This window comes from Eucalyptus grandis, chromosome 4, assembly GCF_016545825.1.
Source record: "Eucalyptus grandis isolate ANBG69807.140 chromosome 4, ASM1654582v1, whole genome shotgun sequence".
Lineage (NCBI taxonomy): Eukaryota > Viridiplantae > Streptophyta > Magnoliopsida > Myrtales > Myrtaceae > Eucalyptus > Eucalyptus grandis.
In genome coordinates this window covers 34,102,297-34,170,417 of record NC_052615.1, presented here as the reverse complement: position 1 = coordinate 34,170,417, position 68,121 = coordinate 34,102,297, and the positions used below count along the sequence as shown (strand labels likewise).

At 39.7% G+C, this 68,121-nt stretch overlaps 9 protein-coding genes across 11 annotated transcripts; 2 read left to right on the top strand and 7 right to left on the bottom strand.

Moving 5' to 3' along the window:
- Positions 1-2,247: 2,247 nt before the first annotated feature.
- Positions 2,248-4,166, bottom strand: LOC104418956 (SKP1-like protein 1A). Its single transcript, XM_010030438.3, has 2 exons — positions 3,709-4,166; positions 2,248-2,600 (listed from the first exon to the last, which is right to left on the bottom strand). Exons 1-2 carry the CDS (start codon positions 4,027-4,029, stop codon positions 2,427-2,429), a joined length of 495 nt encoding a protein of 164 aa, XP_010028740.1. The 5' UTR covers positions 4,030-4,166; the 3' UTR covers positions 2,248-2,426.
- A 6,425-nt stretch (positions 4,167-10,591) lies between these two features.
- On the bottom strand, positions 10,592-12,572 carry LOC104418955 (SKP1-like protein 1A). Its single transcript, XM_010030437.2, has 2 exons — positions 12,179-12,572; positions 10,592-11,018 (listed from the first exon to the last, which is right to left on the bottom strand). Exons 1-2 carry the CDS (start codon positions 12,497-12,499, stop codon positions 10,845-10,847), a joined length of 495 nt encoding a protein of 164 aa, XP_010028739.2. The 5' UTR covers positions 12,500-12,572; the 3' UTR covers positions 10,592-10,844.
- A 5,038-nt stretch (positions 12,573-17,610) lies between these two features.
- Positions 17,611-19,684, bottom strand: LOC104418953 (SKP1-like protein 1A). Its single transcript, XM_010030435.3, has 2 exons — positions 19,227-19,684; positions 17,611-18,063 (listed from the first exon to the last, which is right to left on the bottom strand). The coding sequence occupies exons 1-2, from the start codon at positions 19,545-19,547 to the stop codon at positions 17,890-17,892; spliced, it is 495 nt and encodes a 164-aa protein (XP_010028737.1). The 5' UTR covers positions 19,548-19,684; the 3' UTR covers positions 17,611-17,889.
- Positions 19,685-20,490: 806 nt separating this feature from the next.
- LOC104418954 (SKP1-like protein 11) lies at positions 20,491-22,928 on the bottom strand. Of its 3 annotated transcripts, none has more exons than XR_001981519.2 (3): positions 22,514-22,928; positions 21,059-21,357; positions 20,491-20,974 (listed from the first exon to the last, which is right to left on the bottom strand). XR_001981519.2 is itself a non-coding variant. In XM_010030436.3 (2 exons), exons 1-2 carry the CDS (start codon positions 22,904-22,906, stop codon positions 21,187-21,189), a joined length of 564 nt encoding a protein of 187 aa, XP_010028738.3. In that variant the 5' UTR covers positions 22,907-22,928; the 3' UTR covers positions 20,492-21,186. The 3 variants fall into 3 exon arrangements, 1 of the variants encoding a protein (XP_010028738.3); XR_720758.3 differs by having other exon boundaries at positions 20,491-20,944; XM_010030436.3 differs by having other exon boundaries at positions 20,492-21,357.
- Positions 22,929-25,545: 2,617 nt separating this feature from the next.
- On the bottom strand, positions 25,546-27,772 carry LOC104418952 (SKP1-like protein 1A). The gene is made up of 2 exons (XM_010030434.3): positions 27,314-27,772; positions 25,546-25,919 (listed from the first exon to the last, which is right to left on the bottom strand). Exons 1-2 carry the CDS (start codon positions 27,632-27,634, stop codon positions 25,746-25,748), a joined length of 495 nt encoding a protein of 164 aa, XP_010028736.2. The 5' UTR covers positions 27,635-27,772; the 3' UTR covers positions 25,546-25,745.
- A 1,532-nt stretch (positions 27,773-29,304) lies between these two features.
- Positions 29,305-32,630, bottom strand: LOC104418951 (glycerate dehydrogenase). The gene is made up of 13 exons (XM_010030432.3): positions 32,422-32,630; positions 32,228-32,311; positions 31,946-32,086; positions 31,185-31,306; positions 31,028-31,109; positions 30,714-30,786; positions 30,540-30,631; positions 30,371-30,445; positions 30,176-30,283; positions 29,992-30,069; positions 29,864-29,908; positions 29,654-29,768; positions 29,305-29,567 (listed from the first exon to the last, which is right to left on the bottom strand). The coding sequence occupies exons 1-13, from the start codon at positions 32,542-32,544 to the stop codon at positions 29,545-29,547; spliced, it is 1,161 nt and encodes a 386-aa protein (XP_010028734.1). The 5' UTR covers positions 32,545-32,630; the 3' UTR covers positions 29,305-29,544.
- A 2,636-nt stretch (positions 32,631-35,266) lies between these two features.
- Positions 35,267-38,435, top strand: LOC104418950. Its single transcript, XM_010030431.3, has 2 exons — positions 35,267-35,803; positions 37,286-38,435. The coding sequence occupies exons 1-2, from the start codon at positions 35,459-35,461 to the stop codon at positions 38,129-38,131; spliced, it is 1,191 nt and encodes a 396-aa protein (XP_010028733.1). The 5' UTR covers positions 35,267-35,458; the 3' UTR covers positions 38,132-38,435.
- Positions 38,436-39,534: 1,099 nt separating this feature from the next.
- Positions 39,535-42,777, bottom strand: LOC104418949 (probable CDP-diacylglycerol--inositol 3-phosphatidyltransferase 2). Its single transcript, XM_010030430.3, has 11 exons — positions 42,632-42,777; positions 42,171-42,278; positions 41,950-42,034; positions 41,804-41,853; positions 41,396-41,435; positions 41,200-41,244; positions 40,999-41,064; positions 40,786-40,900; positions 40,651-40,707; positions 40,468-40,566; positions 39,535-39,905 (listed from the first exon to the last, which is right to left on the bottom strand). Exons 2-11 carry the CDS (start codon positions 42,235-42,237, stop codon positions 39,846-39,848), a joined length of 684 nt encoding a protein of 227 aa, XP_010028732.1. The 5' UTR covers positions 42,238-42,278; positions 42,632-42,777; the 3' UTR covers positions 39,535-39,845.
- An 18,948-nt stretch (positions 42,778-61,725) lies between these two features.
- On the top strand, positions 61,726-63,357 carry LOC120292814. Its single transcript, XM_039311245.1, has 3 exons — positions 61,726-61,822; positions 62,034-62,074; positions 62,391-63,357. The coding sequence occupies exon 3, from the start codon at positions 62,476-62,478 to the stop codon at positions 63,214-63,216; it is 741 nt and encodes a 246-aa protein (XP_039167179.1). The 5' UTR covers positions 61,726-61,822; positions 62,034-62,074; positions 62,391-62,475; the 3' UTR covers positions 63,217-63,357.
- The last annotated feature ends 4,764 nt before the right edge of the window (positions 63,358-68,121 follow it).

Here is a 68,121-nt window from a genome sequence, read left to right as displayed (position 1 = left end):
TGTTTGTATAGTGCTAATTCAAATAGATTCGAGGTGTTGTATCTTAGAAGGCATAGTTCGTGAATCTACGGAGCACCTTTAGCAAGAACTAATCGCCTTAAGGAGATTCGGTTATCCGTACCTCACCTAATTTTATGTTATTTTTCAAGTGATATCTTATTTTATTCTTCTTCAAGATTTGTAAGTTTACATAAAAGGAAGGATATTATAAAGTTGTTACATTGATGTTCTGATTACAACTAACAGTGTGTTTTCTCTGGATTAATTTCCAACAATGTTTGCATATCTCGGCCGGGGTTTTACCCTTAATCGTGTTGGACACGACCCCCAAAAGCTAAGTCCAGCAGGGTTGGAACGTCCATGGAATTTGCTGCCTGAATGAACGTAAGGAAAAAATTGATGAGCACTAACATACAAAAGGCAAAGCTTCAGCCTTCAAACTCATGAATCACATTTCAAAGCTCTTTGGAAGGCAAGGTGCAGGTAAATTGGACTCGAGCGCATCTTGGACCTTGTGTTTGCCATTCGTGTTGAAACAACAAAACTTGTGAAGAGATTTGTGACATTTTTTTGTGACGTCCAATGGTTATTTCACGAGAAATTGTGAGAGCAAATGCGATGTAATTTTGCAGGCGATTGGCTTGTTTTCTGCAACAAAACTTTCCAAGATCAAGCGCCGACCGTTCGTCAGAAACTAAGTGAGCAGCAAAGCAAACACTACGAAACAGAAACTCCACCGGAAAGAAGAACCTTCGAACTTGAGAAAGGAAGTAAGGATACGGACCTGGATGTAGTCGAAGACAGTAGTGGCCACGACGTTGGCAAACTCGGCATCCCAAGTGCGGAGGCCCTCGGCGTTGACGCCGACCTCGTGTGCTTGGTGCAGTACTCGACCACTTTGGCCAGGGTTCCGCCCTTGATGTTCGGCACCAGGATGGGAACGTCAATGCAGCTCTCGTCGATCAAGTGCTTGAGAGTCTTGGACAGTAAGGCGCGACCTCCTTGATCTCGAAGGTCTCTCCGTCGGAGCTCTTCAGGGTGATCGACTTCTTCAGGTACGTTGCGAGGAGGAGGAAGAAGACGACATGGTTGGTTTGAAGGATTTTATATACGGGAATCGTCTTCTAATAGAGAGATAAGTCGATACGCTCGATGGAGAGGTTTGTCGGGGCTGTTTGTATCGTTCTGCTTTCTCTGTCGAAATTTATAAATTTATAACATAATAAAAAAATTATATCTAGTGATACGTATTAGTATTAACATTTTGAAAAAATTCACACCAAAACTAATAACATTCGAGACTATACGGGATTATATATGAAAGATCTTTTTTGGCTCTCTCTTTACCCTATGTTTCTTATCCCCAGGAGGTCTTCCTCCATTAACAAGTTTTTGGTAAAGAAGATAAAAAAGTTAATATCACGAAAAACGGTAAATTGATATAGCCATGATAAATTTATTTCAAATTAATTTTTTGATCAATAAAAATCTCAAACCGATACATTTATAACGAATTTATCCTTCTTTAATTTTCATTAAATCGATTTAACGGAGGGTAGAATCAAAAACCGGTATTTCATCAATTGCCATGTGTCATCAATTTCAACAATTTGACTATAAAATTTAACGAAAACTAACGAAAAATAAATTTATCACAAATATACTAGTTTAGATTTTTAGTGGCTAAAAAATTAATTTAGCATAAATTTATTATGGCCATATCCATGGGTTTTTCGTGGAACTAACCCAAAATAAAATCGATCCAAACATGCAAATAACACATTCCATCTTTTCTTTTTTCTTCTTGTTTCCAACTTAACATCATTGTGAACAAGTAGAGCTGGGAGTGACACATAAATAATTTATATCTTAGACATGTATCATATTCTTAATGGCAGCAAGATTCGATCGTACTTTGAAAGAACAAAAATTTGGTAGAGACATGGAGTGATATGAATTTCAGTGGAAAGACATTCAATGATCCAGATTTTTATAGGAAGACGAGACTTCTGATGTTTTTATTCTGATTTGCAGATGATTCGAGTGTGGGCTCGTGTTTCTAGTTTTGGGTTCTTTAGAAATTGTGAGGACCGAAGCCGAACAGACCAAACCTTTCTCCCTCGAGAAACATAGGATGTCTGGAAGAATTAAGCTCGACATAGCCTCTTGAGGTTTGGTTACAAGAGCGATCGTTGCTTATGGTCGCTCATCTTCAAGAATACGTTGGAAGATCAAACCTTCCCTTAGTTTTGAATTCGTGAAATTTTCACTTGAACATTCATTTATAAAATGTCAGAAAAACGCACCGAAGAGTACACTTTGCCAGAAGCAAACATTCAACAAGCCAATGTCCGATACGGAGTTGGGCAGCAAAAGAAACAGAACTTCACAATATAACAAGACAAGACCCGGAATTCTCAGAGGCTTCATTCGAATGCCCACGGGTTCGCCTTCCGCACCTCTTCTTCCTCTTCCGGTGTGAATGAGGTTTTGATATTGAAAACTTTTTGTATCTCTTCCGGAGTCTTACCCTTAATCATGTCTGCCACAGTCTGGCAGCCCAACTCCAGCAAAGTTGGAATTTCCAGGAAATTTGCCGCCTGAATGGATGCAAGGATCAACTGATGAGCACCAACATTTTCTTTTTCACCAACATAAAGAAGCAAGCTTTAACCATCAAGTCATGAATCACATTGAAAAGCTCTTTTGAAGGTGCAGGTTGATTGGAAATATGCACATCTTGCACCTCATGTTGGCCATTCATGTTGTGTTATCTGGGTACAAGTGGTTTTACATTATGAGAGCAAAAAATAACCAATAGATCCCATTGAAGATCAGACTACTTACCTTGATTCACCTGCCAAACAAAATGAGATCCATTTCGAACAAAGCCAATGCTGAACTAGAATAACCCATTATTCGAGGCCTAGCACTGCCCTCAAGGCAAAGCTCACGGATCGTGCAGATGACAAAAGCAAGACTTGTAGTAATGTCGGACCGACCTAACTGAATTTGCGAGTAGCAATGTCGGACATACCTAACAGAATTGAGGAAAAGGAAACCTGTCGACATTGACAAGGCCAAAGTGAATACTAACCTGACTAATCTAAAGCCAAATCCCGATCCAATATCCTGTTTGAAGTTCCGAAGAGGGCTTCAAGGCAATTTAACGTTCTAAAAAATAAATCAAGAACTTACAATTGAAAAGGAAGGCGTAAGTTCAAGAGAACTAGTTCACCAAAGTCCCGGTTTTGCAGGAGCAGGAGCAGGAGCAGGAGCAGAAGGTGTGTTTTTAAAAGGATAAAATGATGGGGTTTTTCGTTTTTGTCTGTTTCCTCCACCATCAAGCATGCGGGATTGTAGCTCTTCGGTTTGGCTTTAACCATATCTCGTGTTCGGGTTTTAGGAACATTACAGTCGAATCTGTTCAAGAGGACGACAAGAGCCAGAGAATGCAATGCTCAAGAGACGAACATTCATCAGCTGAGCTATGAGAGAGGGGAATCGAGCTGCCTAATGGCGTGTTAAGCACCTATTGAACAACACTTCGCACTCTTAGAAAGACAAAACAAAAGAAATTCCAGGATCGAGCATCGATCACTCCTCAGAAACCAACAATGCAGCAAAGCAAACGTCATTGCCGAAACGAAACAGCACTCCGCCGCAAGGAAAACCAACGAAATCGAGACGGGGACAGAAAGTACGGACCTGGATGTAGTCGAAGAGAGTAGCCTGATCGACGGCGACGAATTCCGCGTCCCAAGCGCGGAGGCTCTCGGCGTCGACGCCGGCCTCGGCGTGCTTGCTGCAGAACTCCACGACGCCGGCCAGGATCTTGCCGGCGATGTTCGGCAGCGGGATAGGGGTGCCGGCGCAGTTCTCGCCGATCATGCTCTCGAGGGTCTTGGACAGCAAGGCGGCGGCCTCCTCGATCTCGAAGGTCGCTCCGTCGGAGCTCCTCAGGGTGATCATCTTCTTTGGGCACGCCGGCGGCGAGGTGGAGAAGGAGGAGGAGGGAGGAGACGACATGGATGGCTCGCTTCGTCGTTGAGAGAGGGAGAGAGAGAGACACGTGCAGAGAAAGGAGTTCGGAGAGAGACTTGCAGAGGAAGTTGCTACAGAGAGAGAGAGAGAGAGAGAGAGGGAGAGGTCGTGTCGTTGACTCGCCGACGTTGCCGAAGACGAAGGATTTTAACATACGGAAATATTCCTCCAATCCGCTCGATGGAGAGATTAGCCGGGGCTGTTCGTATTATTCTGCTTTTCCGGTGAAATTTAAAGTATTTATAAAATAATAACAAGAAAATTACTGTTGTGATGATATTTGTATTTTGCAGAAGTTTCAAAGTGTTTCAAATTTAGAGAAATTCAAATGGGTGGGTCAAGAAATTTCAATTAAGCAAAAAATAAAAGATAAAATCAATCACGTCCGGCATAATTTGTTCTATCTTCTTCTTTTTTGTCCTTTCCTTCGTAAGCTTAAACTCATTGGGGCCACATAGAAAACTGGCCATATAGAAAACTGCTGATATGTATATCATTTACTTCTCCGTCTTGTATCTATTTCTTAATGGTGTAGCTGTTGGAAATATGGCTTCGAAATTGGGTAGAATAATGAAATCGGATTGAGTAAAATAACTCGGATTTTGAAGCGTGATATCACTTTCTTTAATAATTTATTTGCCCCACAACGTTACTAATAGTCACTGGCAAAAATCCTCCAGGATACAACAAAGTCTCGGATGAGAATATTATATAGCAATTCAAGTATTGCTATCTAGTATTTCTTCAGGGTCTCTCTAAAAAACAATCGAAAAATTGGCTACTGTTTTTCAGAAAGAAGACTCGAAAATAACCACTTTTTCTATCCGAAAATGACAAGTATATATATGAAACAGTCTTGCAACTCTTCGTGAAAATTGCAAACAAACACGTCTTTAAAAAATTGTTCGGATAAACAAATGTGACTCTTCGGAAGAAGTTGAAAAACGAACAATTGCAACCCTTCGGGAAAAGTTAAAACCGAATAAGTAATTTTCCAAAGGTTGTATTGAAAAGACACAAATAAAATTCGGAATAATTATAATTTTTTTATTAAAAAATTAATAACACAAAGGGATTAGTGTTGATTAAACCGCACACGCTAAGTGCGCCAAAATCGGGCACCCGCACGCGAGTATGGTGGGGTCTAGCCTTACCCAATCATTCTTTAAGTACATAAAGAAAAACCCGCATTTTTAAATTAGCACATTCTCTCCCACTTTTCTTAGAGACAAAGAAAACACTCTGTTTGTTTTAACAAACAAACCTCCAACAGTAGCTACGCTATTCGATTATATTTTGAAGGAACAAAACTTTTGAAGAGATGTATGATGATGTGAATTTCAGACAAAAGTCGCCTGAAAGGCCACTTGAGGTTGCGGCGTGGGACACCAAAGGTTGCGGCAACCGACCTCGCTATGACCCAGGCGAGGTTGTGAGTCGCCTAGGTCGCAGTGACCTCCAGCAACCTCACGACGAGACCGTTGGTCATCGGAGTTCGTGACGATAGCTCGCCCCGACCCAAGCAACTTCTATGATCGCCGCGACCCAAAACCCAGATATGGGTCGTGATGAGGTGGAGGAGGTCCCGCACCGCAACCCAGGCGATCTCCACAACCCAGATTTGGGTCGCAGTGAGGTCGTGGGTCGCCAAAGGTCGCGGTGAGCTGGCAACCTCTGTGACCACCTGGGTCGCAGCAAGGCGGAGGAGGTCGTGCGTCGCGACCCAAGCAACCTCCGCGACCCAGATCTAGGTCGTGGCAAAGTCGTGGGTCCCCGGAGGTCGCCACGAGAGCTCGCCATGACCCAGGCAACCTTTGTGACCATCATGACCCAGAACCTAGATTTGGGTCACGGCAAGGTGGCGGAGGTTGCGCACCACGACCCAAGCAACCTCCGCAACCCAAATATGGGTCGCACGACTAGTCGGCAACTATTGCCGGGGTGCCGTGACCATGCCGGCCTCTTTTAGCCTGTTGCCGACTCATCGCAACCTCGCTGGCCTCTCTGACGAAGAAAAAGATGAACAGTGTCCGAGGCATTCCGAAAATGCTGAAAGCCCAAGGCAGCCTTGGGTTTTCGGCCTTTGGAAGGCCAACATTCCTTGAATGTGGGTTTTAAAAGTGTTCCCAAACACTCAATATTTGAGCAACTGGGCTTTGGACCCTAAAGATAATTGGGAAAGTTAGTCCCAAACGCTTCAAAGCTTTCCTTTCACAAAGTAGCTCTATTCTTTTTTGTTGGGAGTCCACAAAACAAGCCTAATATCTTCATTTAAGGAAATTACGGAGCCCAAGTTCGAGCTTCACTTACACTCAAAAGCTTAAGCCAATAAATTATGAATCATCACAAGAGAGCTCAAATATATTGCACTTTTGTCAATTTGATTCTAGATATTTTAATTTTACCAATTTAGTCCTAAATTTTTTAATTTTGTCAATTGAATACTAAATATTTTTATATTTTGTCAATTGAGTCCATCAAACTAATTAAACCCAAAAACCACTAACGTAGACATCGGTCATCCTACATGACACAACAAATCTGATGTAGATAATTTTTAATAATTGTTGACACCTAAATTTTGGCGACCCGTTTATTCATTTATCGCATTAAAAATTAGGGATTAATTTTAACCCCTAATATATATTATATATATTAGTTAATATTAATCACATGGCATATAATTTAGAAGCATTTTATTTTCATTTTGTTTTATTTTTAATTTCTTAGGTGAAGGAAGATTTTTCACATATTAGTTCAAGCTTTTCATATTTTTAGGCAATATACGCCAAAGAATGTATTTTCGAGCAAAAAGGAAAATTTTGGATAGAATATGTGAAAAATACAAAAGGGAATATTCTTAGGTGGATATATTTCAACAATATATTTAGAGGTATCATGCGCGAACAAAAATGAAAAAACATATACGATAGAGATACATTTTTTAGACCTATATAATACCTCGCGTGCAATTTGTTTGGGGGAGGCCACACATATCAATCCACACGGCCGTACGTTGAGGAGGGAGGATTTTCGAAATTTTGGAGAGCAAATTACGTGAGAAAATTCTGAGAGATTTCGAAAAGTTTGAGAGCAAAAGTGGTGGCCTCTCTCGGTTTCCTAGGTCAAAGAAAAGAGAAAAGCAACCGGTTTGCAGGAGAGTACAGCAGAGAGAGAGCAGTGCAGAGTGACGTGAGAGAGAGGACAGGTCAGAAAAAAAAAAAAAAAAAAAAAAAAAAAGAAGACTGGTCTTCTTCCTCAGGGTGCTGGTCTTCTGCCGGTTGCTGGAATCGCGTCCCTGCACAGTGCCGCCGCCACTGCCCATTCCCCGTGCCGGCCACCGGTGCTCCTGCGGCCCGCCTGAGCGACCACCAGTCAAACCGCTTGTCACCGTTGCTCCGCCACTACCCAGTCTGCTGCTGCGAGCCAAAGCTCCGCCCCTGTTACCGTCGTTCCGCCGTTGCCCGATCTGCGACACCGGAGTTCCGTCTCACCCGTAAGCTCCGTCGTCGCGTCTGCCGTCGCTTCTGCCGACGCCGCGTTTCTGGGCGACCTACCGCACCAGCAACGATGCCCCGGCTCCGCCTCTGCCCTGTTGCCGCCGGAGCACCGTTCGCTCACGCCCAGAGCCTGACCCGAGCCGGATCGCAGCCCCTCCGCTCTGACGACGCCGCTGCTATTCCTGCTTTGTTTGCGTCTGCAGCTCTCCGCCCAGCTCTGCTCCGCGCCTCTGCTCAGGCTCGAAGCCGGTAGCTGCACCTCCTCACCCGAGCGACCACCCGAGCCGCTTCCATCGCGACGATCCCGACGCCGCGCCACTGCACCACCTCCGCTCGTCCGCTTCACCGCCATCCGAAGCCCGTGATCCGAGCACCCTGACGCTGCCCCCGCGACGCAGCCCCGTGCCGAACCGTGACAACCCCCTCGCCGGAGCCCTCTCCGGAGACCCTCGTCGGAACCCTAGCCGACGAGCTCTCCCTCACCGGAACCCCTCATCGGACCCTTGAACCAGCGGCCCAGATTTCATTTTTTTTTTTTTTTAATAAAAAGGAAAAAAAGAGAGTTAAATTAGGTATTTTTGCTTTACTTTATTAGGCAAGCTTAGGTTTTTTCTTATTTTCTTTATTATTATCTCTTTATATGGTGTTTTCTTTGGTTGAAATACCTATCTATGCATAATTGGAAATCCCAATATATCACCTGATTCGCAACCGCGCCAGGGCTTTTTATTTCATCTATAAGGCTTTAGATGAAATAATTAATCAAGCGGGAGTAAAATTGATAATTTGATCTTTAAGGCTTAAGATCAATTTATCGATTTTATTAGCGAAATATTATCTCTTGATCCAAATGATGTGCGATTTTTGATGATTTTGAATGAATTGTCTCGTTTTAATTACCTTGTTTATCTCGAGATATATTTGAGTTAGAATATTGCATGTCTTAGAGTTTACATGTTTAGAATGTGAATTTTATTTCAAATTTAAGAAAAAAATCAAAAAAATCCAAATTCAAATAAATCAATTTAGGTTGCTAGATTTTAATTGCATGTTTAATTATTTGGCAATTATTAATTTTAAAAAAAAAAAAAAAAGGAAAAACACAAAGAAAAGTCATTATGCATATGTCATGTAGAATTATGGCATTCTTTGCACGTCATTGCATGTTAAGATTGCATATTATAGGTTTAGATAATTTCTCTTAAATAGATTGCATGCTTATTAAGAAAATAAAAATCATGTACACGTCATATAGAATTAGTTTCATACAATGCACGTCATTTAGTGATTTTGGTTAGATGCATTTAATTAGAAATTGCCCGTTATTAGAATTAGGTCATTAGATTAATTTAGATTGCATATTTAAGTGTTGCATTTCTTTAATTTCGAATCTCATGGAAAATACAAAAAATATTTTTTAGAATAAATCTATCTCATGCTTCAGGATAGACTACATGCTTATTTATGTCATATCACTTAGGTCATATAACTAAGTCATGTTGCCATGTGATATCATTTCATGTTAAATTAGTGACATGCATTGCATAAAGCACGATTCTCATTAATTAAATGAAAATAAAAAAGAAAAAAAGAAATTGCGTGTTAATTAGAAATCATATCTAGGATTGTTGATGTGAATTCTGATCTAACAAGGCAGATGCTTTCGTTGCTTTGAGGTAAGTTTCTGCAATTTATTCATTGCTTTATCTGGGTGTTAAATTGATGATTTGCGCACCCGTATGATCACTTCACATGTTAAGAAATAAATTTAAAATCAATCCAAACTGCTTGCCAAACATTTTTCAAAATAAAAAGAAAGGTACCGAAAGGGCATTAGAGGAATCTAATGTAACCAAGTCCATGTACCCATAGTCTCAGGTTCGTAGGAGTAAAGTGAATCTCCCGTTACTTTACTTGGGTTTCTAATCGACCCACCAAAAATAAATTAGTGGCGACTCCTAATTTAAAAAATTTGCATGTTAAGAACTTGAACATAAGTCGCGAATTGGTATGAGCTTGGGAGAGCCCGAGTTAAGTCTAGGCTTAACAATCCATTAGCCAAACCCTAAGTGGTTCACACCTAGAAAAATTGGTCGCGACAATAATATTTTAATTTTTGTCTTTTTTTTTTTTTTTATAAAAAATTCTTCTTCCTCTTTCTTTTTCTTTATTTTTCACCCTAGGCCGACAAGGTTGTCAATAAACCTTTGCTAGCCACAAGCAAGGGCACCCTCGTTAGCCACAAGTGAGGCCATTAGGCCATCTCCCAAAACCAGGCGAGGGTCACAATGCCCTCCCCTAGCCAAAGGGCAAGGTGGCCCTCATTTGTGCTAGGTTTAGGAAGGGGGAGGAAAAGGAAAAAATAAATAAAAATTTAGAAAAAAATATTATTAAAAATTATTCATGTCAAGATCAATCGTGTCATGTTGGATTGCTAGTGTTCATCTTAGCAATTTTTGGACAAAATTACCCTAATGAATCCAATTAGTAACACGTGAAAATGTCTAGTACTCAATCAGCAAAATTGAAAAATTTAAAATTGAATTTAGGTTTAAAGACATTTTGAACAATTTTCCCGCTCACGTCCAAGGCTAAACAAGGATATATTAACTTATCCCACACCACACAAAATCCAAATTAGCGATTTTCAGATAAAATTGATTGGATAAATTCAATTGACAAAACATGAAAAGGTTTAAGACTCAAATCGGCAAAATTGAAAGGTTTAGAATTGGATTGACAAAAGTACAATATGTTTAAGATTTCTTGAACAAATTTTTCGCCCAAGTCCGAGCCGAGTATCAAGTATGCTCCCCTTAATCCAGGTATCTTTCTTCTCAACTTAAATCTCCATCCCATCACGTTGGGAATTGCCACTGGGATCTAGACTTGATCGCCAAATTTAAACCCGTCAATATATCCAATTGAATCGACCTTTACTCAAAAGTTTAAGCCGATAAGTTATGAGTTAATTAAAATATATAAATAACTTCATGCTACACTAATTATTTGATATGGGATTTTTCTTTTAAACCAGCTCACACATGTATCTCAAAACTTCTACTTTACAGGGTCCTCGTGTACAAGAATATGCTGGAAGATCAAACCTTCCCTAAGTATTGAATACGTGAAATTTTCACTTGAACATTCAACCATACCATGTCAGAAAAACTCACCGGAGAGTTCACTTTGCCAGAAGCAAACTTTTAACAAGCCAATGTCTCATACGTCGTAAGGCAGCGAAAGAAACAGAACTTCACAATAGTAAAGATAACACAAGACCCTGAATTCTCTGGGGCTTCATTCAAATGCCCACTGGTTCTCCCCACGCACCTCTTCTTCCTCTTCCGGTGTGCATGCGGTCGTGATTTTGAAAGTTTTTTTTATCTCATCCGGAGTCTTACCCTTGATCATGTCTGCCACAGTCTGGCAGCCCAAGTCCAGCAAAGTTGGAATTTCCAGGAAATTTGCCGCCTGAATGGATGCAAGGAAAAACTGATGAGCACAAACATAAAAAAGCAAGCTTTAACCTTCGAGTCATAAATTGCATTAAAAAGCTCTTCTGAAGGCGCAGGTTGATTGGAAATAAGCACATCTTGGACCTTATGTTGGCCATTCATGTTGAGTTATCTGGGTATAAATACTTTGTACATTATAAGAGCAAACGATAACCAATATAGATCCCATTGAAGATCAAACTACTTCCCTTGATTCACCTGCCGAACAGAATGAGATCCATTTCGAAAAAAGGCCGATGCTGAACTAGAATAACTGACTATTCAAGGACTAGCACTGCCCTCAAGGCAAAGCTCATGGATTGTGCAGATGATCAAAGCAGGATTTTAGTAATGTTAGCCCGACCTAACCGAATTTGTGAGTAGCAACGCCGGACCTACCTAACAGATTGAGGAAAAGGAAACCTGTCGGCATTGACAAGGCCAAAGTGAGTACTAACCTGACTAATCAAAAGCCGAATCTAGATCCAATATCCTGTTTGTTCATATGGGCTTCTTGAATCCTAAACTTCCGAAGAGGGCTTCAAGGCAATTTAATGTTCTCAAGTAAATCAAGAACTTAAAATTAAAAGGAAGGTATAATTTCAAGAGAACTAGTTCACCCGACTCCAGGTTTTGCAGGAGCAGAAGGCGTGCTTCTTAAAAGGGATAAAACGATGGGGCTTTTCGTTTTTATGTCTGTTTCCTCCATCATCAAGCAGGCAGGATTGTAGCTCTTCGGTTTGGACTAAACCATCTCTCGTGTTCGGGTTTCAGGAACATTATCATAGTCGAATCAGGCTCTCACTGTTTGGCGGAGCTGTTCGAGGGGGGCGACAAGAGTCGGAGAATGCAATGCTCGTGAGACGAAAATTCATCAGCCGAGCCATGAGTTCGTGACCTCAGCAAATGCAGATTCGGGGTGCATACAGAGGAGGGAATCGAGCTGCCTAATGGCGTGTTATGGGCGCAATTGAGCAGCACTTGCACTCGTAGAAAGAGAGAAAAACAAAGGATTCCAAGATCGAGCAGCGATCACCCCTCAGAAACCAAAAATGCAGCAAAACGAACATCGTTGCCAACAGCACTCCACCGCAAAGAAACCCATCGAAATTGACAAAGGGAGATACAATTACGGACCCGGATGTAGTCAAAGAGAGTAGTGTGATCGACGGCGACGAACTCCTCGTCCCAAGCGCCGAGGCTCTCGTCGTCGACGCCGGCCTCGGCGTGCTTGCTGCAGAACTCCACGACTCTGGCCAGGACTTCGCCGGTGATGTTCGGCACCGGGATCAGGGTGCTGGCGCAGTTCTCGTGGATCATGTTCTCGAGGGTCTTGGACTGCAAGGCGGCGGTCTCCTCGATCTCGAAGGTCGCCCCGTCGGAGCTTCTCAGGGTGATCATCTTCTTCGGGCACGGCGGCGGCGAGGAGGAGGCGGAGGCGGAGGGAGGAGACGACATGGATGGCTTGCTTCGTCGTTGAGAGAGAGAGAGAGAGAGAGACGTGGAGAAGAACCAATTCGGAGAGAGATTAACCGGGGCTGTTTGTATTATTCTGCCCTTCCGTTAAGATATTAAATATTTTATAAAATTACAAAACAAATTACTATCGATATTTGTATTTGGATTAATGCTATGAAAAACCTAAACCGGTATATATGATAAATTTATCTCAAACTAATTTTTTTCTATCAAAAACTCTAAACCAATACACATTTAACAAATTTACCCAAAACCGGTATATTTGTGATAAATTTACCATCAATTAATTTTTATTAAATTTTATTGTCAAATTATTAAGTTAAATGACACGTGACAGTTGACTAGTATACCGATTTGAGATTTCACTCTTTGTTTATCATAGTTATATAATTTTTGTAATTTTTTTATATTAATCTAATTTAATGGAGGATATATTTATCATAAATGAATCAATTTAGCGTTTTTGGTAGTCGAATAAATTAGTTTAAGGTAAATTTGTCACAAACATATTAGTTTATGATTTTTTATAATCAGTTGGGTAAATTTATCATAGGTGTACCAGTTTAGGATTTTCATGATCAAAAAATTAGTTTATAATAAATTTATCACACGTGTATCAGTTTGGGATTTTTCCGGGTATTAGCCCTTTGTATTTTGTAGAAGTTTCAAAGCGTTTCAAATTTAGAAAAATTTCAAATGCATGAATCAGGAATTTTTAATTAAGCGAAAAAAAAAAATAAAGTCAATCCCATCAGCCATCTAATTTATCCTACCTTCTTTCTTTTTTCTTTTCATTTTTAAGCTTAAACTCAATGGGATCATATTAAAAATTGCGAGAATAATATGTAGATCATGGACCACTTAGACATGTATCTAATTCTTAATGGGGCAGTTGTGCAATTCAATTATATTTTGAAGGAACAAAACTTTTAGAGAAATATATGATGAGAACGATCTTGATTTTAATGGAAATATGAGAATTTCAATACTTTATGTGGTCTATATATGATTTATATGTAGGTTCATTTTTCTAGTTTTAGCTTCTTTAGAACTTTTTAGCATCCAATTGACTGGATTTTTCACCTCTCGAGAAACACATGAATAACCTTTTAAGGTTTAGTTAGTAGAAATTTCATTACTTGCCATCACTAGTCTTCAAATCGTAATACCAAACACGAATGATTTAGGTACAACCTTTGATTGAACTGAAGATAGAGAATTTATACGATCATCAGCATTTATTTCTCTTGTAAGCTATGCCACACGACATCGAAAAATATATTTGATAGTCTTTCCTTTTATTCATCACAAAAACTCTCATCAACCTCCGATGGCCTTACATTTCACGTTTATTGAAAAAATATAGTTGACAAGCTTATTTTACGAGCATGGAATGCACATCAAAGGTTTTTTATCTTTCATATGCGGCAGAAGTACACCCTAAGTGCCAAAACTCGGCACGAAGAGACTCAAGTGCCAAAAGTTAGGAAAATGACACTTAATTGCCAAAATCGGAACAAAATGAATTACTTAAGTGTCAATCCAACCAAAATGTTGACATGGTGATTCTCCAGCTAAGTAAGTGCGAAACGGCGACGTTTTGCACGCTGACATGACTAGACAATACAAAAATGACGTCGTTTTGGTGCTAATGTGGTAAAAAAATTAATATAAAATTAATTAAATTAAATTAAAAATAAATTTATTTAAAACAATTAAAAATAAAAATGTTAAAATATTTTAAGAAAAACTAAAACTTAAAAAAAAAAAAAAAAGGGAAGGGGGCAGCTAAGAGCGAGCCCTCGCCGCCCGCCTCCTTTTTTAAATTAATTTTTTAATATTTGTATTGTTATTTTCGAATGTTTTAAATAAATTTATTTTAAAATTTAATTTAATTAGTTTTTATATTATTTCTTTACCATGTCACCACAAAAACAACTATCGTTTTTACATTGACTACCCACATCGGCTTGCAAAACGTTGCCATTTTACATTTATTTCGCCGGAAAATTGCCATATCGGCATTTTGGTCGAATTAACACTTAAGTTATCTATTTACTCTAATTTTAGCACTTAAGTATTACTTTCCTAACTTTTAACACTTAATTATCTTTTCGTGTTAAGTTTTAGCACTCCAAGTGTCCGGTACTCTTTCATATGCCCAAGGAAAAGGCACTGCATCAGGCATTTGGTCACAATCGATTGTGCGATACTTTCATCGAATTTTAAGTCTCTTTGACTTCTCACTCTACAATTGGTAGGTTTCAAAACTCAATTCCATACGCTTGTCATGACATGGCTCGGTTTCCCAGGGATTCTAGATTTCAAGTCTTGTTCAAGGCACAGGACATCTCATCCTTTGCGTAAGGCAACAACAGCACCAACCAGCAGCAATATTCATGGCTTTCCTTTAGCAAAGTAGCTCATATTCATCCTGTTTCCTGGAGTCCTCACCAAGATGCAAGCACACACTAGGATATCAAACCCTCATTAAGTATTAAATCCGTAAAATTATTGCTTGACTATTCATTCCGTATCATATCAGAAAAACTCACATAAGTTTTCACCGCGTGAGAAGTAAACATTCATCGAGCCAATGTCCAACCCATATTAAGGCAACAAAATAAACAAAACAAGAGATTATATGCTGATTTATAGATATGTCCCAGACTTCCAATTAGCAAGGTATTCAGATGCAGATTTTGCTGGTTGTTAAGGTGATAAGAAGTCAACGACAGGATACATATTTATGTTGGGAGGAGGTGCAGTATCATGGAAGAGCGAGAAATAAAAATCCATATCTTCTTCTACCATGCAAGCGGAGTTTGTAACATGTTTTTCAGCTGCTAGTTAAGCTATTTGGCTATGGAACCTCATTAGGAAATTATCAGTTTTTGATTTTGTAGATAGGTCCATATAGCTATATTGTGACAATACTTCTACAGTGTTGTTTATTAATAACAACAGAAGTCTTGAGGGGTCTAAACATATAGAGGTCAAGTTTTTTACTATAAAGGAATCAATGCAGAATGGTGACGTTGCAGTAGATCATATTCCTACAGATGATATGGTTGCAGATCCACTAACTAAAGGCCTACGCCCGTGTGTATTTGAGCGACATGTCATTAGCATGAGCCTAGGAACATCTCGGAATGCTGTTATTTAGTGGAAGTTGTGTTTTTTTTTTCTTGAATAAAGTTTCTGTTACAATTTAGTAACACTTTAATATATATGTGTCAACTTTTGCATTCAATAAAATATTTTTGAATGAATTGTTATTATGTTGAATATATATATATATATTATTAAAAGTCTCAATATATTGCTTAAACCTCTGGTGAATGTTAGGGGTATCTAATTATTAGCCTTATACATATGTCTTGTTATACATAAAGAAATGTTAACCATAAGGACAAGACATATATGAGTTCATTAGAACCATAAACACATTATCTAGTGGCACAAGTTTTTTGCCACTTAAGGTAAGAGAATGGTGATTGACAAATGGGATCTCTATGACAGATGTTATCCATATGTCATACTACCATATTGAATCAATATCAATAAAGTTAAAAGCACTCGTGTGTGTATATATGCAGTTACCACCATGATTCGATGTTTGAAACTTTATGAAATAGAATTGACTATAAAAAATTATCTATAGACCAATGTGCGCACATACAATACAATTTCAATTAATACAGCCCAAGTGGGAGAATGTAAGAGTTTTTCTAATGTGGACTACATTAATTGACATTGTAATTTACTGTTTTACAGAATTTGGACTAAGGTGAAATAGAAGGTTTATTAATTAGTATAAATATGGGACTGACTAGTGTGGGCCGAGTTGAGCCTGACCCGTAATGAGAGGATCTAGTTAAAAACTCCATAAATAGTACTCAAATCTCTTCTCTAACCCTAATTCTTACAAGTATCCTCATATAAGGAGCGTTTACCTAGAGTTAAAGGTGAGAGGTTGTTTCATTGAACCAGTGATACAGACATATTATAGGACCTAGGAATTCACCGAGGCTTCATTCAAATGCCCGCTGGTTCGCCCTACACACCTCTTCTTCCTCTTCAGGTGAGAATGTATCGTTGATATTGAAAATTTTGCATATCTCAACTGGCGTTTTACCCTTCATCATGTCTGCCACTACCGTAGAGGCCAAGTCTAGCAAGGTTGGAATTTCCAAGAAATTTGCTGCCTGAATGGATGCGAGGAAAACTGATGAGCAAAAACATAAAAACACAAGCTTTTGCATTCAACTTATAAATCACATATAAAAGCTCTTCGAAGGTTCAGGTCGATCGGACTTAAAGCACATCTTGGACCTTATGTTGGTCATTCATGTTGAGTTATATGGGTATAAATACTTATACATGATCAAAGCAAAGAAAAGACAATAGATCCCATTGAAGAACAAACTACTTGACTTGATTCATCCACCAAATGGAATGAGTTCCATAACGAACAAAGACGATAGATTCGAGGCTTAGTGCTACCCCTAAGTCAATGTGATCGCCGATCGTGTCATGTTGGATGACCGGTGTTCATGTTAGCAATTTTTGGACAAAATTAGTTAAATGAACTCAATTGGTAAAACGTGAAAAAGTTTAGGACTCAATTAGTAAAATTGTAAAATATAAAATTGAATTTAGGTTTAAGACTTTTTAAACAATTTTCCCACCCATATCCCAGCCCAAACAAGGATATATTAACTTATCCCACACTACATGAATTTTACGTTAGCGATTTCCAGACAAAATTGATCGGATGAATTCAATTAGTGAAACATAAAAAATTTTAAGACTTAAATCGGTAAAATTAAAAGGTTTAGAAAGAATTGGCAAAAATGCAATATGTTTAAGATTTTTTGACCAATTTTCTCACCCAAGTCCGAGCCTAGTATTAAGTATACTCCCCTTAATTTAGGTATCTTTCTTCTCAACTTAAATCTCCATCCCATCGTGTTGGGAATTGCCATCAGGATCTAGACTTGATCACCAAATCCAAACCCGTCAATATATCTAATTGGACCTATCTTTACTCAGAAAGTTTAAGTCAATAAATTATGAGTCAACTAAAATATATAAATTAGTCCACGCCACACTAATTATTTGACGTGGGATTTTTCTTTTTAAAACAACTCATACATGTATCTCAAAACTTCTACTTTACAGGGTCCTCGTGTACAAGAATATGCTGGAAGATCAAACCCTCCCTAAGTATTGAATACGTGAAATTTTCACTTGAACATTCAACCATATCATGTCAGAAAAACTCACCGAAGAGTTCACTTTGCCAGAAGCAAACTTTTAACGAGCCAATGTCTCATATAACACAAGACCCTGAATTCTATGGGGCTTCATTCAAATACCCACTGGTTCTCCCTACGCGCCTCTTCTTCCTCTTCCGGTGTGCATGCGGTCGTGATCTCGAAAGTTTTTTTTATCTCATCCGGAGTCTTACCCTTGATCATGTCTGCCACAGTCTGGCAGCCCAAGTCCAGCAAAGTTGGAATTTCCAGGAAATTTGCCGCCTGAATGGATGCAAGGAAAAACTGATGAGCACAAACATTAAAAAGCAAGCTTTAACCTTCGAGTCATAAATCACATTAAAAAGCTCTTCTGAAGGTGCAGGTTGATTGGAAATAAGCACATCTTGGACCTTATGTTGGCCATTCATGTTGAGTTATCTGGGTATAAATACTTTGTACATTATAAGAGCAAACAATAACCAATATAGATCCCATTGAAGATCAAACTACTTCCCTTGATTCACCTGCCGAACAGATTGAGATCCATTTCGAAAAAAGGCCGATGCTGAACTAGAATAACTGACTATTCGAGGCCTAGCACTGCCCTCAAGACAGAGCTCATGGATTGTGCAGATGATCAAAGCAAGATTTTAGTAATGTTAGCCCGACCTAACCGAATTTGTAAGTAGCAACGCCAGACCTACCTATCATAATTGAGGAAAAGGAAACCGGTCGGAATTGACAAGGCCAAAGTGAGTATTAACCTGACTAATCTAAAGCCGAATCTAGATGTCCTGTTTGTTCATTTGGGCTTCTTGAGTCCTAAAGTTCCGAAGAGGGCTTCAAGGCAATTTAATGTTATCAAGTAAATCAAGAACTTTAAATTAAAAGGAAGGTATAATTTCAAGAGAACTAGTTCACCCGACTCCAGGTTTTGCAGGAGCAGAAGGCGTGCTTTTTAAAAGGGATAAAACGATGGGGCTTTTCGTTTCTTATGTCTGTTTCCCCATCATCAAGCAGGCAGGATTGTAACTCTTCGGTTTGGACTTAACCATCTCTGGTGTTTGGGTTTCAGGAACATTATAATAGTCGAATCGGGCTCTCATTGTTTAGCGGAGCCGTTCGAGGGGGGCGGCAAGAGCCGGAGAATGCAATGCTCTTGAGACGAAAATTCATCAGCTGAGCCATGAGTTCGTGACCTCAGCAAATGCAGATTCGGGATGCTTGCAGAGACGGGAATCGAGCTGCCTAATGGCGTGTTATGCGCGCAATTGAGCAGCACTTGCACTCTTAGAAAGAGAGAAAAACAAAGAATTCCAAGATCGAGCACCGATCACTCCTCAGAAGCCAAAAGTGCAGCAATACGAACATCGTTGCAAATACGAAACAGCACTCCACCACAAAGAAAACCATCGAAATTGACAAAGGGAGATACAAGTACGGACCAGGATGTAGTCGAAGAGAGTGGTGTGATCGACGGCGACGAACTCCTCGTCCCAAGCGCCGAGGCTCTCGTCGTCGACGCCGGCCTCGGCGTGCTTGCTGCAGAACTCCACGACTCCGGCCAGGACTTTGCCGGTGATGTTCGGCACCGGGATCGGGGTGCTGGCGCAGTTCTCGTGGATCATGTTCTCGAGGGTCTTGGACTGCAAGGCGGCGGTCTCCTCGATCTCGAAGGTCGCCCCGTCGGAGCTCCTCAGGGTGATCATCTTCTTCGGGCACGGCGGCGGCGAGGAGGAGGCGTAGGCGGAGGGGGGAGACGACATGGATGGCTTGCTTCGTCGTGTAGAGAGAGAGAGAGAGAGAGAGAGACGTGCAGAGAAAGCAATTAGTAGAGAGATTTGCAGAGGATGTTGTCCGAGAGACAGAGACGGGGGTTGTGTCGTCGACTCGGCGGACGTTGCCGAAGACGAAGGATTTTTAATGTACGGAAAGTTACCTCTGATCTACTCAATAGAGAGATTAACCGGGGCCGTTTGTATTATTCTGCCTTTCCGTTAAAATATAAAATATTTTTCAAAATTACCCAAAAAAAAAAAGTACTGTCGATATTTGTATTTTGCAGAAATTTTAAAGCGTTTCAAAATTAGAAAATATTCAAATACGTGAGTCAGGAAATTTTAATTAAGCGAAAGATTAAAAATCAAGTCAATCCCATTAGATATCTGAGTTATCCTACTTTCTTTCTTTTTTTCTTTTCCTTTTTAAGTTTAATCTCATTGGGATCATATTAAAAATTGCGAGAATGATATGTAGATCATGTACTTCTCAGTCATGTATCTAATTCTTAATGAGATAGTTGCACGATTCAATTATATTTTGAAGGAACAGAACTTTTGGAGAGATATATGATGAGAACAATCTTGATTTTAATGGAAAGATGAGAGTTTCGATACTTTATGCGATCTATATATGATTCATATGTAAGTTCATTTTTCTAGTTTTAGCTTCTTTAGAACTTGTTAGCGTGCAATTGACTAGATCTTTCACCTCTCAAGAAACACATGAATAACCTTTTAAGGTTTACTGACCAAAAAAAAAAAAAAAAAAAAAAAAACACCTTTTAAGGTTTGGTTAGTAGAAACTTCATTACTTGCTGTCACTAGTCTTCAAATTGTAATACCAGACATGCATGATTTAGGTACAACATTTGATTGGACTGAAGATAGAGAATGTATACAATATTTCTCTTGTAAGCTATGCCACACGAGATCAAAAATTATATTTGATAGTCTCTCCTTTTATTCATCATAAACCGAAGGTCAACAACTCTGATCAACCTCTGATGTCCTTACATTTCACGCTTATTGAAAAGATATATTTGACAGGCTTATTTTATGAGCGTGGAATGCACATCAAAAGGCTTTTTATCTTTCATATGCACAAGGAAGAGGCGCTGCATCGGGCACTCGGTCACAATCGATTGTGCGATACTTCCATCAAATTTTCAGTCTTCTTGGACTTCTCACTCTACGATCGGTAGGTTTCAATACTCAATTCCATACGCTTGTCATGACATGGCTCGTTTTTCCAGGGATTCTAGCTTTCAAGTCTTGTTCGAGGCACGGGACATCTCATCCTTTGCGCAAGGCATCAGCAGCACCAACCAGCAGCAACGTTCATGGCTTTCCTTTGGCAAAGTAGTTCATATTCATCCTGCTTCCTGGAGTCCTCACCAAGATGCAAGCACACACTGGGATATCAAATCCTTACTAAGTACTAAATCCGTGAAATTATTGCTTGAACATTCATTCCGTATCATATCAGAAAAACTCACAAAAGTTTTCACCGCGTGAGAAGTGAACATTCATCGAGCCAATGTCCGATCCATATTAAGGCAGCAAAGGAAACAGAACTCCTTTCATAATATTAACATATGACAGGACCCAGGAATTCTCCGAGGCTTCATTCAAATGCCCACGGGTTCGCCCTACACACCTCTTCCTCTTCGGGTGAGAATGTATCCTTGATATTGAAAATTTTGCGTATCTCAGCTGGGGTTTTACCCTTCATCATGTCTGCCACTACCGCAGAAGCCAAGTCTAGCAAGGTTGGAATTTCCAAGAAATTTGCTGCCTGAATGGATGTAAAGAAAACTGATGAGCAAAAACATAAAAAGGCAAACTTTTGCATTCAACTTATAAATCACATATAAAAGTTCTTCAAAGGTTCAGGTCGATCGGACTTAAAGCACATCTTGGACCTTATGTTGGCCATTCATGTTGAGTTCTATGGGTATAAATACTTGTACATGATCAAAACAAAGAACAGACAACAGATCCCATTGAAGAACAAACCGCTTGACTTGATTCATCCACCAAATGGAATGAGATCCATAACGAACAAAGACAGATAGATTCGAGGCTTAGCACTGCCCCCAAGTCAATGTTCATGGATGGTGCAGACCAAGATTTGTAGTAATGTTGGACCGACTTAACTGAATTTGTGAGTAACAATGTCAGACCTACCAAACAGAATTGGGGAAAAGGAAACCCGTTGGCATTGACAAGGATAAAGTGAGTATCCAAAGCCAAATCCGGATCCAATATCCTGTTTTTTCTTATGGGCCTTGAATGTTAAGGTTCCAAAGAGGGCTTCAAAGCAATTTAATGTTATAAGGTAAATCAAGAACTCAAATTAAAAGGAAGGTATGAGATCAACAGAGCCAGTTCACCTAAGGTGGGGAAATCCAGGCTCTGCGGGAGCAGAAGGCATGATTTTAAAAGGGAGAAAGGGGTTTTTCGGTTTTTGTCTGTTTCTCCATCTTTGTGCTGGCAGGACCGTACCTCTGTCTCTTGACCGAAGACAAGAGTTTCAGTTTAGAACGTCTTAATATGTGATCTCCTGTGGCTGTTTGGCCCTCTTATCTACCAAAAGAAGAGAGGGGTCTTATCATTTTCTGTTCACTATTGTCCCATTGTCGGGTCCTCTGACCTCTGGTTGTATGTTATGCACAAGAGAGGCCTGGACAACCAAACAATAATCAAGATGAAGAAACGGAGGCGTAGAGGTCAGCGCTCAAAGAATGCACAAATTGCCAATTCCTAGCACCCAATTGAACAGTACTTCGCAGACTCTCAGAGAGAAGAAAAAAGATCAGAACTTCCCAAGATTGAGCATGGATCGTTCCTTAGAAACCAAGCAGCAAAACAAACACTGATCGCCAATACGAAAAAGAACTCTACCCCAAAGAAAACCATCGAAATTGAGAAAAGGAGATAGAAATACGGACCAGGATGTAGTCAAAGAGAGTGGGGTACTCAACGTTGACGAACTCCGCATCCCAACCGCGGAGGCTCTCGGCGTCGACGCCGACCTCGGCGTGCTTGTTGCAGAACTCCACCACCTTGGCCAGGATCTTGCCACTGATATTCCGCAACGGGATCGGGGTGCCAGCGCAGTTCTTGATCATGTTCTCGAGAGTCTTGGACTGCAAGGCCACGGTCTCCTCTATCTGGAAGGTCTCTCCCTCGGAGCTCTTCAGGGTGATCATCTTCTTTGGGCACAGCGGCAAGGAGGAGGAGGAAGAGGCCGACATGTTCGACTTGTTTGATGTCGAGAAAGAGAGAAAGACTAGCAGAGAAAGTAGCTGAAGAGTTGCAGAGGAAGTCTTCATATTTAACATAAAGAACAATAAATTCCAATGGGCATCTGATATATTATCTCCCTCTCTTTCCTTTCTTTTCTTCTTCAGCTTCAGCATACCGTGATCAGGTATATACGTGTAGGAATGATCCTTTACCATCTCCATTTCTGCTGAGTAATGAATAGGACAGGATAAAAAAAATATCCGACTTTATTACTATAATTCGCTTATTAAAAGATTTCTAAATTTTATATCTTCTTATATCTAGATTTATTCTTATTAAAAATTTAGTCGACTAAACACACTCTTTATTTCATATTTCTCCAATTTTTTTTTATAAAGGAATTTATATCTCGAAAGAAGCTGCTTCCAAGATATAAATTTTGATTGTGTTCATCAGACATTCATTAATCTTAGAGATCTGAGTTGATTTTAGAAATTAGGCCCACCATCCATAGTTTTGGGATTTAGGCTTAAGTGGGATAAGTCAGGCCAGCCACAGCTTGCGACCCGCAGTTGTCCTGAATTTCTCCATCACAAGACGGCGGCGATTAGGGTACCGCAACATCGCCGGCCACCAATAGATTTCCCATCTATCAATTACAGAATCGAGAATCTTGATTGACCTTCCATCGGCAAATTTTCAGTTGCTGATATCTAGTCACGTCTACGTAGAGAATGTCCTTATCGGCTCTGGCATTTATTTACTCTATAACCTGGAAAAAGTGGTAGTCGAAGGGCCTTGTGAGGGCGCCGACCGTTCCCAATATGTCCTAAGCCTCAGATCTAAAATGCTAGGATTTCATAAATTAGTCTCCTTCCATATGTCACTTATGTAGTTTAATTTTCTCTATTACTACATAGGCATTGAGGATGTCTAGTCAGCCTAGGTCACATAAAATTGATTGCTACCGACTCCTCTCTTGCTCTCTTTTTTAAAAGAGTTTTTACAAGTCAATTCGGTAGCCGACTCGAGAAAATCCAAGGAATTGAGGTGCCTCAGTTGAGCGATCCCAAGATTGCAAAATTTTGAGGTTTTATAATGTTTAGATCACACATGGCATACTGACCTGCTATGTAATCAATGCATATCCATGATTATGGCACCTAAGGGTGTATATGCTAGTGTCATGGTCACGAGGTTTCCGCTATCAAGAGACCATGATCAAGGAAGAGATCACCGAAGGTTCCCACAAGAGCTTCCAAAACATTCTTAGAGATGGGCGAGACAATAATTACATTGAAGACCTAGGACTCTCTCAACATAAATGTCGGGGTAGTAGGTTAGAAGACATGATCTCATCCGTTGGATCGAAAGACGATCAATTGTTGTAATTTGAGTGTCTCAAATATAAGAAGGGGTGCTCTCCCCCTCATTGTAATCATCCAACAATTTCATAATTAAAGTTCCATTCTCTTGTTCAAAACTTTTCTCTCTAGAAACTTTCTCTTTCTAAGATCCAGGTGGGCAAGCGAGTGAGCGATCAATCCAAGCAAGGTTTGGCTTAAGCACTGGAACAATCCTAAACAATCCAAGAGAGCCCAAGTCACCACACAATCTCGATCCCGAACGATCGGCCCGTGATGCTAGATTGAAAATTATATAGAGGAAAATTAATTTGAGAATTTTAAGTGTTGACCATTTTAATGCTGAAAAATAAAAGAAAATGTTATTTGATAATAGTTGAACATTGAATATTGAATGATACCTTTCGGCTAATAAAGAATTGTTATGATTGGTAGGTTTTAGGATTTTACCAGTGTAATAGATAATTTTATCAAATAGCAATTATCAAATCAATCATTAGTATAAAATTACTATTTACCGTTGGATAAGTGATATATCATTAGATTTAATTTTATAATTGCATTCTTCAATATGCCAAACATAAACGGTGATGTATAATTTAACTTCAAGAGGCTTAATAAAGATCCTCAAACAAGTACCGACCATCAAATTTGAAGAAACTCATATTTGAATTACATAGAAACTCTCCATTTAATTTGCATGGAATTAACCATTTTTAATGATTCAAATTTGATCATATTACACTTAACGGAATAATTTTTTTCGCTTTATGTAAGCCGAAAAAGTCAGAAGCCAATCGAGGGTCCCAATCTTGAAAACTGAAACTTCATACGGCATGCTTCTCCACGTGCTATAAACTTAACCTCTGTATTCCCCGCAAGTCTCTCCTCTTCATCACAAACCGAATGTGAACCACTATCATCAACCTCAGGTGGCCTTTACATCCCGATCTCTTCAACCAAAAGTCAATTACTATCATCAACCTCCGGTGGCCTTTACATCTCGATCTGATTGAAGAGATATACGCGATCGGCTTATTTTATGAGTACGGAGTGCACAAGATTTTTATTTTTCCATATGCATAATGAAGAGGCGCCACCCGGTGCACGAGGCACTCAGTTACCATCAATCACCTGATACTTTCGTCTTGAGTGCTTTGAATTCTTGCGCTACAACCAGTAGATTGCAGAACTCATTCCCTCTCCTTACCATGACATGCCTCCTGCAAAGCAAGGGCACAAGGGACATCATCCTATGCTCAATGCATCAATCAGCAGCACCAACCAGCGACGTTTGCGGCTCTACTTTGGCAAAGTAGCTGCTACTTTTTCTACTTCACAGAGTCCTCAATAAGATGCAAAGAATAGGCTGGAAGATCAAACCTCCACTATCAGATCTGTGAAATTTTCGCTCGAATGTTTGTCTGTATTACGTCAGAAAAATTCTTATGAAAGTCCCCAGTGTGTGGAGTAAACAGTTAACAAGCATCCGTAGATAAGGCAATGAAAAGAAGCAGTAACTCTTTCATAATATTAACATAAGAAAAAACCCAGGAATTCGCTGAGGCTTTCATTCGAACGCCCAGTGGTTCTCCCTCCGCACCTCTTCTTCCTCTTCCGGTGAGAATATGGATTTGATATTGAAAAATTTGCGTATCTCATCCGGAGTTTTGCCCCGGATCATGTCCGCCACAACATTGCATGTCAAGTTCAGCAAGGTTGGAATTTCCAGGAAATTTGCAGCCTGAATGGATGCAAGAATAAACTGATGAGCACAAACATTAAAAAAGTAAGCTATAGCTTCACATCGTAAATCACATTCAAAAGCTCTTTAAAGGTGGTAGGTTGATTGGACTTAAGCACATTTTGGAACCTATGTTAGCCATTCATGTCAAGTTATCTGGGTGAAAATACTTGTACTCGATAAGAGCCAAATATAAACAACAGAAATTACTTGACTTGATTCATCCTTCAAATTGAATGAGATCTATTTCGAACAAAGCTGATGCTAAACTAGCATAACAAACCGTTCGAGGCTTAGTATTGCCAGCAAGGCAATGTTCATGGATTTTGCAGATGATAAAAGAATGACTTGTAGTAATCTCAAACCAACCTAACTGAATTCGTGAGTAGCAATGTCAGACCTACCTAAAAGAATTGAGGAAAAGGGAATCTGTCGGCGTTGAGGAGCACAAAGTGAACACTCAGCTGACCAACTCCAAAGCTGAATCTGGATCCAATATCCCGTTTGTTCATATGGGCTTTGAATCTTGAGGTTCCAAAGAGGGCTTCGAGGCAATTTAACGTTCTAAGATAAATCAAGAACTTAAAAAGGAATGTGCAAGTTCAACGGAATTAGTTCACTTAACGGGGTAATCCAGGTTTTGCAGGAGCAGAAGGCGTGTTTCTGAAAGGGAGAAAATGATGGGCTTTTCAGGGTTCTGTCTGTTCCTCCATCATCGTGGAGCCAGGAAGACAGCCCTCCAGTTCGGACATAACCACGTCTGGCGTTTGGGTTATGGAAGGATTATTCTTAAACTAGACTCATTGTTTAGTGGAGCCGTCCAAGGGGACGACAAGAGTCGCAGAATGCAACGCTCATTTGACGAATTTCATAAGCTGAGCCATGAGTCCAGGAAATAAAGCTGCCCCATGGCTCGCCAAGCATAGAACAGTCTCCGAAGCAGAGGACTGCATGCTTCTGCAAACCCCTGAAGGTGAATTTTCTCATCTTTCGTCCGGAGACAAAGTTGGTATCTTCTGGTTTAGTCCTAAACGTCGTAACCCGAAATCTACTTTGGCTGTTCGGCCATCTAATCTACCAAAACAAGAGAAGGGGCCTCATCATTTTCTTCTTATTAAGTTCCCATCATCAGCTCTTCCGAGTTCTGATTGTATGTTACGCACAAGAGAGGCATGGACAACCAAACAATGATCGAGGAAAAAGAATCGGATGCGCCCAATTGAACAACACTTCGCAGGCTCTTGGAGAGAAATGAGAAAAAAATCAAAGCTTTCCAAGATTTGAGGATGTATGGTTCCTCAGAAACCAAAACATTGATCACCACCACGAAACCGAACTCCGCCCCCAAAGAAAACCATCGGAAATCGAGAGAAAGAGGAGAGGGGAGTACGGACCAGGATGTAGTCGAAGACGGTGGCCTGCTCGACGTTGACGAACTCGGCGTCCCAGGCGCGGAGGCTCTCGTCGTCGACGCCGGGCTCGGCGTGCTTGCTGCAGAACTCCACGACCTTGGCCAGGATCTTGCCGGTGACGTTCGGGAGCGGGATCGGGGTGCCGGCGCAGTCCTCGTCGATCATGTTCTCGAGGGTCTTGGACTGCAGGGCGGCGGCCTCCTCGATCTCGAAGGTCTCCCCGTCGGAGCTCCGGAGGGCGATCATCTTCTTTGGGCACGACGGCGAGGCGGCGGCGGAGGAGGGCGGAGGAGACGACGACATCGCCGGCTCGTCTCGCGGATGGTTGAGAGACGGACGGACTTGCAGAGGAGAGAGAAAGTTGCTGAGAGAGAGAGAGGAGGGCTGAGCTAGCGTTTGTTTTTTCTTTTTTTTTTTTGGAACAGAGGCTGAGCTAGCGTTGAGTGCTCTAAAATTAATGAAGGAATTTAATAGAGAGACTCAGTCGGGTCTGTTTGAGATTATTCTTATAAGAAAGAAATTCGATTTAATCTCGATTTTCTTTTTTATTGGATGGATGCAACATTTTTTTATGCATCTTTTGATTATTAATTCCTAAATATTAAGAGGAAAAAAGTTCTTTTCTATTGTAACTGCAATGCATCCTTGAATAAATCGAGAGGACATATTTTCCATCAAAATCTAAAAACTATAATACATTTTAACTTAAATTTACTTGTAAATGTTTTCTATTTTTTGCGAAAGTTTTAAATATTTCATATTTAAAATGGATTTAATTAACGTAAGTCGTAAATTTCGATTAAACAAGAATCGGAAGGTAGAAATAATCTAAACAGACATAGGGCATATTCTTTCTTTTGGTTTTTTTTTTTTTTTTTTTTCAGTTTAACCTTGTCCTGATCATGGAGAGAACAGGAGGAGGGATACATTTATCACGTATTTCTCAGCTGCATGATTTGATCATATTTTGATCAAATAAGACTTTTTAAAGAGATGTCCAGTTACATAAATTTCAAACGAAAGTCATAAAAAGATATTAATTTTTTATGGGAAGATGAAAGTGTCGATACATTCACGATTCACGGGAGAGTTTATGTTTCTAATTTTTGGTTCTTGAGAAACCGATAGCACGTGAACTCAACTTAATCATTCACCCTTCAATAACACATAATGTTTAGAAGAATAATCCTCAACATAGCCTCTTGAGGTGAGACTACAGTTCTATACTTGCATAATTTAGGTACTAACTTTGATTGGATCAAAGACAATGCAAATGTGTGCAATCATCCTTATGCTAAACAAGCAAATGGAATTGGTGACAAGATCAGTACCATGCAAGCTTGGTTGTACTTATTAATGATGACGTGGATTTCTTTGTCTCCACAACGGTGACATGGACTAAAATATAGGAAAATAGAAAAAAATATATATATAAGATAAGAAGAGAAACCCCAACACAGAGAGAAAGAAGGCGCGAACGGGTAGGCTAGCCTGGGGTGGCCACAGCCGCCCTGCCCAGCCGCCGGCGAGGGTCCGGTGTCCCTCACCGGGCTCCAGCAAATCCGCCATCATTGGTTTTCTTTTTTTTTTTTTTTTTCTTTTTACCTCACTGCTTTTGACGGAGTTTCGGAAGTGATTCCTTCTGGCTCGCTCAAGTCTTTTGATCTTTTGACACCATGCTTTAGAAAGATGTGCACACTGAGAGAAGTTGAGTAGTAGTTTGGTAACGCTTCAATGTTAATTTGAAGGATTCGACTCTCCATTGACGAGATCTTCAAATTTTGGAGAGAAATGCTCGAGAAGCGAAGATCTACATACTCGGGATGGCCATTGCGACATGGTTCCATTGCCATGAACGGAAAAAAAAAATGCCATCTAATGGGATCGAATGACTCTAAATGATCATACCAATCAGCCCATCACAAGCTTCGATCGTGTGCGCCATGACATGATATGACAAAAGGCCAAGCATACATCACTCCCAAAGAACCACGACTTCTATATAAGGATCAAATGGATCAGAAAAATGCATTTATAAGCTCTTGAATTGACAGAAACTAGCATCTGCATTACGATAGAAACGGAGTGTACGCTTATCAGCACTTCCTGCGAGAGAGGACTCATATGCAAAACATTCCCTAGCCCTATGAACCCTCGTAACCTGTCCATCATATGATTCTCTCCAGCCGGCCATCAAGGATCGAGCTTCAGGCTCATAGCCTTGAAACAGGCAAACCTGTACCGATTCACAAGACTGTCAGCAGACTAAACTTAAAAAATGTATCACCTTTCACCAAAAGTTACAAAGAAGGCGCTTCATACTTAAGGCTTTTGCATTGACGATGCTTGGACATGCGGCCGGAGGTGGCGCGTTCTCATTCAGAAACGGTTCAACTCGGTTTGCATCCGACCAAACTGGATACCCTTTAATCTTTCCCTGAATGCATAGAATTGGTCAGCATCTCACTGAATTTGTCAAGCCAAATGTGGTCAAGCGAGCAGATAGTGAGGTTGTGTTACTAGTTTACGTACCAGGACATTCAGAGCAGCCAAGGTAGCCATGCCTTCACGAGTCCACTGCACAATTACCAGGAAGAGCCTTAGACGGTCATTGCAAAAAAAAAAATAGGCGCTGGGGATTTGTTGTTACCAGTCATTACCTTAGAAGCAGAAGCAATATGAGGTACCACAATGGCATTCTTCATGTCCGAAAGTCCTGGCTTCATGTAAGGCTCATCCTGCCCAGATCATGTTTACAAATGAATTGTGCATAAGCACATCAGTGGTGATGATAGTAGAGAGCAGAGATGGAGTTGAGGATGAACAAGGAGGGGCTTTGGTTACCTCGAAGACATCAAGACCAACCCGGAACATGGGATTCTGTCTCAAATGCTCCACAAGCGCTACTTCATCAACAACTGGTCCCCTACTACAGTTCACAAGAATCGCTTCCTGTGATGAGGGAAGTAATTAAATTCTCGCATAATCAAATTTTAAGAAGAAGAAGAAGGAGACGGGCAATAAACAAACTATAGCAACCTTCTTCATGGTCGCAAGGCTCTCCTTGTTGATGAGATGAAAAGTGGTTTTGTCCAGGATTGGGTGAAGACTTATCTAGAAACACAACCCAACTTCATGATAAAATGCAGATTGATGGAAATTTGTACAGAAATCCGAAAGTAAAGTTTTTGGCAAAACGAAATCCCACCACATCAGCTTCCCGGAGAACCTCATCCATGCTTGCAGCTCTTCTCCAGGTAACTGGCTGTTCGCCATTAGCTTTTAGAAACTCACCGTAAGCTGAAACCACAAATTATGTTCGCAAAAATTAGAGTCTAGGGATAGAACTTGACTGGCATGAATAGATTGGCTCACTACGTGCCTGTAACAAACTTCTCAAGGCGAGTGGCTTGGTAAAGATCATAGTAAATGAGGTTCATCTTAAATCCTTCGATCTGTAAAGGAAAAAATCACAATAAGCTATGTAAACCCATCCAAACGACTTCTCGCATTATACACAAGTGGCTAAGATCACTTCATAGTCGTATAAGATTAAGCAGAAAACCAACTCAGTGATGGGACCAAAATATTCCGAAAAGAAACCTATCTGAACTAAAAAGAAAAGGGAAGATCCAATCCATTTTAAGAGGTTAGAAGAGAAATGGACTAATATGAGGAATTAAATTAGCTGGATACCATCATTCTTGCATATGCAGATCCAATACGACCAGCTCCAATCACTCCAACAGTCTGCCCCTTAAGCAAATTGCCGACAAACCTACCACATGAAATGAAAACTTTGAGGATGTAAGTAAGTAATAAAAACTTTGAGAAGTGAGGTTTGCGATATTACAGATGAGGGAGCCATCCATCGTATAAGCCCGCCCTCATGAACTCGTCTGCCTCAACGATTCTTCTGGCAGCTGCTACAGAAAGCGAAGCTGCCAGCTCTGCGGTCGTCTCTGTAAGCACACCCTATCCAAGAAGTAGACAAATGCTTACATTAGATTAATAAGCAATAATTGGCAATCGTAGTTCAGAGTTCACACTGTATAAGGTGCTTTGCTTATATGAATAACTCTAATCACATATTTCCAGATATCTCATTTACCCTTCGTGTCGTTTGTCTAAATGATCATATCGGTAAAAGGCAGAGCCAAAGCTTGTAAAATCTGGTAATCTGATATATCTTTGGGTATTTCAGGACGTAGCAGCCATAACCATATCACGGCACATGAAGAAGGTTCCCTCAAGTAAATGCCAAGAGAATCGTACTCGTACTATGCTCTTATTCCTCGATCCAAACTTTATCAGTCTAATCCTCGTATTTTAGCTTTGAAAAAACGTGTGCTGATTAGTAAACCCCAATTGCAGCATTGATTTCTTTTGGTCAAACAATTGCATCATTCTCAACATGCCCCATCTTGCAACTTATTTCATGAATCGCCATCCGATGAAACCAAAGATGATGACAATAATGAACAACCATTTCCTACGACTGATCATCAAGCCATGAACACACTACTGAACTAGTACCTCATCCAATCAGACGGGTCAGAAGAAAACGAAGGAAGATGTATAGTCTCTCGATCAAGTGAGCAACGTAAAACTTACAGGAGTGTTTCCAACAGCAACACCGTACTTGTTCGCAGCACTGACATCCACGTTGTTGTAACCAACCGCCATGTTACTAAAAGCTTTTCCTCCTGCTCTGCTCAGCGCGGAGAATAGTGTCTCTCCCCAATCCTCCGTCAACTTCAACATAACAAAAAAAAAAAAAACCAGAGACCCATTTCAGAAAATTACGTGGAAGAAGCGAACATCTGCGAGTTTCTCTCGGACAACCTCAAAAACGACCCAGACAGGAAGGGATAGACAGACGGAGAGAGAAAGCACCTGTCCGATGACTCCATCGCACCTTTCGCCGATGAGGGCGATGATGTCTTCCACGGACAAGATGGTCTTCTTCTGTGTGCATATCTGGTCAACAACGCAAAACAAGAAATGCCCGTTAATGATGGAAACAAAGGTATGATCGCCGTATGGGACGAACGAGTTATGGTCGCAAGATTCCATGCGGTTCAATCTACCTCGACCCGACAGTCTTGCTCGATCAAGAGATTGATCCACCGAGTCCCGGGCATGGGCTTCGTGCTGACCACCCTGTACTTCCCATTCGGGTTCCACACTTCGATCGAAACTGGCTTCGCCATGCCCGACCTCTTCTTCGCTTCCACTTCAGCAGTTCCTCACCGCACTGCGAAGGACGACAGCAGAGCCGTTCGAACGTCTGGCCACCCGGTTTTATACTTCGCTGCTGAACCCGGGAGACGCAGCGTGTCGCGCTTTGCCCGGCGCTCGCGAATCACAGCCGTCGATCGGTAGGACCGTTGACCCCGGCCTTCCATTTGATAGCGTTCAACCGGGTTCATATTTGGGCGATGGGGATTGGACGGGGATTTTATCTGGAGTGTGTGATGGAATCGGGAGGGGGCTACTTTGGTGTCGGGGAGTTGGGGCTTTTGGACCTCACGTTTCCGGCAAGAGATAGGAGCTGAAGTAGCTTCGCGCAAGGGCGACACGTGTGGGGCGCATCTATCCTTCTTTTGTGATCCGAACTGTCCTTGTGAAAGCCATTTGGGTAGAGCAAGAATGCCACCCATGGGCATGGTTCTAATTCCAAGATCCAAAGCTCTGTCTAAACTAAACAGTGTCGTAAATCGTGCTCCTAGCATGATTAATGTGTTTTGACTATTCATGTTTATTTCATCGAGGGATTTCACCTTTGAATCAAAAAAATCACATGAAATGTCTGAACTAGATACTCTTTGGAAATTTCGCATGACTGGTTGATGGAAATTTTTTAATTACCCGAGTTTCAAGCTAGCTTTATTCGCTTTTTGATATAGGCAATCGGGGTAGATCTAGGATCTGAGTGAACCTGGATTTGAATGCCCATCTGATCAGTGGCGCCCGAACAATTTAGCCTGACCCGAATGGTGTTGGGTTGAACGCTGCATCCGGTCCTTTCGGCATATCGGGCCGTTCGAGAGTCAAAGCAATTGGGTCCACGCGGCCCAGATTCCTAAGGATAGTGGGCCTCTCTCTCAGTGCCGAGGCCCGTGTACTTGTAGTGTATGGGCTTGCTGTCGGAGCTCAGAGCTTATCCACCATCCCCATCCCCGGTGGTTCATCGACGGGCCTATTCTTCTCGAGCGAGGCCCAATTAACGAGGCCCGGGAACAGCCTCCGTGGCACGTGTCGGGCACAAGCCAGCGCGGGGGGGCCACGCGTTTGGGTTGGCCGAGCATGCGAAGGTCACGAGCTCTTGGGTCCGGCCTGGCGAGCGTGGTTGGTAAGAGTTGATGAACAAAAAAGCTAGGCCAGAAAATGTCCACAATCACTAAATTCTTAAAAAAAAAAAAAAAAAAAAATTTGTTACTTCAACCCTTTTTTTCTCGTGGAAAAAGTCCGGGGCCAGTGATTAAACAGAGAAAATCAACGATGATTATCATCTGATTCACATTACCAGGTGATTAAACGCATAAAATCATCAATAGACGTGAAAAGATATTTAGATGTGATTTTCAGTTGGTGTTGTATTTGGTCAATAAGGAAAATCAACACGAAAGCGTCAGGCATTTAAATCGCAATTGTGGATTTCGTTTTCAAATAAAGATTGTCCATTGGAAAACTCACGATGATGAGATTTGAGACGTGGAAGGCTCGATTTTGGTGTTGTGGCTTCCATTGAGACCGCAAGTTTTTTTTGGTCAATAGACTAATCGATCAATGTGAATGGACAACAAGCCCGCCATGTGTTTGGAGTGTTGACTTGGACCTAAACTTTTTCGCCAGATCTGGCCTGAACGTGCAATCAACACGTTCTCAATTCAAGGGTGATTCGCTGAAAAAAGAAGGAATTCGTCTCCCTCGCCAACCTTTACCCCAAAGAAGACTCAGCAATTTGCCAATATCAAAATGATGATTTGAGTAGAGAAGACAAGCTTTCGACAAGCTAGTATTACTTGTTTGGAAAGACAATATGTTGTGAAAATTTATCAATGATTTCAAAAGTTTATACCACTCAAATCTAAATTACATTAATTTATACCTTATGAAATGATATGAAGACTAGCGCGATTGAAATTTGCCGCAACCTGATGCAGATCGTTAATGTAAAATTTGCTCCCGTTGTTCATGACTTGAGCATCGATGCGATCGCTTAGGTTTCTATAATTCAAAATGATTTATGATTTCTTATGAATCCGTTTGTATCTAATACTTCAATATGCAATCCTAATTCATATTAGTATATATTTTCTCAATATAAAAAGCATAAGGATTGCGTTATTGTGTAATTGTAGATTCTACCGGTATTATCATTCGATCAAAATGGAGAAAAATATAACCATTGCCATGCACAAATAGAATATAAAACAAACTCATGCTTTCCATCCTGGCATATCGTATTTGGAAAATAGGTTATTTTCCTAATTAAGTATTTGCTAAGCACCCGAGCATTATTGAGGATTTAAATAATACTTGTTAGCATCGTCTATTTTACCAAGTGGACCGCTTTGGTCAAGCAAGACAATCTTGGCACTGTCTTTTGGCTGAGCATGGCATTCCATTCCATTATCTTCCGGGTTAAAACAGACAAATTGGAACTAAATCTCAAAATCCAGTCGTCTGGGTCTGAAGATGCCATGCTTTCCACCTCAACCAGCACTAAACCCAATCAACCAAATTGCAATTACCTACAAACCACGTACATGCACACTTAAAAAAACAACTCTATCATCACCAATAATCACCACAAAACCCAAAAAGGAATCGAAGGAAAAGGAAGAAAATCTCCGATGACCAGTAATTAAAATCAGATTATGGCCAAACAAATCATGTTTTAAAAATCCAAATTTAAGGAGTTGCTAAAGCTCAATCCCCAACCACCCCCCCTTCCCCTCATTTTCATTTCAGGTAAAATCTCTGGACTTGCCAAAATCCCTTTTATCCTCTCTTTCTCTCTCTTCCCCCCCTGGGAAAGTCTGCAAAATCTCTCTTTTTATCACAGAGAGAGATAACAGAGAGAGAGAGAGACAGACAGAGAGACAGATAGAGATAGCCATGGAGAGGCTTCTCTACTCCTCTTCCCCTTCCCTCCCTTCTCGGATCCTCCGCCGCGCCCCTTCCCCCTCCCCCTCCCTCTCCGCCGCCCGCCTCGGCGGCGGCCGCTTCGACTCCGCCAGGCCCGGCCCCTCCTCGCCGGCGCGGCCCGATTCCAGGCCGCCGCCGGGCTCCGTCTCGTGCAAGCACGGGAGTCCGCTTCCGCCTCCTTCCTTTTCTAGGAAACCGTTGGATAGATTGCCGTCCTCCCCATCCTTTTCTTCGATCCGCTCGCCGGAGGAATCGCCGCCGGCTCCGCCACGGCCGTCCGAGCCGACCGTGGCTGGAGATTCTCGGAAGCTCAAGGTAATGGATCTCGGTGTAGATTCATGGTTTCGGTCGCTTCTCGTGTCCGATTGTCTCGTAAATTTGGTCAATTTTGGAGGTCAATCTGAATGTCGTGTGGTTTTGGGAGCGGCGATCCATTTCCAGTCTTCCTTTTTCTGTTCTACCGAAGTAATTTGCTGCGTGCATCTCTGTTTTAAGCGGGATTATCCGATTTACGAAGGATAGAGTTTAGATTTCTTTAAATTATTTTTCAGAAGGAATTCTGGGCATAGCTATGGATAGTTACGCTGTAGTATTCAACCGTCTGCGCATACCTACCTGTTCGATCAGAACAAAGGGCTACATGGAATTGAATTCGCAGTAGGTAAGAATTTGGGAGTACAATGAAGGTTGCTATTGATTATCTTTGCAAAGTGAGGGAGGAATGATCTTTGCAGTGGATGAGAGTTGCGATCGGATAAGGGGATTTGATGCTATTAATCTATGGAAAAGATTTGAGGTGGAAGCTAGGCTTGAAGTGGCTATTATTAGATATTAACCAACTAATATGATCCTGCATTCAGAGCTAGCCACAAGAAAAGGAGTGTGGCCAATCACCTCAGAGGCTCGTTTTTCATGATTTTCTGTAGCATTTTGGACATTGTTGATATCTGCTCTGGCACAACCATTGTGATACCAAAAAAAAAAAAAAATTGTCAGAACTTCTAGAGATGTCATGTGGTTGATTTTGAGGAAGTTTATGCCAGATTTTTTTTCAATAATCATGAAAAGATCTGGTGGTTATCTGCAGAAATTAATGGTGAACTGCTCTGACCTATTTCAGTATATCTTTTATTCCATCAACCCATCATTCATAAACTTTTGCAACTCATAACCTGAAAAAGGAAGTGGGTTAGAATGGACGAAATTGTCAATAAGGTCCAGAAACTTGGTGTTTTCGAACTTAACTTGCTATGGGGAACCGTGGACGAATTATAAGGACATTAAACAAGCACTACAGGTTGTTCAACACCTCTCAAACCTTCTTATTTCTAGTCATGTCATAACTCCTGCGAAGAACATTTGATTATGTGGAAAGTACCAACTGCCATGCAATGCTTGCTCATTCCCAAAGGAACAATAAGGGAAGTTTATTCTGATGCTGGCATGGTGGTAAATGTTACATTAGCTTGTCATTTGGAGTGCTCGAGCTGTTTCAGCTAAGATTATTGCAGACATTGGTGTTAAAGAGTGGGCTGCTCTTCTTGTTGCCTGTGGTTTTCTGTATAATGATACCTTCTGGTCAGGAGGAAGAGATGTTCACAATAACTTGTTTGGAACTATATTTTCTTATTGATTGCAGGTTAATGACGTTCCTCGTGTCGTGTTCTCATGAAAAATTTTAAGAGGGCCGAAATCTTTGTTATAGACTGTTTGGACTACTTCCTTCTGATTTCCTATTCGAAGTTCTGTGGTCTCATCTACATGAAAAAAGCTCAAAATCAGTTTCGTTTTTTTCAGGGATTAAATGCTGGAACTTTTGTGCTACTCTCCGCCCTTATTGTGGCCTTAATTCACCCATTCTTTGCATCACCCGCCTTTGCAACTTTTCAAAGTGCTGCTAAGACAGGAGGACCCGCAGCAGCTGCTGCTGTTGGGACAAGACTTATTCGCACGGAATTACTTACTAGTGCCTGGACAGGTTTCTTTGCTGGGTGCTTGCACACATTATCAGGGCCCGACCACCTTGCTGCACTGGCCCCACTCTCTATTGGTCGAACACGTATCGAAAGTGCTGCTGTTGGAGCCCTTTGGGGCTGTGGCCATGATGCGGGACAGGTACTATTCGGCTTGTTGTTTATACTTCTGAAAGATCGGCTGCATATTGAAATAATCAGAACATGGGGCACGAGAGTTGTGGCCTTCACACTACTTGTTATTGGTGCTATGGGAATTAGGGAGGCTTCAGAAGTCCCCACCCCATGCGTTGCCCTAGAAAATGGGGAGTGTGATGTCAGTCTCTACGAAACACTCGAAAACCCCAAGTTGGGGAAGAAGAAGAAGATTGGATTTGCTACTTTTGCCACAGGGATCATTCATGGTCTACAACCTGATGCATTGATGATGGTCTTGCCCGCACTAGCTTTGCCTTCTCGCTTGGCCAGTGCGGCTTTTCTACTCATGTTCTTGGTTGGAACGGTGGTTGCAATGGGAAGTTACACGGTGTTTATAGGCTCATGCAGTCAGGCGCTAAAGGAACGGATTCCTAGGATAACTGAAAAGCTCACTTGGGCCTCTTCGCTAGTTGCGATTGCCCTCGGACTTGCGATCATCATTAGCCAGTTTTTTGGTTACAGCCTATATTGATCCATCGGTCTCTTAGTGGCAGCACTGGCTTAGAAGCTTCTTCTGTAGCATTAGAAAGATCTGAGAAAGGTTCAATTTGTTTTCGGCGGAAATTCATCATTGCATCATATTTATTTAACAAGCATTGAAATCCTTGCTTTTTATAGTTGTAATCTCAGTATAGAAGCAAATTTACTGATCTACTGTTCTTTTTTTCCGGTGTGTTGACATGTTTGGTTGTAATTTGATTATCCCTGGCCTCTGAATGGTATTATGTAACAGCAAATGATAGCAATGCAATCTATTTGAGTGACCTTTTGATCAATACCCATTTAATTTTATCGGCTGCAGATTCTATATGTTCAGAGACATTGTAGAGCAAACTCTCTGGTGTCCTATCCATCTTGCCACTCATTTTGTCTTTCTAAACTCAAAAGCTTCACATGAGACAATATCCTCCACCTAACCTGACGTCGCTCTCATACCATGGAAAATGTGATGTACTGATTTTCTACACGAACCCCACGGTTTGAGCCCAGCTGAAAATATGCATTGAGAGAACTAATTTTGCCATGGGCGGTTCATGTGGCGTCATCATATTTACGTCGATTAGTGTCATAAAACGGAAAGTTTCTACGTAATCATGAAAGTGTTAATTTGTGCCAGTTTCTTGTTAACCGTGTTGGGTCGGGCTAGTATTTCTGTTACCAACTTTGTGTCACGGTGGGGATTGTCAACCCCAGGTGTAGTCAACTCCTGCCGCAGTCTCTATTTGCATCCACTTCATTCAACAGCAGTTCCCAATTTTCGACCAGTGCTGTCGTCTTTCACAGAAACTAGCTTTGCATCTCACATCTCATCTGATAAGACTGAAGAATAGCATCCGCATAAGGTTTGAATCAGTGTCACCTAACTTTCCTATCGTGAGCTCCGGAAGCATATGATAACGTCTAGTGGGAGGCTAGGAGCATCTTACTCGAACTCAAATCTCCATAATAGACAACTTAGTCAAAAAGGCTCACCAAGAAATGAGGCAATGAACCAATGCACGAGGGTTCAAATTGACCGAAACAACCTAGAAGGGCCTTTTGCTATTTAGAAAGGGGATAAGATCACACAAACACAACCAATGCGAACTATAGAATCTGAGCTTCCTAAAGCAAAAACTACCAAAAGAGACAATGCAAAAGGTGCAATGAAAATGCGTCAAAAGTTTCAGGTCTTGATACTACCGTAAGTTCATAGAGTTTTCCAGATGACAGAAGCAAAGAAATGCAGAGTGGAAAGTTCAAAATTGCAATATGAACAAGGCAATTAGAAAGATGACTATACTTACAAGAATGGGGCCTTGTGGCATCTGTACCACTTCTATCTGGTTATAATCGTTTGTAATTGAAAGACAGAAATATAGAACATTCCAAAAGGAAGTTGAAAAAGCAGATGCTTCCAAAAAGAAAGGAATCTGTACCAAAACAAAGCTCAGTATTCACAACAATGGACATTGTCAGGTAGTTAATTATGCAATTGGAAGGCTATTGATTACACGAGAAAGGCATGTGTTATGCAGAACCGAGTAATCTGTTTCTGAAGCTTTTTGAAGCACACAAGTTTTTTGGCCAAGCAAAAGCATACAAGATAAACAATTGTTACAAATCTGATCTCTAATGGGCAAAATCGAGCACGGACCAGGCGTGAGCTTTAGAAAGCTGCTCCCATCATCATGCAGAGAAAAGAACTAAGAACCCTGCTTTTTGTTGATGTCATAAAGCACACAAACGTCTGCTGCTGTCTTCATCTACATCAGACAGAAAAAAGGACAAGAATTTCAAATGGCAACGATTAGTCAAAACTACAATTTAAAAAAAAAAGTTGGTATAATTTCTCTTATCAATGCTATCACAACTTAAATACAACCAGATTAGATGCACGAAAAGGAAAGGAAAGGAAAGAATATACTGCCATTATAATTGGATTATGAGTGCTAAAGAGAAACTTCACTTAGCGGCAGAGGCAGGTGATGAAAATTGACAGGTAATGTGCTATTGCATTGTGATGCCAGCAGTAGTCAAGGACCATGTATACATGCGAAGGTCCATAAAAGGAAAGGAAAGCCAAAAAAATTGGATAATGCTATGACTCCTGGAGCTATTCTATCTAGAATTAATCAGACTTTGAGAAGAAAACAGAAGTATTAACACTCAAGATAAAGTTCTGGCGCAACACAACAATACCAAGGAATCGAAAATAATGACTGGCATGGTCAATATACACAAATAAAGTTAACAAGAATAAAGTTACATTACTTTATCATTAAACAATTGCAGAAATCATAAATGAATTGGAGAATCCTATTCTACCTGTATAACATTGATAGTTTGTTTTATTGCCCATCCAAATAAGCTCAGAGCCAGCAAAAGCAAGAGAAATGGACTTTGTCTGGCTGAGGTCATAAGTACCTGATAAGAAAAAAAAAAAAAAAAGCTGGGAAATTAAAGAATGGCATCAAGAAAATTTAGTGCAACTGACAAGCAAGGACTTACATCAATCAAATCTTCAGTTTGCTTCTCCGCGCGAAGGAATAAAATGATGTAAAGCACCTACATGATTTTGCAGAAGCAAATCAGGAAATCCAGGTACTATTTATCCAAATCAAATTACAAACCCATCACAAGTACCTCACATGCCACACAGCAAAATGCCATAAACATTCGATTTCCATAGTAAGCTTTGAAAAGCCAGTTAGTGCTGTCTTTCACATCCTTGTGACTAACTTTTCCTGTCAAGAAAGTACTGCAGTCCGAAAATTGAGAAAACAGCAAAGCAGACAACCATTGCACAATACCATAAGACATGTCAAGGGAGCCCAAATTAAGAAGAAGAATAATTACCTGTACATTTGCAGCCAATGGCTAGAAATATCTAGCGCAAGCAATAACAGGAAACTCAAACCAGGCCTGCATAAACATCCCACCGGTAAACCCGTAAATTCCCCCAATTAGTCACTCGTAGCTTTTGTAGCAAAGAAAATCAGAACAAGGAAAGCCTGTTTTTCCTTTATTTCTCACAGCAGGATGTTTGGGTTCAATTACCTGTACACTTGGGAAAGAAGTACCAGCAGACAAGCAGTGCTTACCCTGGAGTGAAAAAGATGATCAAGCCAAACAACATAATAAAGTTAATTGAAGAAAAATAATCAGACCTTCCAGTTCTAAGGACAGGATAGGACAAAATTAGTGATTTAGTAGCTCAGAAGAAAATCGCATCATAAGAGGAAAGAGCATTAACCTATCTGTTATCATGTCCAAAACAGCTCCAAAAGTCGAGACTGTATTAACAAAGAAAATGAAATCAATGCTCTAATAAAGGTAGCGTTTTAAGAACTTCTGAATCATGTAAAACTTTAAAGGCAGGGTGAGATTATCATGATATAAGTGTTTCAGGAACATGCACACTTGGCCGCAAGCAATCCAGGAACTCCATTCCAAGGTTCACGTATGAAATAATTTCCTAACAGGGAAAAAAGAGGGAAGAGGAAGGAATCTTTCTGATGACAGATCCTAGTATTAGTAGCAGTTTTACCAGGTAATATGGCAATCACTTCATAACTTTGAAATTATATTGTGCAAACATTATATCTCAATTTGCAATAATGGAAAAATTAAATCAAAATCAGGAGACTCCAAGAGTGAGCACCTTGGTTGAATTTGCGAGCGCACCAACCATCCACGCCATCACATACAAAGCTGTGAAAAAACAGGCTTGTCAACTCACTCCAACCTTTCGAACTCCATTCACATCATCATAACATAAACCCGACATTTAAATTCAAGAAGGCCAACCTTAGAAAATAGAGAACAGAGAATAGCCTTTTGTTGGAGAAGCATATCGCAAACGCCACGCAGTTCATAAGCACTCTTACATAACCTGGCATTTGCACCAGCAGGAATCACTCAAATAAGCCTACTCTTCCAACCTCCCACAGACCACTTCAGACTTAGAATCTAAGCAACCAATCAAAATCGACCCAACACCAAAATCGACAAAACCCACGACCACCCACCGATTATATTCGGAATGTAAAGGTACACAGGCAATTTCCGAGGCCTCGCCGTCGACTTTCCCGCCATCGGAGCTTCTCCGCCGTAACCAATACGGCGTAAACCGGGTCCTGCACCAACATCACTCGTTTGTCACAGCGCCAATCAACACACCATCCTCAACGCACACTTCAGCAATCGAATCAATCGCGGAGCCCACGCGAGACAATGCCGAAAACAAAACAGGCGCCGGCGGCGATTGCGAGAACGCGGATAAACATCGCGCGTCGGCATAAATCCCCCCCATCACGACCGCCTCGGCTAGATGCGAGGGAGCCCACATGCAAATTCAAATTGCGCGGCCCAACGGGCGCAAATCGAAGCTCGTTTCGCGCTCGATAGGTCAAGTGAAAAAGATCGACTTTGGGGGGCAGTACCGCGTTCGGGAGAAGGCGTTGGAGAAGGAGGAGAAGGATCGAAGTACCTGAGACGGAGAGAAACTCGATTTCAGGAGTTCGATTTTGAGGAAGAACTTGCTGATGCCTGCCTCCCTCTCTCTCTCTCTCTCTCTCTACTGCGTGAGTATTTGTTTAGTTATTTACCCCTTTTTCTTTTGTAAAGCTATTCGTATTCCTTGCGTAAAACTTAGGAAGTCGGTTCGTAACCCGCGATTCCTCGTTATTTAGAAAGTATCCCCAAAATGAGAGATGAATTTTGCATTACGTCCCCCCCTCCGAAGAGGCGGTGCTTTTTTAGCATCAGGGAATACGTGCCAAAAAGCCATGTCCTTCGTTGGGAATATGGTATAAAAAGTCTAAAATTTATTATATTTTTGTCAATTCAATTATAATCATTTTATATATTGTCAATTTTGACTGAAATTTACCGACGTAGACACAAATCATTCTAGGTAAGAGTGAATAATTTTAAGTAATACTATAATAATTTTTCCAATTCAAGCGATGCCCAAGTGAGTTGGCCTCACTCGCCACATGTGAAAGTCAATCGAGCTAGGGCAAGGCCCAAGTGAGGCTGACCTTCACTGGGTCCTGTTCTCGCTTGTGGCAAGCGAGGCCAGCTCTCCTAGGCATCAACAAAAGGAAGAAGAAAAAAATAATTAAATTTATAAAAAAATAATTAAATTTATAAAAAAATAAAGTATTGTTGAGAATTGTCCGCATCAATTATCATACATAATACCATCGGTATCTGCATCGTAATTTTTAGCTAAAATTGGTCAACTTAACTCAATTAATAAAATATGAAAAGTTTTAAGACTAGATTGATAAATGTACAATAGATTTAATACTTTTTGAACAATTTTTCCTCCTTGGTAGATAATGCCTTCAAACCTTCAACCCTAAAATTGATTACATGTATTCGGTTTAAGTAGTCGTGACTCATCTAGATCATGCAGCGATTTATTACCGAAAAGAGATTGCGGTAATATAGAGATTGAGCATTTGAATTGAATGACTCATTTTTTTATCTAATTTGTTTACTCTAAAAATATTATCTTAAGTTTCGTATACGGGAGCAAAATAGATTTTAGGTAACTGCATATCTTTTTTATGACTACCAATGAATATATGCAAAAAATAAAAAAAGCGTATCTTAGATTTGAGGGATTGGGTGTTTACCCGAGTTATGTACATGATAGAAATTCACATTGTGAAGACATGGGAACAACTCCAACAAAACAAGGGATTTTAGTTAACGTTTGCTGCGAGGGAAAAAAGAAAATTTGCATTCTTGCCCACAGCCCACTAGTCCAAATCAAAATGATCGAGGATGCATACTAGCGTAGATAAACGAGATCAACATAGGCAGGAGGTGTCCTTGATTTTTTTGGGGTACGATGCAACCATGTCCTTACTTTAAGGACCACCACTATTCGAAGGTCTTATGCTAAGTTCATACATAGAATCATATACATATTGAGTATTGACTCACATGTATGTATGTATGGAGCAAAATTTGGTGGTTGACGTGGCAATCAGGAACCCTAGGTATTTGCCTGAAATTAGACATTGGGAACATCCTGAATGCGATTCTGGCACTGCCAATGCACTCCTGCCATCATGATGACGCTGAGTTGTGCTTGAAATCTGAATACGCTGTCGCGAGAGGCGAAGAGATGCATGTGGATGGACCCAAATATTGGAATTGGGCGTGGAAACTTCGGACCATTTCCCGAAGTCAAAATGTTTGTCTGGTAATAACTTCACGACGACATTGCTGCCAACCCTTTGCCGATAGAGGCCTCGATGTCCATGTGTTTTGTAAGCAATGCAACCAGGTTGAGAAAGACATTTTGCGTATCTTTGAGTCGGTGTGATGAGGATAGAAGGTTGCTTAAATCTTACCGACTTCTGGCTTGTCAAATCTGCAGAAACTTGCGGCTGTTTGCGCAGGGAGCGAACATGGAAACAAGGCGGAAACTGGACGAAGGGATTCTCTTGCGACATTGGAAAAGCTTCGGCGTTGTCGGCTTAGCTAATACCCATGCACCACAAGATGGAAATAGAGCAGCGTTAAGAGTGATCTATCAAGTGTCCGGGAATTGAAACAGACTCGTTTTTATTCTATTTCGACGTTTGATCGGTCTTGGCCAGGTACCACCGCTCGTCATCGAGAATATCTCGATGGAACGAAGGAGGAGGGAGGCCGGAATTGTCGTATGCATCTGCGGAATTCGAATCGAGCATGTGGGAACGTGGCCCAATTGCATGACTTGTTCTTTCTTTTTCCTTTGCTGCTGCAGCAGGTTTTACAGCTAATTGCATCTGACAGAGATCTCGATGGGCGATTCTATTCTATTAATCTGGACCATTTGCGGGTTCGTTCGGAAACAATATCGCATCAGATCGGGTCTCGCGGGCACTTTGCAAATGGGCCAACAGGGGCCCAAATTGGTTTAATGACATTTCTCGAAATCGAATTTGGGTCAAAATTAGCCTCAGTTGTGGGGCCAGCCAATATGTTAAAGGGTTTTTTTTTTGGTAAAGGCCAATATGTTAAAGGGTTCTTACTCTTGAAAAATCACAAACCTAAGTACATTTGTGACAACTTTACTCCCAAACTATTTTTTTTACCATGAAAAACTCCAAACCTGGTATACGTAATAAATTTACCCCGACAGACTATAAAAAATCATAAACTAGTACATTTATGATAAATTTACCCCAAACTAATTTATTTGACTGCAAAAAAACCCTAAAATGGTAAATTTGTGACAAACATACCCTTTGGTAAATTGAATTAATACCACAAAAAAAAATCACAAAAATTGTAAAATGTGACAAAATGAGCGTAAAATCTTAAATTGGTATATCGGTCAAATGTCACGTGTCATTTAACTTAATAATTTAATAATAAAATTTAACGAAAACTAATAGAGGATAAATTTGTCACAAGTGTTCCAGTTTGGGTTAAATTTGTCAAAGGTATACCAATTTATGGTTTTTGGTGGTAAAAAAAATAGTTTTGGATAAATTTGTCACAAAGTGTACCGGTTTGGGGTTTTTGGGGTATTAACCCTATGTTAAATAAAGCAAACAAAAGGAAACAAAAAGAAGTCGAGACAAGTAAAAAAAAAAAAGAAACTCGTGAGAAAGTGGAGAGAGCAAAGGGTGTCCATGTGCCCGAGGCGAGTAGAAAGAGAGAACAAAAATCGTCCGCCCACCCCGAAGGCTGGTCGAAGAACAGAGGAGAAGAAAACCAAACAGAGCTTAAATTTTGAGATTCCATTCAAAGGTCAAATATTGACCGAATTGGTTTAAATTTGAGTATTTTATTTGTGAGATCGAGGACCACAAGTTGATCATCGAAAGTTTCCTCATAATTCAACATGATCTCTGAATATTGTTTATTTAATTTAATATATCAACCCTTATAGGAATTTGTGTGTGTTTCAAATATGAGGTCATGCATCTCAAGCACTAGTGATGACTTATATTATCAGCCGGTCGGGGAGGGATAGGGAGAGTGAAGCTAGCATTGAGGACCTTGACCCTAGTAGTGGTGGGACTACTTGCAGGAAACTGATTCCGTTTTCTCCGGTTCTAAGTCTAGGTCCATTCAATGATATTAGAGCTATGGTTTCGTTTGTAATGATATCCGTTCCATGCGCTTAGTAGGTGAATTCAGTGCTGAGAAGATCTCTTCACATCATGACAGATCCAGAAATACTATAAGCACCTGTTTCTCTCGTTGCATCTCCATCTTCTCTAACCCCTTCAAATTTCCGTGTTTCAAATACCTCCAAGATAGACTATCTCTATGAAGACTCTCTTAGCGATGAAACCAAGATCTCTAAAACTGAACTTCCCTTGATGAACCCCTATTATGCTTTTACTAAACCCATCTCATCTTTTTCTCCCATCCGCTCCATTCGCCAACTCATTCACCAAACCCCAAAGGAAGTAAAATACTGCGTTCAATCCTCCAAGTTCGACCAACATCCTATTCCTGCCATTGAAAATAAGTATTATTTTGTTACTCTCCAGATTCCTCCAGAGTTTCCTAGGCAGTGGATTCAACAATGATATTCTCATGTCCATTATGGAACTGTTCGTCTTGCTCTTACCTTTCATGGTTGCAAAGGTTTGCTCGTTGTGGCAAGAATTGCGTTGTTGGATACTAGGTTCTTAGAATACCAGCATACTTGTAATGGTATTGTCCAAACCACTTTGAATGCTAGAACAGTCTTTGTGACTTTGTATCCAAATTTCAATATTGCTCTTTCAAATCCATAGTTACTTTCTTTTTTGAAGGTCCAAGTCCACTTCTTTGGAACACCTCGGAGCTCCCGACTCCGTTGCTGCAACACTGCACTACCAGATGGTTTATCGAGTGCAGAACCATGCTCTTGATTTAAATTTCCACAATAGAAATGAATATACTTTATTCATTTTCATGCAGAATAATCAAGCATCTTGTATTCATGTACCCAGATAGATCCCGAAGGAAAAGTTGGCCAAGCTCCTTCTAGAAACTTGGATCACCAACTATGAAAAGTTGCATAAAATAACAAGCATTTCCAATCATCAGACTCCGAGTTCATCCGAAAGAAAGATGGAACTGTTTCCATCAAATTTGGCAAGGAAAATGAATAAAGTCATTCTATTTTCCTAACCCTCTTTATGATTGAACCATGTATTCTTGAGTCAATTTCCAAGCCAGATTCAAAAGAACTTGTTTAGTATTTCAAAAGCAATGGACACCCTGTTTATTACTACAAGGACCAATATGATCACTATTTCTGGGATCCTTTTTGTCAATGTTCTTACTGCACAAACTCTCCTGACGAGGTAGACCCATATGCAAGACCTCAACAAAAGCACAAGAAGCCAAAAGATCCTATGTACCAAAGGTATTTGAACGGAGATCCCTCCGTTTATACTCTTGGTGAGTGTGATAAATTTCAATTTATGGTTTCCCATGCACCAACTCCATCACCATAATTCACTGCTTCCCCCTCCATTTCGCCAACACTGCCACCATCACCTCCTTCATCTCCCCCTCAAAAGAAACCAGCCCTTTCCCCGTTTTATAAGCAAATTCTAAAGTGGGCGAAGAAACATTCCTACCCATTTGAGGCTCCAGTAGAAACACCACCAAGTTCTTCCATTTTTTATGTTCCATGAGACAGACTTTCCCCTTCTTACCTGAGAAAGTTCCAAACTCTTGTTTCCTGCTCTAGAAGAATTTATCGATCCACAAGGCAGATATCAGCATGTCCCTAAGATACCTGCCCCCACTAATGTGGATGCACATAGAAGATAGAAAAGGACTCCTGATACTGAAGCCGTCCTAAATTGGCAATCGGAGACTCTTTTAACATATAACAATGCGTTCAAAGCAATTAATTCCAAGATTGTGAATGTGCAACAAGATCTTCGAAGGTATGATGAAACCACCAAGAAGATGCTTTTCGACTTCCAAAAGAGGCTTCATGCCTTGGAATCTGGACAACATTTAGGATATCATTATCTCAAAAGTCCTAAGGCAGAAATAGAAAAGCTAAAAAGGTAGATCCAGCTCCTTGAAGAAGGAAGGTTCAATCCTTTTAATCCAATTCCTACCACAGTGTGGACAAAGCATTTGCCTCCACCACCTCAGACATTTATCTTTGATGCACTCACGGATATTCCTATTAGACAAGATAAGACAAATGCAGTTGAGATGCGAAACTGCCTCAAAGAATTGGATTGAATAAGGAAAGAGAAGGGAAATGAGAAGAAGTCTAAAGAATCCTCGCTTGTTATAATCTTTCTTAAGAGATTTGGGCAATTAGGAACTACAACCTGATCTTGTTACTCAACAACCTGATCCTATCATTCCAACAGATCAGATTCTGTTTCCAGCAGAACCAGCTTTTCCAAACATTTTTGATACTGAATCAGATTTAGATTCCTCTCGTCCTCTTCATCCTTCTCAATCCCTACCATTGATTCATTTCCTATTGTACCAGTAACTTCTTCAATATTCATGGCCAATCCTCCAGACCAGGATATGGAATCAAACCCTTCTGAACCGAGAGGTTGTTTAGCCAAACAATCCCACTCAGCATGTGTTTAATACATCAAAACAGTTTTTTTACTATTTATGATATTCCCTATCATAAATGGCCAGAAAGACTTGAGAAACTTCATACTTGGTTAAATGCTCAAGCACTTACCAACCATGATAAGTATGATGTCCTTCTTAGTTTTGTCACAAGGTTTATAGGTAGCGTCAAACATTGGTGGCAATGCGTGTCGAGAACAAGACCAACTTTAATTCTTACTCTCACCGACTTTAGTCATGCCATTACTCTTCTATATCATTTCTTTGTGGGAAAACCTTATGACCTTCTAGAGCTCAAAAGGAGATAACTTTTTGAAAGAAGGTGCTGCTTTCTCCAGAAAAAATATCTTGATAAGCATTATCAAGAAATGCTTAAACTCTTTTATGGTATTGGAGTTGATCCAAACTTGAAACATGTTTTCCTGACTTCCATCGCTAAAGAATTGTCGCAACAGATTGAGAGAACTTTTCTCGGCAAATAAAAGAGGATTCAAGATATTCCGTTAGGAGAAATCCAACAGGAAATCCATTTGTGCCTTGAAGAATTGTGTATCAAACACCAAATAATCCAGACTTATGTCGACAATAACAAAGAACTTGATATGGCCTGCTCTTGCCAGAAGCTAAAAATCAAATGCTCCAAGCGAGATTGTGATGGTTCTTGTGGAAAATCTTCCAGAAAAAAGAAGCACTTAAAGAAGCTTTACATAAAGAAATTTAGGTATGGCTCTAAACACTTCGAAGAAAGAAGAAATGGCGATACCTAAGTAAAAGGAAAGACCGCTCAAGCCACAAGAAGTCAAATCGATGCTTCATCGCAATCATAAAGGGCAATTTGCCAAAGATTGTCCCCAGGCAAAAAAAATGTCAGAATCATCCGATACATCATATAGAGAATGAAACAGGTATTTTTCTTGAAAATGATGATATCGATCCTTTATTCACTTCTGATGAAGAATCATATGAACAAACTCTTTGTGTCATCTCTTGTTACCAAACTTTTAGTGAAACTATTTCGAACTCAAATTCGAAGATATTTTTCACATATCTCTCACTTCTTCGGAACAAAGTACTGACATATTTTCAAGTTAAATTCATTGTCCCCATTTCCCTGTGAAAATCTTCACTTCAAAGTTTGTCAAACCTATCACTATTTTTGCTCTCATAGACACTGGAGCAAGTTCTTCAATCTTGGACACCAAAGTTCTTTCTGAAGAATATTAGACTTCTTGTGTTCGATATTTCAATTTTGCCTTAGGAGATACTTTTTCTATGAATGTAAGAACTACCCCAGTAACCATCCAGTTTTCCAAGTATTCCATAACCACAAAAATCTTTGGTTCCAATCTTCCCAACAAATATTTGATCATTAGTTGGGATATCATAACTCAAATTTCTCAACTTCGCATCATTTCTAGAAAAGATTTTAAATATAATGACCAATTCTCTGAATTTGTCAATATCCAAAGACTCTTTTCTATCCAAATGAGCCCGTTAGATCCCATCATGCAAAAGTTGTTGGAATCATGTTCGGAATCTCATTCTGAATTTGCCCAAAAGTGTTCTCATCCTTTGTGGGAAAACCCAGAGTTCTTTGTTCGTATTTCTTTCAAAAAGAATAAATATATCAATTCAACCAAGGCAAGTCACATGAGAATGAAGCCAAAGCACATGGTTTTAGCTCAAAGGGAATGCTCGAAACTATCATAGCAAGGCCTTATTGAAATCTTCAATTCTCAATGGGCTTGTGAAGTCTTTGATGTCAATAAGCGTGATAAGCAAAACAGAGAAAATATGAGATTGATAATTAATTACCAACCTCTTAATCTTTTTCTCCAAGATGACAAATTCCCTCTACCCTCCAAAAACTCCCTCTTTACCAAATTATCCAAGGCCCACATCTACTCCAAATTCGATCTCAAAGCCGAATTTTGGCAACTGGGCATCCATCCTGAAGATAGACCCAAAGACAAGGTTCTGTATCCCGAACCAACATTTCCAATGGAAAGTTCTTCCTTTTGGTCTAAAAGTGGCACCATCCCTATTCCAAAAGGCTATGTGTCGAATTTTCTAATCAATCCTGTCAAGTGCAGCAGTATACATCGATGATATCCTACTCTACAATCCTGATGAGCAGTCACATTGCCAACTTCTTGAACAGTTCACAGAAATTGTGAAAAAGTATGGGATCATGCTTTCTCAAAGAAATATGAACATTGCCTAAACAAAAATTGAATTTCTTGGTATGCCTTTGTTCCTTCCAAGGCCGCATATTTTTCAAGAATTGTTGAAATTTCTGAGGAAAATTTCACAATTGATTCCATTATAGGCAATGTTGAAGAAAAATCCTCCACCTTGGGGAAAATCTCAGACTAAAGCAGTCGTTGAACTTAAGGAGATTATGCAGACTCTTCCTCCGTTACAAATCCCATCAACAAGGAAGAGAATTCTCCAGACTGACACTAGTGATGAATACTTGGCAGCCATTCTATTTGAAGAGATTGATGATAAGAGACATCTGTGTGCCTACAAAAGTGGAAAATTTTCCCAAGCTGAAGTGCATTATCATTCCACCTTCAAAGAAATATTGGCAGTGAAAAATGGGATAAGAAAGTTCGAATTCCATCTCATTGGCCATCACTTCCTGGTAGAATTTGATATGGCATCCTTTCCTCAAATGACCAAGTTCAAACGAAGCAAGTTCCAAATTTTCAACTGCTTCGATGGGCTGAATGGTTTTTAAAATACTCTTTTGAAACCAAACATATTGCCGGGAAAAAGAATATGCTTGCTGATTTCTTGTTAAGACCAAAAGCACCAGCGGAAATTAATATGTACATCATGAGGCATGCTTTTCATACTCTTCATCACAATGAAAAGTACAAAATTGAGAAAATAAAATATTGGCCAAGCTGGCGATATCCCCAGGAAATTGTGGAACAAATCCAGAATGATAGTCTCATCGAAAATCTGGATAATCTCATGTGGCAATGCCATACGGATCTGTTTAGACTCAATGGAGGTTCGATTCTTTATCATTTTAGATTAAATTCGGACTATTCATTCATACATCCTCTAATCTGGAAGGAAGATGATTTCCCTGACCAACTTTGGTGGTTATTATGGTACTTAACCAATAAGTATTCAATAGCTATTGAAATTCCAACCAGAAGATTCATTGCCAACATCACTAGAATATTTTGACTCGGTAGAGAAAACATTGAGAAGGAGAGTGACAAAAATCTTTTAGATTTCCTTAGTTGGTTTTATCCTCCTACTCATTGGAAATATCTCTTGCAAAAAGAACTGAGAACCACACAACCAAACCCTGAGGTTCATACTATTTTGTTTTTCCGACGACCATGAGCCTTTGTCACAGCAACATTACCAATGCTCCTCAAATTATAAATATCACATCCTATAAACCTCAACCACATAGTTCAGAAACTCGGATTCACAAATCTTATCCAGGACCTGTTGGTTGCTATGAGCACCCGAGAACTCTAAAGAATCTTGTGCCAGGAAAATAAAATCATTCCTAAAGATGTATGGAATTATAATGTACCCACTGTATGGGATCATTATAGCCTAGCACCAGAAGACAAAGAAGCACTCGAGGAATTCAAACAAGTTGCATCATCACAGGAGCATGAAATGGCAAACACAGATGACATTGCACAGCCCTCTCAAAAACCCTATGCTAAATGGGGAGGTCCTCTTTCCCAAGAACCTTATGATCAATGATCTTTGTCCTTATCTCAAAATATGGACACATCTTACTATGCTAAGGCCTCAGCTAAACATTCCTACTGACAATACAAGCTCCTTCCAAAATCAAGAGGAAGCATCCTCGTCAAACTAGATTCTCTCCCCAGATTCACTTATAGGACTTGAGCAAAAATATGAAAAACATCTTCTGGCAATGCATAGTTTGGACGGCTCAAACTATGACTACAATGCTCGCAACGGATGAGACTACTGACCGTACAAGTCACTGTAGCAAGTACTATTCACTTTTACTATAACAATAAGCTAGGGAAATTACTATTCAATGTCACTGTTCATATCGTGCAAATAATTTCCTACCGGAAGTTTTTGGGGCCTCTATTTGTTTTAGGACCGGTGAGCATGGTCCTTGTTTGTGTGTGACTTCTATTGCCTATAAAAGGTAAGGATGATGTAATGTGTTTGGAAAGAGTCCTTTGAAGTAAAGTGAGTGTTTTGTAAAAAGCTCCCAATATCTTTCTAAACTTCTCTCTTCTCCGGCCTGATAGGATCCTTTGAGAAATGCAGTTTGAATATTTAGAAATGTTACCATACTGGCATTTCTGAGTGTCTCTAGGCTCTGAACTAAAGGTCAGAGTGGTTTCCTGCTAAAAGGCTGTCCGGGATGGTGATAACCGACATCGAGTAAATTTTCAAGAACTAATGATTCCATTAACCTCAACGAAAAACCAATATGTTTCCCTTGACGTCTCAACTCTTCTTGGATTTTTGGAGGATTCCCTTTGATTCTCTCACCATGGACTCGCCTACCCAAAAAAAAAAAGGCCAATGACTAGTATTTTACTTATTTCCAAGTTCAATCTTTGATTAGTCTTGCGTGTTTCGAGGGGTCAAGATGAACATTCCCAGGGACAATCTATTTGTGGCTATTTCAGTTCAGCATCCCAAGCTTGATAACTACTTCACAGCCACCTTGCAAGCCAAAAGAGGTTCCTCATCAACTGTGTCAAATCATAGAACATTCTTCTAGTTGATGCCCTATAAGGTGGCATTATGGATATATTGGCATGTGAGTGAAATTGTCTTTACAGTCTGCCTATATGTTTTTTTATCAACTTAGATGGTCAAACCCTTTATTTTCCTCTTGTTTGGGTATTTCTTTTTTAACTTCACTTTCTTGAAGTCATGCTAGAATTGAATTAGGCCTTTATTTTCTAGTTGTCAGCTTTGGTTTGGGTAAACCTATGGAAGATCAAATTCTTCCAGGTGAAATTATTAAGAGGAGAGATGCCTAACATTTAGGTACGATTAATTTTTGTTGGGGAAGACCATTATCTCATATAGATGTAGTACCTAACAAAGTGGTCAGGGGTCAAATTCGTGAGAAAGGTGGAGTTTGTGAAAGTCGGGAATACTTCCGAATGTGCTTTCAGAACTCCGATTGAGTTTCATAAGGATTTAATCACATGCAACACCTCCAAGTGAACATCTTATCTACATTATAAAGACAAAAATCTCATTGTTTGCTTCTATCTTGTAGTCTCATAAGCTTGCTTCTTTGACTTTGTTTTGACCAACTTACCATTGTGCCAAAACTGAAAGAATTTGTCCCTAGATAAGTCATTTTACTAGTCTGAGTTCTATTGTGTTGCGTTTTAATTCATGATCATGGTTTTAACTCCCATATGCAATAGTTCCACTCACATCTGGTTTAGTCTATGAGGAGACAACTCTGGCATACAGTGCCTTTTGTGAGTGTGATGCAATGATTGCTTGTAGCTGAAGGCCTGTCAATGACTAAACACTCATGGTTCATTTGTTGTTGGTGGCCTGAGTTGGGTAATAATTCTCTCCACAAGATTAGTGGGAGCACGGGCACAATTGCCACTGTTTAAGATTGTTATTTATAATCTTGAATGTGTACATATTATTTTGAGGATACAATTGACTCTGGGTCTTGTCACCGCTTTGAGATGCTTAGTTTGCCGAGATGGTCAATGAAGGTCAACCTAACTAATGTCAATGAACTGTTGAATTGCGAAGTGACCTGAATTTCAGGGATGTAATCTTTAGCTAGTTTTCTCTCTTGCTTTTAGTCAACACTAGTAAGTTGATCACTAATATCTTTGAATTTGGAGCTATTCGACACCATTTATCTATTTCACTGTCTCTCTCCTTTTTCAGGCTTTTAAGCTCTGGTGGAAAAATGTGTCATTCATCAAGCACCCACGCAATTCAAACCCCACATATAGAGAGGAAGCAGCAAAACGCGATCAAGCACTTCGATGTTGCAAATAATTTCCTCTAGATGGAATGAAAGATTCACCGCCTATCGAAACTGCTTTGGATTTTTCATCTGGCAAAAGTAGGGTTGATCGATGTTTTGTTTGGAGGGACGCAAAGTGGCCCTGGTCTTGAGTAGAAGCTGCCCACTATATTGATCACCTTTTATTCTTTGTAAGAGCCGTTACTCTTATTCTCTTTTCAGATCTCTTTCCGTAAACCATGGAAATTGCGACGCTCTGTCTTTTCAAATATTGTAAGCGTTGCAGCTATGCACCATCTGATCCGAGAGAGGTTTCTTCGAACAAGCGGCTAGCTACATCTCGACGAGAGGAAACAGGCTCCATTAATTAATGAACTCTTATGAATACTTGAAATTAAAACAGTAAGGAGAGTAGCTAAGTCGATCATGAGAATGGTCAGAACACACATTAAATATGAGCCGCAGGTTCCAACAGTTGAGTTCCAAAATCAAGAGAACTGAGGACAATCGGTTCAAAACAATGATCTATCTTTCTGAAGTGTCAAAACAAAGAAAGAAAGATATTTTAGCTTGATCAGCTAGGGAGAATACTAGTAGAAAAGAAGAAAAAGGTCAGAGAGTAGCATCTTCAAAGATTGAAGCAAAATCAAGGAACTTCAAGCTTGCCTTCAACCTACAATAGAAGATTCAACAGCTTTTGCTCTAAAGACTTCCTTAATCCTACATCTATAATGCAGTTTCATGAAAGCAAGATTCTATGAAGAGATCTGGCTGAATAATTTTCAACATAAACCATTTGGGTTAGACGCCTCTTGGATGTTGATCTTAAACCACCGTTGGTTCAGTTCATGTCCGACTTCAATCTCAAAAACTGCTGCTTTAGTTGATCATTTTTCTTTCGTCTGGGTTTTTCAAATGCACTCACGTTCCGGGGTGGTTATTTTCATACTTAAAGATTCGGAGTAGAACTTCTTTCCGCGCTACTACTCTTATGGAGCATACTTTCCTTTTTTTAAAGAAACCGTACGCGTACTTGACGTGATATGATAACCCGATGATAGCGATTGCGTGATATCCATGTTGTCGACCACTTCGACAGCAAAGAATAGGTCCACCAGGAGAAGGTCAAAGGAGCCAGGATCAGCGAATAGACGATTGACGAAGATACCAAACGACAGAAAAACAAAAGGGAATTCATTCAATCATGACCATAACCACCTACTTAAGATCACGACTTAATTATTTCCTATCGAGGCTCTCACTGACGACCGTCAGCTAAGCGACAGCCAAAAATCTTCTCGCTGATCTTCGAAGTACCAACTCTTGCCAAACTTCAACATATTAGATCACACACAAGCTGACCCGACAGGGAACTTCGCATGATCAGGATTTTCGAGTAGGTTAAACATCCGGCTATCAGGTAAGTAGGTCCAAGTTTCCATTGGACTCCTCAAAGGCCACCCCCCCTATATTCAACATCACTACTTAGTACTTTCTCACATTCATGATCCCCAGATATAAACCACAAAGTGAACCGTGACCTGCCATTTCCTCCAGAACCAAAAGTGCTTAACAATGAAGAAACAATTCTTCCTTGACAATTGAAGGAGATCATCAAACACTTGTAAAGACGTTAAATTTGTCTGACACAGAACAATGCTAATTAGCATACCAAGAACTATAATGACAAGACGCTATCCATTCTACACTTCAACACACAATTGATCGAGTTCAATAAATCTCACTGTAAGCAAAAAGTGATCTCATAATCTAGTCTATATTGATCCTAACCACCTTCTTAATTCTTTCATTAGAAGGTGCAGATCTAATTCACTTGATGAGAAACATGTGCAACTAAGTAGTTCATGACAGATTTCTTAGAAAGATCGCTTCCAGTTCTCCTGACCACGAATACCAACAGTATCTCACCTGATTCTTCATCGAGGGCGCTATATGTTACAAAGAAAATAAGTAACAGTACATCACTAGATCAACATTGCAAGAAAAATAAGACATTAAAAGAAATTTGACTAAAACATCATATGTTTAAACTTTGTTCCAGTCATGAATATATTTCACAGTAAAGATGGATTGGTTCTTTCACCTTTTTCAACTACGTTAATTCCCAAAAACAAAAAATGAAGATGTCGTATAACCTTTGAAGCCAATTGTTATTCTCAGTATCCCACTCTTCTTCCATTTTTCTGCAAGTAAATTCAAATTCATCCTATGACTTGTATTTATGCATAAGTTTTGAGAAATATTTATCCTTAAATCTTGGCTTGTAGTAAAAATATGGAATATTTTGATTGGCATTTTTCCCAATGTGCCAAGTGCATAAGCGGTGTTGAGTGTTCAGAAACACTATTCGAATAGCTTTTGCCATGACTTGGTCATGATCAATGAAAATAATTTTTGGAGCCTTATTTCCCATAGACTTCATAAACACCTTAAATAATCACATAAATGAATTTGTAGTCTCATTTAATAAAAATGCACAACCAAACAAAGTGTTCTTCTAATGATGATTAACTCAAACAAAAGGTGCACATATCAAGTTATATCTATTAGTACGATATATAGTATCAAAAACCATCAAATCACCAAAACAATCATAATCAAATTTGGATAAATTATCTCTCCAAAACAGATTGGTCAATCTACCATTTCGATCTACCTGTTATGCACAGAAAAACATTGGATTTTGTATTTGCATGCAATGGAAACGATTTAGAAGATTTTGACAATCTCCCCCATCTATATAATTTAATATTTCACTTTGCAAATTTTTTTGACAATCACGTAAGATAAAACCCAAGTTTTGGCTTCTTCCGGCTTTGTTTGCCAAAAACTTATATGCCATCATCCCCCCAATGCTAGCTTTTGCCATATCAATTAAAAGGCCCTTGCAAGTGTCAAAAATCATTCTTCCACATCTTATCAAGTGCTTTTGATGTTCCAATATAAATTCATGAGTATGCTTGGGAACATAGTCTATGACTTCATAAGCATCATTCTTAATTTTAAATCTAATAAATGCAGGGCAACCACATCTAACTTCAAGTCTTTCATATTTTCTTTCTTGATCGGATGAGTTGATAGAATATCCCTCACAATTACACACAAAAGTGCGTCAAGTTATTTCTCCTTTATCCTTCTTTCTAATCTTAGACTTCCTCACTCCAAATCCTTTACCTATAGCATAGGCCACATATTTATGATATGCTTCAAGTTCACTTGCAAAAACCATTCCTACCGTAAATTCAAAATCTTTTTCAAAATCACGAATAACATGGGCTAGATCAGTAGTTTCATGCTGCAAACAAAGAACAAAAAATGATTAACGCAATATTTTTAAGAGTAAAATAACATTTCATACATTTTTTAAAAAAGAAAATATCTTTTACATAGTATGACTTAAAGATTACCTCTGATTCAGCCATCGAATAACCTTATACATGCGAATTAATTGACTAATCGTGAGCAAACCTTTGTCTGTTGGAGTTCTTGCCGAATTGAAGAGAGATTGAATTTTGAAATTCAGTGTTGTTCTACACAAACCAAACCTCCAAAAAATCACAACACCGGACACTCAAAGGCAAAACTACCAACTCAATAGCCAAACTCATGCAATTACCCACCAATAATTTCAAAAAAAAAAAAAAAAAGAACTCCACAAAAATAGTAGAAATAGCAAAAAAAAGAAGCAGAAAAAGTTAATAAAATTATGGAGCTTTTTGAGATCTTCATGATCCATCATAACATGGTAAACAAAGTTTTGAGAAGGTCATTCCAAATAAAAATATTATAACAAAAGAAAAACAAAGAATTTAATTATAGACCTATAAATACATGTCAATCCAACGAAATTCTAGTAACTTAAAATTTGGACAGATTAGAAAACCTCCCCTATTAAGCGCAACCGAAAATTTCATATCTAAAAAAAAATTCTTGCAGTCCACCCGTTTAATCTAGGAGGAAATGATTATGTGGTGTAAATGTAATCACAAAGAATAGAATGATTTTTACTTCGCTATAGACATTTCCAATTTTCTAAGATTAAACGAGAGTTTCACAACACATTCTAAGTAATCAATCAGTGCTAAAGAGGCACACAACAAGCTCAGTTTGGACTTCCTTGATACCTAACAATCCACAAGATGCTAAATGATACAACATGAAACCAATAGCATCATTCAAGAAAAAAGAATAGCAGATGAAGCAAACTAGTTTGGGAGTCATTATAACACAAGAAAATAAAGAAAAATGAAAGCACCTAACCTGAATGTGAGTTGCAATGAGCTTAAAATGGAATTGTTCAACCTCCACAATATTCCAAAAATTAATTACAAGTCCATCTTAATCTGCATTGCAAACTAAACAACATTAAAAACCATAGACATTCAAAATATGAAACTTTAATGAAACAATACTATAAAAGCATCCAAATCAAGGGAACAAGATAAAATATAAGAAACAAACATTAATGTTCAAACATTATGTTCTCTTACCTAATAAATAGTCAAGTTGTACAACAACATCAAGATCTGTCAAAGTTGAAAATCGTTCACAACGGTGGCCGTAATGTCATTGCTACTCATTTTGAATTCTTCAACACCTCATAGCAGCATGGAAACACATCATGTGATCATTTTTCATTTTTGTCCAAGAAATGGGCGACAATAAGAAGTATGGAGAATATGATCCGTTTCTTTCATTTTCATTGATCACTTCTTTTGACTGTATTTTAGTTTGCTGAGAAACACCATAGGCATTCTTAGAAAAGCCCAATCTTTCTCTATTCAACAGTAAATGGTTGTTTATAATAAGAATGTCAAGATGCAATTGCAAGCCTAAGCTTTTTTTCTTTTTTCAATTCTTGTTGATATCAGACTCCTTTTTCATCTGTTTTTCTGTTTGCACCACCCAAAATGTGAAAGTGTCATGACACATGAATGATGTATAGGGTTTTGCCATAGCTATCTAACATGTATTGGATCCATGCATACCTCTTGAGGTGCAGACATGATCAAGTTAAAAATGCATTACAGTACCTGATAAAAAATGTTCCATTTTTTTTTTATAAAAAATAAACCACAGGCACAATTGTGTAAACTTGCCTACCTACCTTGTAGCTCAGAGGCCATCGGTGGGCTTTCGAGTGTCTGCACTTGCTGAAGAAGGCGAGGCAAAGACGATCAAAGCTAGGGACCTAGCCAAGACTCATAGGGCTCCTAGGAGCAAGTAGCAACGGCAGAGGCGGCCGAGCTCAGACACACCTGGTAAGCTTTTGGGTGTCCGCGATTACCAAGGAGGCAGAGGCGGAGAAGGTTAGAGCTTGGAATGCAGCCACGACCAGCGAGGCTCTTCGAAGCGAGTAGCTCCTAGTGGTGACAATGGAGGCGCTCGAGCTTGGAGGCAAGCGGTGGGCTTTTGGATGTCCGCATTCACCAAAGAGGCTAAGGCGGAGATGGTCAAAGTTCGAAACCTAACCGCGACTGGGGTTCTTGGGAGCGAGTGGCTCTTGACGGCAATGGCAAAGGTGGCCAAGCTTAGAGGCGACCAGCTGGATTTTGAGTGTACGCGATTGTCGAAGAGGTCGAGGCGGAAACGGTCAAAGCTCGGGACCCAACCACAACTTGCGAGGCTCTTTGGAGTGAGTGGCTCCTAGCAACGATGGTGGAGGCGGCCGAGTTTGGAGGTGTCCGCACTCGCCAAAGAGGCTGAGGCGAAAATGGCCAAAGTTCGAGACCCAGTCACAATTGGCGGGGTTCTTGGGAGCGAGTGGCTCCTAACGGCAACAACCGGCGAGCGTTTGGTTGAGAGAGATTTTTGAAAAACAAAGAGAGAGCATAATGAGCAAAGTTCAGCAGACTGTTGATTACCCAAGCTTCAAGCTCGTCAGAGTCCGCGGCCCAAGCCGGCTATGACGAACTTGAAGCTCGGAGAACTCGACAGTCTAAACCAATTGTGATTTATTCAGATACGATAAGGTGTAGATTAAGCCAATCCAGACCCATTGTGATTTATCGATATACGGTAAGGTTTAGACTAAGCCAATCCAGACCAATCAATTGTCAAATGTTGACCTTTGGCACTAATAATTGTCTTCGAGACATATTGTTGACACCCTAAGGCCCAGCCCCCGTTTTTTCTTCCTCTCACGCTGGCCCGCTGATTATCTTGTTGGGTGTTTCATCGATGGATTTCGTTAATCAAATTCTTTAGTTTTATAAATTACTGATTTTTGATCTGGTAGATCTGCCAGATTGACGTTATTTAATTAAGCAGCGGCGCTCCTAATCTGCAAGATGTAGCCAAAAGGGAGCGAATACGGAAGGCGGACACGCAGCGATTAATCACTTCAAACTTCCCCAAAGGAAGTAAGCAGATCGCACGACCACGTTGAATAAAACGCACGCGCTCCTCTCTCTCTCCTCTCTCTCTTGCCCGACGCCGGTGAGCTCGAGGCTCGCTTAGGTGGCCGGTCGCCGGCTGTCGTCAGTAGCCGGCCAAAAAAGAAGAAGAAGGAAAGAAAAAGAAAATTATATTTTAAAAATAAAATAAAATAATTTAAAATTTAATTTTTTTAAAAATAATAATTAAATTTCGATTTTTTAAATAATTATTTTAAAATTTATAAAAATTATCCATTAAATTTATATTGTATAAAACTATTTTAGCAATACAATTTTAAAAAAATAATATATATAAAAGCTTGGAAGTATTTTAATAATATAATCTTTAAAAAAACATAAGAATAAGTTTTTCTAAATTTGTTAAATATGAAAATATTTTATTAATATGAATTGGGTCGGGTTGGATATGGATTGGATATGGATTGGGTCGGGTTTGAGTCGAAAAATTTACATTAAACATAAATATATCGTAAATAGGTTAATGAGTCAATTTAAGTCGGCCCATTAATGACCCGACCTAAACCCGATCCGATCCACCCGTAAACCGCTCTACTTCACCCTCTCTTCCTTTCTGCCTCTTATAAACCCTAAACCCTAGCTGTCTCTGGTTTTCCCCTCTCGCTCGCCTTCGTTCCGCTGCTCGCGTCCCTCCGAAACCTCGCGCCGCCGCCGCCGCCCGGAGGACCTGATCGTGGTGAGTGGGTTTTCTCCTCCGTCGCTCGCGTTCTGTTGTCCTCGAGATTTCGCTGTTTGGGCCCGATTGTCGCCGGCGGATCGCCGCTCGCGAGCTCTCGGAGGCGGGGGAAACGGTCGATGCCGTCTCGGTCTGAAGCTTCGATGCTGTTTTTTTTTTTTTTTCGTTCTCTTTTTCCTGATGCTTGCTTTGTTTGATTTTTTTTTGGTAGGCTTTGCCGAATCAACAGACCGTCGATTAAGCTCGGTACTGGTGAGTTCCTTGTATTTCTAGTTTCGATTTGATGGAACGACTCGATTGCCGCCCGTGTTTCTTTCTCTTGGATTTTTTGAGTGCTTTCATGTGATCTGTATGGGGATGTGATCAAATAGACAATTGTGCAACCGTACCATATATGGATCGACCCCCTTTATTCCTCATGAACCATGAAGTAAGTTTTGCACAAGGCACCGTGCCTCGCCCAGGCGACCCTTGCCCGGCCGCGCCTGGGCGAGGGCTCCCCTCGCCTGTGGCAGGTGGCCGGCCGTCACCTGTGCTGGAAGCATAATTCTCTCCCTTCCTTCAACAGGCAGCCAGTAGAAAGAGAGATCAACCTGGTAAGATCCCTGATCAGCCTGGTTTTTCCGCATTGCTAGAAGCCAAATCTCTCTACCATGAGATACTATAATTTCACCCACTCCAGCCACCAACACACCCTGAAGTTAAATTACACCGAGGACCTGTTCAAATGCGACGGGTGCAAGGTGGATGACGTCGGGCTATGCTACAGCTGCGACGAGTGCAACTTCGACCTTCACTTCGACTGTGCCATCACATCCAAGACGATATCTCACCCCTTCTTCCCCAAGTTCTCCTTCCAGTTCATGTTGAGTCCCCCGCCGGGGCTAGACCGCCGCTGCGATGCATGCAACACGTCTGTGACTGGCTTTGTCTACCACTGCCAGGCCGAGGGGTTGGACCTCCACCCATGCTGTGCAAAGCTGTCAAAGGAGTTGGATAACGGCAAGGAGAAGCTCTACTTGCATAAGAAGATGAGTGCGTCTTGCGATAAGTGTGAGACGAAAGAAAATAGCTGGAGCTATAGGTCATGCTGCAAGGGATACAATTTGCATGTTGCTTGTGTGAGGGAGATGCTGGTGGAGAGTTGGCGTGATGAATATGTTGCGCTCAGGAAAGGCGGCGGTGGCGACGACAATGGTACTAGGAGAGGGCTTCCAATTGGAATCCCCTCCTTAGAGAAGAAGGTCCAAACACCACATAATAGGAGCAAGAGCAAGAAGAAGAAGTGGTGCAAGATGGCCCGTTTGGCTCTTCAATTCGTGATATCTGTGGCGATGGGTGACCCGGCAACCTTTATTGCTAGTGTTTTTGTCTCGCTTATGTCTGGAGCATGATCGGTGATGACCGGTGATGTGTTGATTGGGGGTGGACGATGAATTTGCTTTTTAAGGATACAGAGTCTATTCCTATTTCTAAATATTCCTTTCAAGGCAAAGCTAAGTATCATTATGGAGGAAGACTAATAGTTTCGATTAGCACTTCTCATTTTTGGGTCAAAGTACTAGCTTATATTAATTAATTAATTTTCTATTTTAAATAATCAGGTTAATATATATTTTAATATTTGTTAAACCATTGATCTTATTGAATTGGGTTTTGACATTTATTAATAACGGGCTTAGTTGAGAAACGAAATATAGGCAATTGTGTTCACATAATGGTGGAAAGTGCTAAGTTGTTATTGATTAGGGTTTGCTAGGTCCGTCTCTAGCCTATAAAAAGGTAGGTTATACCTATCAATTGTTTTAATCTTATTGAAAGTTATTATACTGAAATAGGTCATAAAGAGGAAGATTTAGCATTCCAATATATCTCTGATATCATTTATTTTCTTCAAGTGAAATAATGACTCAAACAGTTATGTTTTAATTCCGTTGTGTTTATTGATTTTAGTGTTTTACAGTCATATATGGATCCGATTGTTCTTGATTAATTAGTTGTTTATATGAATAAATTTTCTACATGTCATATATTGTGCATTATATACTTTGCCCAAATGGGAGTTTCTAATATACTAATTATTTTTTTTTGAATTACTTAATGCCCATAATTGATCTTATTATATTATGTGTAACAAACAATTATCTTTGCTGTAAATAACAACAATGCCACAACTAAAATGTTAATTGGATCAAATGTTATACTGTTAAAGAATTGGTCAAAAAGGGAGACATTGTGATTGAGAATATAAAATTAAGTCCATGTTGGCTAATCCTTTAACAAAAGGCTTACGACCCATTTCGTTTAAAGAACATGTGTAGAATATGGGTGTTTTGAATTCTTTTGATTTCTTTTATTAGTGAGAGTTATATAATTTATATTTCTGGATATTATAGTTATATGCAAATTAATAATGCTTTTATGATGTCTATTAAAGCATTTATTTACAATGATCTTTATTATTGTTTCTATTGTTATCATTTCTCCTGTTGACTGAGAAATTGAAGTGTAAAATAGTAACTTTAAACGAATTTTACTTTAAAGATGACTGGATGTTACTGATTATGAAATCTCATGTTGAATTACGACATAGTTGTGTAATTTTATGTTATTCGGAAATTGCGTTAATGTAGTTTCATGTCGTTGAGAAATTGTATTGAGAACTGATCAGAAATAGGGTATATTTTGATCATATGTTGGCACTATTTCTTACTACACTACCAGGCCAATAATCCATGAAAATATGATGTTTATTATATATTATTATGGAAGGTCATGTGTTGTGGCATTTTCTTAACGGATTGATTCCAATGATCTTATACTTGCGGTTATATAAAATTGGATTGGTTTTGAGATGCCGTTATTGAAATATTATTTTTAAAAGTTATGGCCACATAAAACAAAATTTTCAGTTATTAACCTGATAGTGTCGCTTTTAATATAAAATCTTTTCAAAATAAAAATAAGTTAATTAATGTAGCCAAGTGAGAGAATGTTGAAAATTTTCTATAATATTGGCTTACATTAATTAATTAATTTTCTATTTTAAATAATCGAGGTTAATGGATATTCCAAATTTGTTAAACTCTTGAATGATCTTATTGAATTGAGTTTTGGTATCTATTAATAACGAACTTAGTTGAACAGCGAAGTGTAAGTAATTGTGTTTAACTAAGGCCCGTAATGAGAATGGTCCAATTGACACACTATTGATTAGAGCTTGTTAGATCCCCTCTCTAGTTTATAAAATAGTAGGTTATATCTATTAGTTATTTTAATCCCATTAAAAACTGTTATATTAAAATAAAGGATAAGATATGGCATTTCAATAGATTTCTAAAATCGAGTGATTTATTTTTCTTCAAGTGAAACAATGGCTCAAATAAATACGTTTTAATTCCGTTATGTTTATCGATTTCGGTGTTTTATAGTTATATATGGATCCGATTATTCTTGATTAATTAGCTATTTATATGAATAAATCTTGTGACAACACTTGAGCCATATCTTTTTTAGGCCATGCAATAAGGAATGCAACTAAACATGCACGCTAGCTGCTAGTCTTTTTCTCATTTTCCTTGTAAATTAGCAAATCTATTATAACTGGCAAAGAGAAAAGAAAAGGCTCATCTAAGAGGGACACGAGACGCAACTTCAGATCTTGCGTTGGTTGATTTTTGCTTTTATACGACATCCCACGTAGGTTACTTTATATTCTCAAATGTTGTCGAAAATGGACGGTAAAATGGGATGACTTTCGTGAGTTTTGTGTCCAAAACTTCTTGAAAAACCCTTCCTCGACCCCAAAAACAAAAAGAAGAAAAACCCTTCATTATTTCGTGTTAATCCCGACATGTGAAGAGAAGGTACGAACCGCAATAATTAAGATAAGGAAAGGGTAGACGAAGAGAGAGGACGAAGCATGTCAAAAGTTTTTTTTTCCTTAATTTTTCTATATATATAAATTAAAGCATTGTGGAACTTACGGGTTACTCCAAAGGAACATCTAGCCCGACGCTTTTACATCATAATTATTAAGAGCTAGCAGCCAAAAAGAGGGAGAGAGAAAGAAAGGGAGCCTTCAAGAAATGAGAGCCACGCGATGAAACCTTCAATTAGATAAAACTGAGCACGACGCCTTCGGCTAGATTACTAAAGTTCCACTTCTCCTTCCGCGATATTACGAGGAGGAAGGTGACTGATATTGACATGGGTAATAATTTCAATGCCTTTGTCAATTGTTACCGGTGCTTATTTACTCATAAATCAATTGATTTTCTTATTCATTAGTCAATATGGTATGGAATTATTGGCGAATATTCTTTATTTCAAGCGACTTTGAGGAAATGTCAAAGTCTTAAATTTTCCATCGATAGAATGTTGTAAATGTCGAGCGTCATTTCTCAATAACTTAAACTCTCAAAACAGACAGTTGCGCACTTGACTTGTTAGATCCACAACTAAAAAGTTATGCACGTTTGCACGTCGTGATAGCAGTTATTTCCACCTTGTCATAGGGTTTGAAACTTATTTCAATGATTATATTAATGAATTGACTCCTATGAGTGGTTTCTAGTTAGATATTTTGGCTTGCCTTTGACTTATGGAAATCCTAGTGAGAGAGATTGTAAACCTTTAGTTGATGCCATAACGTTTAAGATGAAGTTTTATCTTAGACAAGGAATCATCTCATATAAGCTAGGGGATTCAGATGATGGTTTGTTAATCGCAACTTAATCAACTACTGGTGCCAAATTTTCATATTTCCCAAAAAAGTAATCGAGTTGATTGAGATTGAGTGTAATTTTTATTTTTATTTTATTAATTTATTGCATGGAATGATGAACTCAAATCAGCTAAAGGTATAAGAGTTGCTTGGGAAGATACTTATAAAATTGAAGGTATTGCTTGAATCTTTTGCATTTGATTACTGGTCACCTCATCAAACAACACATGACTTGCATCACCATGTTGGGGCCGCCTCATCTGCGAGGTAACCCTCGTGGGCCGATAGGACTACCTTTCTTACTATTATGTGCCGGTGCCCACATGCCCAACGGGTGAAGGCGTTGAAGAAGAAACCATCGCGCATCGGCATAAAAACCCATCACGACCGCCTTGACTAGATGCGAGCCCACAAGCAAATTCAACTTGCGCGGTCCAACGGTGTAACCGAAGCTCGTTTCGCGCTTGATAGGTCAAGTAAAAGGATCAACTTTAGCGCTGTAACCCGTTTGGGAGAAGGCGTTGAAGAAGAATGAGAAGAATCGAAGTACCTGAGACGGAGAGAAACTCGATTTCAAGAGTTCGATTGAGGAAGAACTGCTGATGCCTGCCTCTCTCTCTACTGCGTGAGTATTTGTTTAGTTATTTACCCCTTTTTCTTTTGTAAAGCTATTCGCACTCCTCGCGTGAAACTTAGGAAGTTGGTCCGTAACCCGCGATTCCTCGTTATTTCGAAAGTATCCCCAAAATGAGACATGAATTTTGCATTACATCCCCCTCCGAAGAGGTGGGTTTTTTTTAGCATAAAGAAATATGTGCCAAAAAGCCATGTTTTTCATTGAGAAAATTATCTAAAAAGTATTGCATTTATTGTACTTTTGTCAATTCAATCCTAACCATTTTATATATTGTCAATTCTAACTGAAAGTCACTGACATAGATGCCGATCATCCTACATAAGGCGAGGATAATTTTAAGTAATATTATAATAATTTTTCTGAAGTGATGCCCAAGTGAATTGGCCTCACCCGCCACGAGTGAGGGTCGATCAAGCTAGGGCGAGCCCCGTGAGGCTGACCTTCAATGGGTCTCACTCTCGCTTGTGGCAACGAGGCCAACAAACCTAGCCACCGACAAAAGGAAGAAGGAAAAAATAATTAAATTTTAAAAAAAAAAAACTAAAGTATTGTTGAAAATTATCCACATCAACCATCCTATATGATGCCACCGGCATTTACATTAGCAATTTTTAGTCAAAATTGGTCAATTTGACTTAATTGACAAAATATGAAAAGGCTTAAAACTAAATTAATAAATATAAAATAAATTTAAGATTTTTTGGACAATTTTCCCTCCTTGATAGGTAATCATGACTCATCTAGATCATGCAACTGATTTATTACCAAAAGGAGATTGCGATGATATAGAGATTGAGCATTTGACTCATTTTTTATCTAATTCGTTTACTCTAAAAATATTATCTTAAGTTTTGTACATGGGAGCAAAATAGATTTTAGGTAACTGCATATCTTTTTTATGACTACCAATGAATATATGCAAAAAAAAAAAAAAAA

Bases quoted from the DNA above. Each gene is read 5' to 3' on its own strand.
- LOC104418950 (XM_010030431.3), top strand. From the start codon at position 35,459: ATGGAGAGGCTTCTCTACTCCTCTTCCCCTTCCCTCCCTTCTCGGATC. The intron at 35,804-37,285 runs GTAATGGATCTC...CGTTTTTTTCAG, and splicing joins GAGATTCTCGGAAGCTCAAG to GGATTAAATGCTGGAACTTT.
- LOC104418956 (XM_010030438.3), bottom strand. From the start codon at position 4,029: ATGTCGTCTCCTCCCTCCTCCTCCTTCTCCACCTCGCCGCCGGCGTGC. The intron at 2,601-3,708 runs GTCCGTACTTTC...GCATCCATTCAG, and splicing joins CTCTCTTCGACTACATCCAG to GCGGCAAATTTCCTGGAAAT.
- LOC104418954 (XM_010030436.3), bottom strand. From the start codon at position 22,906: ATGTTAAATATGAAGACTTCCTCTGCAACTCTTCAGCTACTTTCTCTG. The intron at 21,358-22,513 runs GTCCGTATTTCT...ACATCCATTCAG, and splicing joins CTCTCTTTGACTACATCCTG to GCAGCAAATTTCTTGGAAAT.
- LOC104418952 (XM_010030434.3), bottom strand. From the start codon at position 27,634: ATGTCGTCGTCTCCTCCGCCCTCCTCCGCCGCCGCCTCGCCGTCGTGC. The intron at 25,920-27,313 runs GTCCGTACTCCC...GCATCCATTCAG, and splicing joins CCGTCTTCGACTACATCCTG to GCTGCAAATTTCCTGGAAAT.
- LOC104418949 (XM_010030430.3), bottom strand. From the start codon at position 42,237: ATGGCGGGAAAGTCGACGGCGAGGCCTCGGAAATTGCCTGTGTACCTT. The intron at 42,035-42,170 runs GTGGGTGGTCGT...TGCAAATGCCAG, and splicing joins TTACATTCCGAATATAATCG to GTTATGTAAGAGTGCTTATG. The intron at 40,708-40,785 runs GTACTTGTGATG...AAAATCATGTAG, and splicing joins TTTGCTGTGTGGCATGTGAG to GTGCTTTACATCATTTTATT.
- LOC120292814 (XM_039311245.1), top strand. From the start codon at position 62,476: ATGAGATACTATAATTTCACCCACTCCAGCCACCAACACACCCTGAAG.
- LOC104418951 (XM_010030432.3), bottom strand. From the start codon at position 32,544: ATGGCGAAGCCAGTTTCGATCGAAGTGTGGAACCCGAATGGGAAGTAC. The intron at 30,632-30,713 runs GCACGTAGTGAG...TTGTGGTTTCAG, and splicing joins CCTTGAGAAGTTTGTTACAG to CTTACGGTGAGTTTCTAAAA. The intron at 29,909-29,991 runs GTAATGACTGGT...GTAATTGTGCAG, and splicing joins ATATTGCTTCTGCTTCTAAG to TGGACTCGTGAAGGCATGGC.
- LOC104418955 (XM_010030437.2), bottom strand. From the start codon at position 12,499: ATGTCGTCTCCTCCCTCCGCCTCCGCCTCCTCCTCGCCGCCGCCGTGC. The intron at 11,019-12,178 runs GTCCGTAATTGT...GCATCCATTCAG, and splicing joins CTCTCTTTGACTACATCCGG to GCGGCAAATTTCCTGGAAAT.
- LOC104418953 (XM_010030435.3), bottom strand. From the start codon at position 19,547: ATGTCGTCTCCCCCCTCCGCCTACGCCTCCTCCTCGCCGCCGCCGTGC. The intron at 18,064-19,226 runs GTCCGTACTTGT...GCATCCATTCAG, and splicing joins CTCTCTTCGACTACATCCTG to GCGGCAAATTTCCTGGAAAT.